Below are 72,089 nucleotides of genomic sequence, written 5' to 3' on the forward strand. Positions count from 1 at the left end.
GCTGAAGAATTCACCTACCCTGTCTAATTGCAAACATCAAATGTGATAGCTTTCTTTGCAATGCAAGAGGAAAAGGAAAAAAGAAAACATCAAAGTAAGAATATACAGTTGAAAAAAGAAAAGTGCCTATGAATAACATTCAAGGGAAAAGGATTCTTCCTAAAACTATTTAGTAATTGGAGAACATATTAGAAATCTGGCATTATAAAGCAGCCTAAGAAAAAGTAGCCTGAAAAGAGAGTGCTGTCTGATAAAAGGCAATAGAATAACTTAGAAAGAAAGGCTGAAAAAATAACTAAAAGTGATAAAAAAAAGTCTTGTAAAGGAACGAAAATTGCAATAACAGAATTAAAGTATGTGCTAGAGACTATACAAAATAAGATTAATAGTGAATAAACTTTAACACTGATGAGTGTGATACCCTGCAGTATCTCTTCCAGAAAGAAAAGAAAAAAAAAAAACATGATATGAACACTGAGAGAAGAAAGATATGTGGTTCATAAAGTGAAAATCCTAGCTAAGAATTAAAGTTGTCCCTGGAGAGGAAATCAGACCAATTATAAGAAAACTTTCTAGAGCTAAAAGAAATATCAGTGTGTAGGGTGAAAAGCACCAAACAGACTTCAGGAAATGTTAATAAAAAAACTATCTGTCATATAATTATAATGAGGTTTTGAATCATGAAGATAAATAAAAACAAAATAAAACAGAGTTAGTGAGCATCCATAATAATAAAAAGATAGGAACAAGCTAACTTTGAGAGCAACAAAAAAACCAAGCAAGTATCAGATCTCTCTAGTAGCAAAGAGAAGGCTATTTGCTAGAAGAAAGAACATCAATCAAGTGTTAAGATTAAGAAATGAATGACAGATTCGATCAAGTTGATTCAATTTGATTCAATCAAGTTTTTATCCACACATGAGGATCCAGAAAGTCATCCTCTGATATGTGCTATGGTATCATCAGGAGTTATAAGTACAATTATGGTGAACTTATTAATAAAGGCTGGTGATGAGTATTTGTAAAACATATTGTTTCTTAAGTGATTAAAATAGCTCTTAAAATATTTACTTAAATTCCCCAAATTTCCCAAAGCCTTGGGAAATAAGCATTTGATAAGATTTATGGCCTCTCTATTTAGAGAAACTAAGATTTAGTGTGATTGTCATGACAATCAGAATCTCACTAATAAAAATGGAGTCAGGATTCTTATTTTCTGATTATTGATGCAAAGTGCACTAATTATCAGATTATTCTATTTTTGATTTAATTTTCAGAATTTGCTATAATAAAAACAAGCCAAAAAAAAAAATCAGCTTGAAAGTTTAGGTTAGTGCCTATGTTTCGTTAGAAGCTTTCTTTAGATTCTATTAACAGTCTTGTCAAGTACAACACAGAAATTCCTTCAACCATGATGGTTTTTTAGTTTTTTAGGTCCTAAGTATGTGCCAGGCACTGTTCTAGGCACTAGGGCTTAAGAAACAGAACTAAAGTAAACAAAACCATGTGTTTGTGTCTCCAACCATCAAGAGTTAGGGGGAGGAGGATTTCCCTCGTGGTCTAGTGGTTAAGACTCTGTGCTTCCCAGTCAGGGAACTAAGATCCCACACGTTGTAGGGCATGGCAAATAAATAAAATGCAGGCATCAAGAAAGCAGGATCAAATCTCTAAAAAAAGGCAAAGAAAAAAAGGAATTGCAAGAGAAGGTTTTTAGAGAAACAGACCTATCTAGACTATAGCTAAGAAAATCATTCCTTGGCTATAATTATGATAAATCATGATAATCAAAAAATATAATCAAAATCATGATAATCAAAAAATCACAATAATTAACATGCCAGCTATGGAAATTAACATAGTTCATCTTGAGTGTGAGGGTACAACTGTTATAGCATGAGGAAAACCAAAGGTATGAAAGGTGAGCAAATAGAAAAATTGCTGATGGAGAAAACAAATTATTTAGGGCACAGAACAAAAAGTGTCCTTTCTAAGGGCACTTTAAAAACTATCCTTAGGACTATTTTAGAAGTTTAACCCAAAGACATAAAAGAAAATTGGTGTTCAGTTGCTAAGTTGAGTCCAACTATTTGTAACCCCAGGGACTGCAGCACTCCAGGCTTCCCTGTCCTTCACTATCTCCCAATTTGCTCAAACTCATGTCCACTAAGTCAGTGATGCCATCCAATCATCTCATCCTCTTTCACCCCCTTCTTCTCCTACCCTCAATCTTTCTCAGGATTGGGGTCTTTTCCAATGAGTGGGGTCTTTTCCAATGAATAGGCTCTTCGTATCAAGTGGCCAGAGTATTGGAGCTTCAGCTTCAGCATCAGTCCTTCCAAAGAATATTCAGGATTGATTTCCTTAGGATTGACTGGCTTGATCTCCTAGCTGTCCAAGAAACTCTCAAGAATCTTTTCTAGCATCAATTCTCTTGTGCTCAGATGTGGCTTGCTTTAGTTATGGAAGACAGATTTGTTCACAGGACTGTCAAGAGTCTTCTCTTACAGCTCTCTTTTCTTTTGTATGCCAAAATATATTCCAAATATTATGGATTAAAGTATAAAATGCAAAAATAGTTTAGAGAAAAATATAGATAAATATCTATTTGATTTCCTGATGGAGAAGAAGGTTTACCATAAAGTAAAAGATTCCTAGATTAGTCTATGTTAAAATGCAAATTCTTTTTTGGTCCAAAACACTATAAAAAAAATCAAGCAGTAAAGAACAAACATAAAAATTAAAATAAATTGTAGCAGACAACAGGTTAGGATTCTTAATATTAAGAATTCTCAACAATAAAATATATTTAAAATTGTGTGTATATAAATTTAATGCAATTAATTTGTATTTAAAATATAAAACTGTATGAATTCTTATAAATAAAAAGTATAAACAATGGGCAAAGGACATGAAGAGCTATTCAAAACAAAATTGTGTGAATGGACAATAAAATGTTTCATTTTAATTAATAACATTAATTATTAATTACATTCAGATTAAAATAAGCCATACACCATATCTGGGCTGGGGGAAATACTATGATAACTTCCAGGCTAGATCATGAGCCAAGAGCCATGCCCTTACACTATTGGGTGTAAATAGGTAAAGCCCTTCAGGGGAGCAACTTGGCAATATATATGAAGATCTGACATACTTCCATATTTTTATTTATTCATTTTACAACTTCAATATTTAATAGAGGATTAATTGACTTAATTTCAATATATAATCATTGAAAGAAGAGAGAAATGGAAACCACAGAGAAAAGTAATAGCACATACATCTTCAAATCAGGCTGATGGGTCTCCAGACATCAAAATAGCACTGAGAAGTCCTGAGTAACAGCAATCTGGAGTCCCACTTGGGAGAGTTCAGGGCAGTGTATCCACTCCATGGGTGAGACTTCAAATTGTAGTTTCAGGGGCTCCCACTAATAATTCCAGACTGCAAACAGATAGCATCATCAGCCTGCACACAAAAATGCAGCTCTGGTTTTATTTTAACATTTTTGCACAGAATCAAGCAGTGTCCAGGTGGCTTAGAAGCAACATCAGAGGCCTGCTCTCCAGCTTCTGAAACCTGAACAAGACTTCCTCCATTTTAATTTCCCTAACTTGGCCTCAGAAATGTTTAGGCTGAAGAGCACAGGAATGAGGCAAAATAACAAAAGCAGTCTTCTTAAATCTATGTTGAATAACAATTCCAGATAGTCAATAGAAATAAAGTGATCCAAGAAACAAGTAATGGGTTAAACAATGAAGAAAACAATTTTTGAACAACAAGGGATTTAGTAAAGAAACAGTCTCACCATGAAAGAGAAGTATGTTTTTGTACATCAACTCCTACATCTATTAACGTATTTGCAGCAACAGTAGTAACAACAGAATATTCTATCAAGGTACAGTTAGGCTTGGCTGTGAAATTTGGTAACTCTTTGGCTTCTTGCAAAGTTTTACATAAGCATTCTAAAGGGAAGCTAATACTGGGAATAGAAAGAGTTGGGAAATAACATTTGAGTCCACAATACCTGAGTTTTCCTGGGTGGTCTCCTTCCAATATAAATGATCAAACGTGTTGTGAGTGTGTGCTAAGTCGCTTCAGTCGTGTCTGATCCTTTGTGACCCCATGGACGATAGTCCACCAGGCTCCTCTGTCCGTGGAATTCTCCAGGCAGGAATACTAGAGTGGCTTGTCATTTCCTTTTCCCAGGGGATCTTCCTGACCCAGGGATTGAACAGGTGGTTTCTCTACTGCTAGCACCACCTGGGAAGCCCAAAAACATGTTAGGCATCTGGAAAAAGGGGTTCCTAACTGATAGGTGGAGATAGTTTCTAAATCATTGGTTAAAATACATACAAATTGAGGCGCTATTTTAAAAAATACTATAGGATTTAGGGAAGATAGTCCATTCACAATTGGTGGAATTCTCCAATAAGTAAGGTTCCCAAATGCAAGAAGTTGGTCTAGATAGCAGTCACCCTATAGCTTTGCCATAGTCTATCAGTAAGTCAGTACAATTATTAACACATGAAATTAAGTTATTACAAGTAACACATGAAATTGGCACATAATACTAGTGTTCAAGGCTTTAGCTATATTTTTAACCAGTCCTGTGTAATCTATCAGGCAGATAAAGTTTGTCCATAGAATGGCAAATTTCAGAAAACAAGCCTTATTTGCTGGGCAGGTGAAGTTAACCTGAATTTGGGTCTGGCTCATGTTTCACCAGCTGAAAATTCCTTAATAACTTTCTTCATATTTTTCTTTTAATTGTAGCATATTCTTGAGTATTGAGCCATGGATGACAATCCACATTACTTTCAGGCTTCCAAGAATAATCTCGATCCTGAGCACCCCTGTATGTTGCTTTTTCTCCCAGATGGCCACATTTTGGGTGTGCCCACTAAGTCAAACCTTTTAAGTCACTGGAGTCTGGATCAACTTTTACTGCTTGGATTCAGATTTGCTCATATCACCAAATTGGGCCGACCAACATCCAGACTAAAAACTGCACTGGCAAGTCCCAAGTAACAGCAATCCGGAGTCCCAATTGGGAAAGAGACCCGGGCAGTGCGTCCATTCCACGGGTGACTTCAAATTGCAGTTTTAGGGGCTCCTGCTTATCATTCCAGGCTGCAAACTCATTTCAATACTTTTAGAGGCAATAACTCAACTTCTAGGAATTTATCTGAAGGAAATAATCAGAGATGCATTCAAAAATGTAAAGATATCTGTTACAATAATTGCAAAATTCTGTGAACAACTTCAATGTACAATAATAATAGACTGGTTTAAAAATAAAGGCACATTTCTATGCTAGATTACTTCCCAGGCATTAATATTTTTCAAGAACTAATTGGAACAATGAAAATAATAAATAGAAAGGACCATCATACAAAATTATGCTTACAATATATGTTTACAAGCTGATTGAAATTTTATTTTACACATACTCATATGAATGCATGCATGCTCAGCTGCTCAGTCGTGTCTGACTGTTTGTGAATCCTGGACTGTAACCACCAAGCTCTTCTGTCCATGGGATTTTCCAGGTAAGAATATTGGAGTGGGTTGCCATTCCCTTTTCCAGGGGACTTTCCCAACCCAGGGATAGAACCCAAGTCTCCTGTGTCTCCTGCATTGGCAGGCAGATTCTTTATCACTTTTGTATATATTCTTTTGTATATATGTGTATATATTATATAGGTATAATATATAGATATATGTGTAATAATAGCATTTTAAGAATGATTATTACAGGGAGGGATGATTATCCATGATTTACATCTTTTATATTCATCTATTTTTTCCCACATTTTATACAAAGAATCTCTGTTACTTTCAGAACCAGAACCTATGCTATTTGGTATTGGTCTCCTCTTAATGCTACCCTCATAAACTTTCTTTCTGTCCTGATGCACCAGAAGAGGGCGCCTCAGCCTCTTCCCACTCACATAACAGCTGGACTACCAGATAGGTCAAGGATGCTGCCCAGGTCAGTAAGGATTCTAATTTCAGGTGTCTCCCTTTCCTTGGTGGCCACAGTCCCTTTCTGGGACTCCTAGAAATCTGTATAGAAGAGGTTTATCTGAATGCCTCCATGAAAGTTTCTTCTGATTTGTTTCAAATAGAACCCAATGTTTTTGACTTGTGCTTGGCATCCTTTTGCTCTGGTTCCACCTTGGCAGCTGCTAGAAATCAGGAGTCTTTTCTTAGGAAGAGAAGATTAGGGCAAAGCATGACTCTCAGCCATGACTTTGCCTTCCCAACCACAAGCAGATCTGTGGACATGACCAAATTCACACCTACAACATAACTTCATTACCTGAACCTTCCTTTGCTTCTTAAAAAGTACCTGCTATTATTCATGGTATCAGTTAGGGGGCAGCAGATATCCTGGCATGCTTTGCACTCTAAGGGAGAATTCCAGTTTGAAGATCCTGAAGTTGCTATGTATTGGATGACTATTTTACATAAAGAGTATGGTCTGGCAGCTCTTTCCTGCATCAGCTGATAATTTTGGGGAGCCAAACCTCTCACCAAGTAGAATGCTTGTAATTTAAAGCTGAGCAAAGGTGAACCCAAGTAATAAACTGCCCTGTGTAATTACTGCACTCTGCCTCACCGAGTCAGTTTCATCACTATCTAAATATTACAGAACCGCAGACTTCTCTTTTGGTCTATCATTCTGACTCTCACACACGCCTAAGTAAACTTTATTTTGACTCCTTAAAACACTGTCAGGATGGGACTTCAAGTAAAGATAGGAGTGGAAATACCTATAAAGTTGCTTCTGCAAGGGCCCAAGTTTAAGAGAATGAAGTATAACTTGGCCTTGATAAAAACTTTTTTTTCTGATGTATATATATTTCAGACATGCTCCTTTTTCAAATATGCAGAGGTAGGAGGCACCCATTGCCCAGCCTGACAATTTGTTCAAAATGTTTTAAAGAAACAACAGTGTCTCAAGTTTGAACTCTTGAGCATCTTCAAACCAGTTTCCCTTTGACTTAAGTTATATGTTATTTTTTAGCTGCCAGAGGTCCCTCATCTGATAAATAGGAGATAGGGAAACTGGGCCACAGAGAGGCAGACTGGCTAGTAATGGTCAAGCCAGTAGTGGGGTCAAAATGTGCAGTCAGGGCTGGTCGGACCAGTTTGCCTTAATGCCTTTTCAAACCACATTTCTCATCTTTCCAGGGCCCTACACAGCAGTTTCCAGAGAGGTCAGTTCAGTCAGCAGAGCCTTTTAGAGAAAGAAGTAATACTAGTGAGTAACATTAACTCTGTGGCAGGCATTTTTCTTTATGCCTTGCAGGTATTAACTCATTGATTTCTCACAACAGTCCTATGAAGGAGAGGCTAGTATTATTAGCACTCAGTGAGAGCTAAGTTACCAATATGGAATCTTTCCAGCATCCTGCAGCTTGAAGGCAACCCAGTCCGTCTAACTGCAGGGCCTACCACTTAACTACCACCTTTGAGCACATCATCCAATGGTGCTTTTCACAATTCAGATCCCTGGGGTGCAGAGATTGTGTCCTTGGTGATCATGAGACCCTGGGGAGCTGCATCTACCCGCATCCTTCTGGTCCTCTTCAGGATGAGCTGTCCTCTCCAGTCAGAGGCCAGAGTAAACCAAGAGTTAATTGGGATGTGATGGTTCTAGAGACCAACTCCATCTTCATCTTAAGACCAGGAAAAGCTGTTTTGAGCAGGACCTTCCTCCTTGGGACAAGGAACCTTGGTGAGGTTTGGCCCCTATATGCCTCCACCTGAGAGCTAAGCTTTTCTCTGGGAGTTTGAATTTGAAGGTTAGGGATGATGGCTCAGAGGGGGAACGTGTGAATTGGTAATCGCTTTCATATGACACTTGAGAGATGTTATAATAAAGCTGAGTAAATTGGAGCATGAGTTAGCCGGCCCTTTGCCTAATGATGTCACCCACTTTCTGCTTCCTCCAGCCTATGATTAATAAAAGGGGATTATTACAGTAACTCACTCCTAGTGGGCAGTAGTGACTTCAGCACCAGCTGAGCAAACTGACTACATTTAGTCGTGCGTGTGCATGTGGGCATTTTTTTTTTCCCTGTGACTAACATGAAACTAACAGCATCTAGTAAAACAAAAGCTCCTTGAAATTTGGGGAACTTCTTGGGTGAACTTTTTTCTCCAGGGATCACAGTTTTAATTACTCTCATTTCATACTTAAATGAGGCAAAAGGACAGGATTGGCTTCACGTCCCCATTTATTAAGTGATCACAAATTCACCCTTGGCTTGTTGGAAAAGAGGTGTTCTGAAGCTTTTTTTCCTTCTAATACATTGTCTCTTCCTTCCTCCATCATTCGATCCCATCTTTAAAGAAGAACTTGGTGAATATCCAGAAAAGGGGGACAGGAGCTGAGTTAGTTTTTGAAAGTCTAAGGCTAGGTGTAGACTCCAGAGAGTTCAGTGAAACTCTCCAAATACTGTGCTTAATTATAGTGTGCTTTCCTAAGTAGATAAAGACTAACGGAAGTCCTGCCTGCCAAGGCACCTTTGCAAACTTGACCTTCCTAAAATTAGAGTGGGGCACCTGTAAATATTTACTAACCAAGCCACAGTGTCAGTGTCTGTGAAAGTACACCGTGCCCAGAACAAGGGCACTCCTGTCATGCAGGCCTGGATGGGCCTGGGGGTGCTCCAATAGAAAGGTAGAACCTTTGGACTCTATCAGCACAGGAAGGAGGCAGCGATTCACTGATTAAAAAAAAAATACACACAGGACTTCCCCAATTCTTTTCTGTGTCTTCCCTCCAAAGCTACAATTTGGGAGCAGGTTGTGGATGGGCAACATTGGATTAAGATCAAGATTCCTTCTTTTATGAGTCTAATGGCATCTGTAGGCTAAGCTTCTGAGTCTTCCAGGCAGCAACATGGAACTTTCAACCCAAGGGAATCCAGGTGAGAACCACATTTACCACTATTTGTTATTCGTTCCTTCGCAAGCATTTTTCATCATCTTCTGGGACAATAGGAAGAGCAACCAGATGTTCCCTGATTGGATTAGAACTGACTTTTGATAAACCCTTTCGAAATATTATGTTGGTTAGTAAGGCCTTTTAGTTTTAGTGTTGCTTTTATTTCTTTTTCAATATCTATTTTTCTCTAGAGGTTATAACTGTGTATTTCTCTCTCTAGATTGAGTTTTTCACCAGGACTAAATGATTACTTCTTGGGAAGAAATCCAGGCTTTTCTGAATCATTTGGAAGTGGATGGAAGTCTTTGGTTCTAAAATAACCATCTATTGCAGAAACTAGATTCAGGTGTTGGCGTTGATGAGATGGCATCTGAGTGTCTAAGACGTTCCCCTCTTGCCTCGTTCATCTCAGAACATTCTCTGACTGACCCTCTCCTCTCTGGATAACCCAGGTCACTTAGGAACTAAGTGATAAGCCTGGAGAGCTGGCCTTATTGTGTAGAGATCAGCATTTCACATCTCAGCTAGATGAATCCAGCCAAATTCCCTTTTGTGGGTTTCACCAGCATTTGTTGATGATACTAATTATTTTCTGTGATATGGTCTCCTTCACAATATTTCCCCCAGTCCTCACAGGAGAGTAGCACCTGAAGGGGCATGGCCTTCCTTTACAAAGGAAATTTGGAGAATATAAAGTTGCTTGGAACATGCATTAGATTTCGCAAAGCACTGTTTTCTCTCTGTGGATATTGATTGTGTGTCATTCCCCCAAGGTATTAAACAAATAAAATCAGCCACATCATATTTGCTTGCTCTGGGAGCAAAGCATGGTAATCTCACTTTTGCGAATTTCACTTCAGGGAATTTGCTAGTGAGTGGATTTCTCAGATACCGACTTGCTCAAATGAATAACTCATTCCTCATTCACTTTTTGTCTTCCATTATCCATTGCCTCCTAACAGCTTGGGTGGGGGCTAATTCATCTCGCTTTGCTGCCAGTCACCAAGATTCTGCTTTTGGTTCGAACACAAAGCCAGAAGCAAATACTTGGAGGCCTCCCTGGAAAGTTGGTGGGGATGCTTGAGAAGCACCCTTGCTGTGTCAATATCTGCTCTGCTGTGCAGGCTTCTGGTAATCAGGAAGCCTAAGACATACAAGGAGGCAGAATCACTTGAATGATTCCTCTCTTGCATAGATGCCGAGGCCCCTTGGAGCATGGATGGGAAGGAGATTAGGTGAAACTTTGGAATAATAACATCAAAGTCAGGGCTTCTCCACTGCAGAGGAGTTACCATTTGGTGTCGGATGATTTCTCTGCTGAGACGGCTGTCAGGTGCACCATTAGAATGTTTAGTGGCATCCCTGGCTTCTACCCACTAGAGGCCAGTAGCACCTTCCTTCCCAGTTACACCAAGCAAAAATGTCTTCAGACATGGCCATATGTCTCCTGGGGAGCAAAATCATCACAGTTGAGAGCCACTGCTGTAGGTGGAGTGATAACAGTTTATTTACTGAGGTTTTTCTTTCTGGTTTTTTCCTTAATCATTTTAATTCTAGGGTCTGGGTTCTCTTGGTTCAGGTAAGGCCCTTCCAACTACTCTTAAAACAGAGTAGTTGCACATAGGACAAGGCCTTGTGGGATATTCTGGTGGTTCAAAAAAAACCAAAAACAGGATGCTTAGGAATAAGAGTTTTAGATTAACTATTTCTGATCCTGTTGTGTTCTAGTGAATTTTGGAGGACTTTTTATTAAAAATTTATTTTATTGAAGTATAGTTGATGGGCAATGTGTTAATTTCCACTATACAGCACAATGAAACATTTATACATATATATGCCTTTTTCATATTCTTTTCCATTATGGTTTATCACAGGATATTGAATATAGTTCCTACAGTAGGAACTTGTTGTTTATTCATTCTATAGAACAAGAGTTTGCATCTATTTATCCCAAACTCCTAATCCATCCCGTGGAGAAATTTTCATGTTTCCCTCTTCCTCTCTATTGAGTTGTATTTATTCATTGATTTGACCAGCAAACAGCTTCCTAGTTCAGTTTAGAATGTGAAATGCTCATTCTTCCTTGTCCCAAATCTCTCCTCCTAACCCATCGCCCAAGAGATGGGCAAGCTCCGGCTGTCCAGGAAACAGGCAGGGATTGCCAGTTCCCTATTCAACCCAAACCATTCGATGAGACTCCGGAAATCTCCCGGCAGCAAATACCACTCTGGATCCCGCCCACGTTTTCTGGATCCGGAGAGGCACTGCCTCTCGAGGGAGTCACCACTCCCCACGGAGGCAAGGTTTTCCTGCCTGGAGCCCAGAATAACACGTCAGCTGCTGAGAACACCTCGAATCTTATTGATTTCTCTCTCTAGTCACGTTTTCTGTTCGGTCTCCCAGACGGGGGGATGAACCAGAAATCATGCTTTTGGGGGAACAGATTTTTCATAGGAAGGAACTAAAACACCCTGAATCGTCAGCAGCCTAGTCAGTGCTGTGAACCCCCCAGCCTCGTGCCATTTCGACTGAATCAGAGGACAAGGTCCCAGTCACCTGCTTGGGGCGTTCACGCCTCCTAGCGGGATTTTTTTTTTTTAAGCAGAATAACAGGAGAGCCAAAGCGTGAGCAGCAGCTAAAACAACAGAGCCATGAAAAAAAACCAGTCCCCTTTTCTAGGCCTGTCTCCTTGTTCCAGGAGTAGTGAGCAAAGAGACCAATTAATAGCATGGATGGAAGCCGAAGGACAGACGGTTTGCTTGAGAAGGAAAATGAACATTCTCGCTCCTTGATCTATGCCAACTTTGCACGGGGACAGCTGCTGCCACGGGTAAACTCCACTATAGGTTAGCCGTGCCGCAAGGTGTGTGTCACCGCGGTCCCAGGATGGCACAGGGACTCTGGTCTCTCCCTCGCTCGCACCGTTGAGCTCTTATCCTTAAACGAACTTGGTTTTTTGACCAGCTCACTAATTGTGATTGAAAACACCAGCTTTCCCAGCAAGGCACAAGCCCTGGAGTTTAGCAGCAGCAAGACAGGCCCTAATTGCTCCATTTACATAAAAGTAGAAACATACAACTTCTAAATATAGATCTCTGGCACATCGCGCCTTTTGCAATTACAGTAAAATAAGGTACCACAGTTTCCCTCCCGGCTCCTCGAAGCAAGCTGCTCCACCGGGTTCTCCAGGGGCCGCTCCTCCAGGCGAGAACAGAGCCCTGCAAAAGGCTCCAGCGAAGAGACGAGGAGCTTTGTGAAGGAGTCAGTAAATCAGGCCTCCTGCACTAGGTGAAAAGCGCGGTGGCAGCCGGCCATCGTGCCAGCGCAGTGGCGGGGAGGACCGGGCTCTGCGATCCGAAAGGGGACAGAGCTGGCGGGGCGGGAGCGCTCCCCGCGCGCCTCTGTCCGCCTGGGAGCCAGCCCGCAAGTCCCCTTCCTGGTCCCTGACATTGGCCGTGGCTTTCAGTCTTGGCAGTGATAACTGGGTTCAGAGATTCCCAGCTGCACTTACTGATCAGTGATTTCCCTCCCCCCTCCCTCTCTGAATTCTCTAGCTGCCAAAAGGGGGGAAAAATCAAGAGCTGCTCTTAAAAGAAGTTGCCCTTGCTGGTGCTCCGGGTAAAAATAGAGGCGGCCGCTGCGCAAGGCTTGGCCCAGACTCCAGCCCCGCGAGCCGAGCTCGAGCAGCGGCCGCGATCCGGCGTGATCCCCGGGAGCTGCCAGCAGGTGTTGCTCAAGGTACAGTAGCAGGCCGAGCAGCGGGACCGCAGGGCCGGGGTGGGGGAACTGGGGCGCGGGGGGAGGGGGCAGGAAGTGAAAGAGAAACCAAGTCGAGGAAGGAACTGGAGATGCTGATCAGGAGCTGGGCGGACCAGCTCCTGTACTCCCCGGAGCCCTGGAGTCCGGCAGGGAAAAGATCATTCCCCATCCACAAGAGTCGACAGAAGTTATTTTAACCTGCCTGCTTCCTCTACCACCTCCACCTCATTTCCACTGAGTGAGGAGGCATTTCCCGCGTGGCTCAGCTCCGAGGTTGGGGATTCAGGTGGAGAATGATATCACAGCTGGTGGGCTGACCTAGGCAGGTGGGCACTTTGGTGGCATCCGTGGCCAACGCGATCTGAATCACCCGAGAGAGAGGGTGGCTTCTCTGGTAGGGGTGCTGCATATTCCTGTGACACGTATGTTCAGAGAGAGGCACCAGGAAATTTTTATCACTCAGTATTCTCTGAGCACGTGCTTGATCCTGCAGTGGAGTAGGTGGATCCCACTTTACAGATGAGTACACTGAGGGCTGAGGTTATCTGGTTAGTAAGCTGTGGAACTGGGGTCTCATCCAGGTTGATTTGTGCCCCGAAACTCATAAACATGGTGCTATTTCCAGGACACCAGGATTCCTGTGGGGAAGAGGGGTGAATTTAGATGCCCCCCAACCCCAACCCCTAGGTCTCATCCAAAAAGGATGGGGAAGTTCCTTTCTTATAGAGAGGTTGGATCCATCCAGTTCAAACCTGATGGGCAGCTTTGGAGTTAACTAACACTGATCCTGTTTCCTTCAGATTCCTTCAGTTTCTCTACAACCTAACATTTTATTTCCTACTTCATTTCTGAATATGCAATTCTCAGACTACACTGCCCCACCCCAATACACAGTTCAGCACCTACACGTGCTCTGTGTTTAGCCAAGACAGACCCCTGGAGACAAACTTCTGGTGTCCTAAAGGAACCTGCTTAAACTGCACATCAGGAGACCAGAGTCTCTGTATTTTGCTTGTGGGCACAGTGAAAAGTTTATTTTATGCATGTTAAATCCTGCATACAAAACAACATATCTGGTCATATGGCTTTCATTAGCTCCCAATTTTGCACATTTTATTCAACTTGTCATGAATACCCGACTTAGGCTTCAGCTATGCTGCTTCTAACAACCCTTCACCAGCATTCTTGTCTGAGAATTCCTTCCTCCTGTGTTATCCCTGACTAGCTAACACTGTCTCCTCCCTCCCCCAAAACACCCTGACCAACTTAACTCCAGTTTCAAGAAATGTTCACTTTTTTTTCTTTAATCTCATGTTGTATTTGTAACAATTTAGAAATCATAGGACTTGAAGTTCTGATAAAGAAGAATCATGTAGGAGATTCTTTTTCTTTTCTTTTTGTTCTAGTTAGATTGGGATTCTAAAGGCTTGGGAAGCATACTTATAAAGTTCACTAGCAGAGAGTGACTATTTCCAAAGTTCTCAGTGATAAATGATTTATAAAGCAGGTATTCAATTTCAAGATGTAAAATAATAGTGTAAGTCAGGAGAGGGAAGAACATCATCCCATAGGGATACATATTTCCCTTGGCTTTTTCTCAATAAAACATCTTATTTTAAAAAATTAAGTTTTTCAAGATGTTAAATAATGCTGTAAATCAGGGGAGAGGTGATCATCCCATATAGGTATAGGTATTTTCTTATTTTTTTCCTCCCTGGAATATCTTATTTAAAAAAGTAAAATCAGAATCTCTAGGAAGAGCACTGTGAACTTTCTTCCCTGTAAGAAACAATAAAATACTTTGTAAATAGAGGCAACCTCATGAAGTAACAGATGCTTATGTGAAGATATAAAACTGAGCCAGAATATAAGAAGAAGTGTGTGCTCAATCGGTCAAAGAAAAGTTGAAAGTTGGACCCTCAGTGAGACAGAGTTGTTGGATTCCAGGATTGTTCTAAAGGGGAGTCCAGTCAGTCAGACATTTCACTGGCTTACTGATTGCCCAGTAGTGTTACTGAAGCCAAGAAAGGCTTTCCATTAGATAATGAGTTATGAAATATGTCTCACACTGGAAAAACCAGTCATCTGCTGATGTCATGCTGATTTTAACCAATCCCAAACAAAGCCCCAGCCCTCCTCTGCTTGACTGGTACCAATGTGTGACTGTACAAATAAGTAGTACAGTATAAAACTCCTCAGTGCCAATACCATGAAGAGGAACCCGGACAGCTCTTACTACATGAGACAAGAGTCTGCTGGTGAAAGAGAGGACCGGAAAGGTAATGCTTTTTAACTTAACTTCTGAGCTCTTTCCACATTCCTAGGCAGGATGGTGAGCAGGACTTTTACAACTTCTTGGCACTTCCATGCAGATTGTGACCTGTACCTTTTTATGTGTTCAAGCAAGTGAATAGTGTTTTTAACAGTAGAGCATGCAGATAGATTATGTGTTTCTACAACCCAATTCAGCATCTCTAGGCAAGGACTTGTGTCAAAGAGGAAGCTAATTTTTAAGTTATATTCACAAATGGTAAATTCAGGGAGTACACACAAACTCACATACAGAGAGGGTCCTGATGATGAGTTACATGTATCTAAATGCAGGTATTGGGACTCTCAAGTTGTTTGGAGTCATTAAACTTTGAGTTCTATTTCAACCTCTCTTGTAAAACTTAATTGGACTGCAAAATGCTTTGGGTACTGCATATGGGATGCCAAATAGGTAGATTATGTTATAAATCTTCAGTTTCAAAGATATTTTATTAAGCAGTTATTAACACCAATGCCACCCTTTCCCCATTCTCTTCCACCATCCCCCACTAGAAAAAAATTAAACTCTTCAAGGAATGTTGACAAAATCTGAACAGTAATAGCAGGGTAACTGATGTTCCTGGAGGTAAAAATCCTAAAGGTGGCTGGTCACAGAGGAAGTCTCACAGGCAGATGCTTTAGAAAAGGGGGATGGGGTACCAATTCAGAAAAGCTTTGTTACCTGTGCAAACTGTAATTTTAACACACTGGTCTCACCCTCCTCCCCTCGCCCTCAATTCTTATGCTTCTAATAATGTTATTTATTAACTTTTCCCAACCAAAGTGCATTGCTTGACTATAATGCTCTGAACACACTAGGTGTCAGATATAAGCTGACTGTATCTACAGAAACTGAGAGGGCTTGCTTATGTGTGGGAAAGAAACTGAGAGGGAAGGAAAGCTTTAACAGATGGACCTCTTAAAGATACTTCTGCAAGATAAAAGCAATAAGACAGAAAAATGAAAAAAGGGAGGGGGACGGGGGTAGGAGAATAAAAAAAAACTCAGAGAGGCATTGTTTAAAAATTCACATTTTTCTTTTTCTGTGAACACTGAAATCCATGATGATTTCATCTGTGCTGTTCCTTTGAGAGAAAAAGAAGCCAGTCTGTTGACTGGTCCGGGATGTGGATAGGGGGCAGGCTGAACAAACTACCCCATGACAGAGAAAATTATTTACCAGTATATTTTAGAGATTCTTCCCCTGCTAGGACCAGTTATTCAAGTCATAGGAGCTCACTGTTTGTATACAATAATGTGGGAAAGGCCAGCAGAATTCTGCATTTTACCTGTGAAGACAGAGCCAGTGGTGGTGAGCTGTCACCTGTGAGTGTGTGTGCCGGGCAGGAAGGGTGGCCGCTAAAGACGGGGGACAGAGCTCACTTCACGTGACACAAGTGTGTAACCCGCTGCCTGCCTGTGGGTCTTTCAATGCCCCGCTGCCTGTTGCAGTTGGAAAAAGTAGAGTGTATTATATGACCCCAAACAAAAGTTCTGTTTGCCCTCCCCTCTGGTCGCCTGCCAGTGTTGATGGCCCTGAACATTGAAATATGAATGAATGGGGGAAAGGACGGTCTGCAGGATTCCCTCCAGGCCAGAACAGTCAGCTGGTCCCAGGGACGCAGTGGCCCCTCTCCTTGACCTTCACCACCTGCCTGCCCACCTCTGGGCACCCTGAGCCTCACCTTCCAGGCAGGGGCCAGGCAGGGTGGAGGGGTACTGCGGCAGGCTGTTTCAGCCTGGTCCTCCCTGCTGATGGAGACAGGGCGTTGCTTGGGGCTTTGCTCGTCCCTCCGAAAGAGGAAGAAGGTGAAGCAAGGGGCCTGGGCAGAGAAAGAAATAGGGTGAGGGGAAAATGAAGAAGAAGTAGAACCGAATCAGGAGAATTTCCTTCCGAAGGGAAAGTAGAACTCCAGAGAATGGTGATATTTGAAGAGAGGTGTGTGCGTAAGGGAGCAGAAGGCAGGCAGCCTGTCAGAAAGAGCTGTCCCTCCCCTTCCTAATCACAGCCTTTACTCACAGACAAACTCCCTCCCTCTCCCATTCACTCACTCACTTAGGGCCAATCGCTCTGTCTCTCTGTCTCCCTCTCTCTCTCCCCCTCTCTCTTTCTCTCTCCCTCTCTCCCTCCCTCCCTCCCTCTCCCCCTTCTCTCCCTCTCTCTTCTCTCTCCCTGTCTCTCTTTCCCTCCCGTCCTCTCTCTGTCTCTGTCTCCCCCCCCCACCCTGTCTCTCCCTCCCTTCCTCCTTCCCTCCCTCCCTCCCTCTCTCTTACTCGGAGACAGTCAGAACTCTCCTCCCTGACAGCCACAAACCTACAGCACTGACTGCATTCAGAGAGGGAACCTGCAAACAAAACTTCACAGAAAACTTTTTGTTCTTGTTCCAGAGAATTGACTGAAGAGGAGAAAGGAAAAAAAAAAAAAAAAAAGAAAGAAAGAAAGAAAGAAAAAAAAAAAAGAAAAAAAAAAAAACACCCTGTGCGTGAGGGGGGAGGAAAAGCAGAGCCTTTTAAAAGGGCAACACAACAACTTTTGCTGCCAGGATGCCCTTGCTCTGGCTGAGAGGATTTTTGTTGGCGAGTTGCTGGATTATAGTGAGGAGTTCCCCCACCCCGGGATCCGAGGGGCACAGCGCGGCCCCAGACTGCCCGTCCTGTGCGTTGGCCACCCTCCCAAAGGATGTACCCAACTCTCAGCCGGAGATGGTGGAGGCCGTCAAGAAGCACATTTTAAACATGCTGCACTTGAAGAAGAGACCCGATGTCACCCAGCCGGTACCCAAGGCGGCGCTTCTGAACGCGATCAGAAAGCTTCATGTGGGAAAAGTGGGGGAGAACGGGTACGTGGAGATAGAGGACGACATCGGACGGAGGGCAGAAATGAATGAGCTTATGGAGCAGACCTCGGAGATCATCACGTTCGCGGAATCAGGTGGGTGCCTGCCCGGGGATGGGGGTGGGGGGCACACTGCTCTGACAGCCCTCGGCGGCGGAACTTCTTGCCCTCCAGCTGCACCCTGCCTGGGAAGGTCATGAGTTATTAGGGGACGGTAGCGGATGGACCGCGGCGGCGGTAGGGGGGTGGGGAGCAGGGGAGAGGACCTCCCAGAGCTGGGGTGGTGGGGTCCTGGGCTGAGCCCTGGCAGGAGATGGCTAGCTTACATTTGCTCAACTAAGCCGGTCGTCCCGGAGGAAGCTCTCGGCCCAATGTGGAGCAGGAAGGCAGTCTGAGAGAGAGGCTCCCTCGCCCTGCCTGCCCGGGGAACTAGATCAGAGGAGCCGGAGGAAAGTCGGGGCATTTTCTGGTGCTGAGGGGAAGCCCGGAGGCTTCCGTACCCCATCTAAAGTTTTTACTGTGGGTGGGTGGGGAGGGTGGGGTGGGTGAGGGGATGGCGGCAAGCGCAGGAGCGGGATGGCATGGCCCAGATGAAGTCATTGTCTTAAAAACATCCCCTTTTCTTTAAAAGTCCAATCAGGGGCCACATCGAGGAGCAGGGCATATTAGTGACAGTCATTTTTACCTTTAGAAACTCTGCCTCTAAAGACACAAGCATCACATTCTAGGCAGTGAAGAACGACTTTGGGGGGTGGGGTGGGCTAGGGAACAGATGACATTGAACCGTCAGTCACTTTTGGAACACTGACTTTTGCTCTCTGAACTAAAAAAAAAAAAAAAAAGAGTTTTGTTCTCTGTAAAGTTACTAAGAGCTCTCTGCCAAGGAATGCAACCTTGACAAAGTGCTCTCAGATACTACACTGAACTCCCACTCAATCCTTAAGAGGAAGAACTTTAATAAATAGATTCTAATCGTTGGCTGAGGACCACACTAACCTGTTGCTGAAGAAAACAATACCTGTCAAAAGGGCCTACTGGAGACCAGGGGTCAGGTTATTTTTACAGTTATGTGACCCAGATCCTTTTGCCTGCCTACAAGCCCCTGCGTGCTGCGCCTGGGCACACACAGATGTGTTAATTTCATGTTACTTTCATGGTAATGCCAGGCTAAAGAACTGCATCCCTTGCCAAATCCATTTGAAAGGAATGCCATTGTTTTGTTTGGTAGAGCATATGGCCAGTAAAGTATGTGCCGGGACTCCCAGCATTGCTGTTTAAAAGTTTGCCGCAGCAGTATAAACAATTAAGGCAACACTCAGAATTTCCAATCCTGAAAACCTGTTGACTCAGATGTTATATTTTCAAGAAAACCATGTGAGACCAGGGCATCCTTCTGGGGGTGGGGGGGTGGCGGGGGGAGTGGAGCAGATAGCCTGGTGACTTGCTGGCTCCCCCTCCTAGGAAAAGCTCTGGTGTCCCGCGGGCAGTTTAGCTCTCTCACCAGAAGCTTCTTTCTTTTCAAAAAGGTCTGACTTTCTTCCCTTAAAGCTCTTTTTCAATGCAGTCCCAAAGGACTTTTCACTTTATCTCGTGAAGCTTACTGAGGGAAGGAGGCAGGTTGGAGTCTTTTTGAGCTGCCACCCAATTTTTCTTAACATTTTCTGAGGTCCTGAGCGGGGAAATGGATTCCAGTGGTCTAGGCGCTGCTCCTTCTTCTGCCACCATAGGGACCCTGTATATGTTTTTATATACTAATTGCCACACAGAATGGCCTTAATTGCAGCTCTTCCTCAATTGGCTTTACCCACATCATATGACTGAGCAGACCTATGCCTTTGGCCACTTTTAACTGTACACCTGATGCTAGCAGTGCACCCGCTTCCTGACTTCTCCAACTTGTAAAGCAAATTACTCCTTTGGCATTAAGAGATTTTGCAGAGAAAGAATTTGAGTTTTTGCCTTCTTTCTTACTTATGGCCTTCATCTCAGTGCCAATCTTTTTGTCAATTATATGAAATCTCCTCATTTTTCAAAAAACCTTTTCTGGTACCTGTTTGGTTTGAAAGAAATTGAGCTACTTTTTGAAAAGGTGGATTCATTTAACTCACGTGTTGACTATAGTTTAAGGTCTATGATAGAAAACTCCTCTGGATTGAATTTACAGCTTGACTTTGGGCAAGTTGCTGGCTTCTTAGAAAAGGTTTTTGACGTTTGCTCATTTTTCTCATTTGAGAAGTCTCACGTACCAACTTTAAGTCGATTTAGTATGATTTCACAAAAATGATTGCTCTATGGACAATCTACTCTCCAAGTAGAGTAAGTACTATGTGAGTATTTTGCTGCTCCTTTAGCTAACCCAGAAGAGAGATTTATCATCAGAAAAATTGTCGTGAATATATGAAAATGTCTTGTTGCTCTTGGAATAATTCAACCTTAGTAATTCTCAAATGACGTCACACATCAAGATTTTTAAGATTGGCAAAGGGCATTCAGATTTTTTCTTTAGATACCATTCTGTACAGCATAGAATTCAGTGTCACCTGCATGCATGTCACAAATGCTCACCCATACATGCATTCTTCAGCCTCATGGTTCCTCGCTTGAGGAGTCATGTTTATTGTTACCTCTACTCATTATGACGGTTGAATAAGGCCATCACAGTTGAAGGACTCGCAAAACTCAGGTGCCAGGAACTTTTTGAACTGAGTCTGTCCCTTGTATTCAGGTGGAAAGCACCCCGCCTTGGTAAAGCTGATATGAGTTGCTGTTGACTAAGCGGTAAAGCATTGCCCTCAGCTTCTCTGAAATGTATTCTCACAAATAACAATGATTTTCTTTTTATATCTGTAACCCCAGATTGCTTACCAAGGTGAATGCATTTTTTGCAAGGCTGGCAACAGCATCCTTTGTTGTTTAACACCTTAAGGACCAGGAGGAAGAGATGGGTAGAGTCCAGCCAACTATCACCATAATTATCATTGAAGCCAAATTAGTGGTCTTCTTGACTTCTCTCTCTATTTTCTCTTTTTATGATTTGTGACAAAAGCTAGTCAGTCAAAGGAGGATAATGGTATATTTGAGTCTCATGCTGATTCTGGTAATGAGGTTAGCAATTGATAGCACTTACTGAAGAAAGTATAGGGAAAGAAAGACAAATCAAGCACCAAGAAATAGAAAATACGCACACAGCCCAGGTGTTGTTGAAAGCAACACCTACATTTCCTTCCTTAGAACATTCTAGTTAACAGAAGATTTGAGTTAAAATGTACATACACAAATGTTCCCAGACAGAGGTCTGAGGTGGCTTGCTAGGATGACTGTTTTCCTCCACCCCAGGAAAGCCATCTTAAGGTGGAGATGACTCCCACTACCCCATGCCTATCTTCTGAACTTGCTGGGAATTCACCCTCACAGAGGTTATACACTCTCTTCTCTGAATAATGAAAATAATCGGCCACAAGAGGGCGCATTCCAAAGACTTTTGCTCCTTACCAGTTAATCTTCCAGGGAAACAATTTCACCTACTGGAAGCCCCAGCCTGCATCGCCCTAATCTTGCTGATTAACAACCCGCCCTCCCCGCCCCTCCCTTCTTCCTTTCATCCTGCAGGAAAAGTTAAGATTTTATGGGTTGAGAGGAACATGACTACCTGTAACATATTACATGAGACAGAAGGTAAGGGAATAGGAATTCTAGTGATACATATGGACATTCCACAGCTCTATGGAAGAGGAATGATAAATTTCAGAAGCAAACAAAGCGGAGCGGGGAGAAGTGTGACCGTGAATCATCAGCAATCCTGATTTGCTCACACGTCTCTCCCTAATACGGCTGCCTGGGCTTTGACAAAAAACTTCTTCCATCTCCCCTGATGTGGTTGCCCAGTTGGCCCGTTTTATCAGCAGTTTTTACCAGCGACAAAGGACAAGTGACTTCAGACAGGGAGGAGAAAATCTATTTATTTAATGCCTTGTGGGAACAGCACGTAAGGCTTTGGAGGATGCGTTTGTTTCTGCCCTGAGAGTGTAGAGAGAAATGGTGGAGAAAAGATGTGAAAAGAGATGGTTTGGGCCAGAGGAGGAGGTGTATTGGAGTGGGTGTGGGGGAGAATCAGGGTAGAAATTCAGTTTTTATATTTGGAAAACCCAGAATCATACCTTCCCAGGCACTTTGTGTAAAAAATACGTGTTTCTCTTGGCCCCTCTTCTGCTAAAATGTACTCAGGCACGATGTCTTAGCTGTAGTTTAGAATGCTTTATACCCGACTGGTTCCTAGCTCCGAAACCCAAAGTGTAAAAGTTCTCAGGAACTTTGGAAGAAGTCTCTGAAAGTCCGAGGGTTAAACCTTCAGAAATTTTTTCTCCTTTTTGGCATCTAAAATCTCTTCCTCTCTAAATATTCAACCTTTTTTAAAATTGCCATTTAAATGAAAGATGCAGGAATGTGGCCGAGCATTTACAATTCAATAGCAGATCCTAAGCAAAGATATTAAGTCTTAAAAAAAAACCAAGATAATTTATAACCAAAGTTCTGCTTCGGCAAGACCCTCTCCTGCAGGTTAAAGGAGGCATAACCTTCAAGGCCTCACTTGCTGCTTTTAGCAGAAATCCCTGGAAACAGTCCAGATGCAAAATTAGTGCTTCAGGGAACACACATGCTGTATTCTCCCATCAGTGACTGTACCCTGTCTAGGCACAGGGAAACGTTGATGAAGAGATGGAAAATGAAAGTAACAGCTGTATTTTACAGCGAGCCCCCCCACCCCCACGTGGTGAGTTTAACTCCTCCATAAACAACAAGGCTCTTTACATTAACTTAAATTAGAGACTTAATTACCCACATGGAGAAGGGCAGCATGCTTTAAGTAGGACCCTGGTGAGGAGAACAAAACATATCAAAAATGAAACACTGCATGTTAGTATCATTTATTTCATTGGAGTTGCTCGTGGACCCATGAACCTGCGATGCTGGTGGGGTAGGAGCAGCATTTTGTATCCTAGTGTGGGGGAGGGGGAACAACCCAGAAGTTGGCTGCTTAACCCTTGGCATGCCTGCCTATATCCTTGAGTGAGTTATGAACATATTTGAAAAACTCTGAAAGCATCAAAGCAAAGGAAAATGTGCTTTCAGGTATTTTTCACTTGCAGGTTTCCAAACTCATTCCTCCATTCAATGCCTCCCACTCAGAAACATTTCTGAGGTGTTCCCTACAAGGTGCGGTAATCATCTCTCCTATCCATTTTTAGACACTTTTTTTTTTTTTTCTCCCTTTGGTATGTGTCCACCAAACTCAAGAGAGGTTTAAGTGATGAAATATTATCACCCACATGGGTTTGCGTGGGACTTCTTAGTGAATTACTCAGGCAGAGCAGGCTGTGATACAAGTGTTGCTCACAAGCCTCGGGAGGGAAAAAATAGCACAGAGGATGAAAAGAATATTATCATAGCGTAGGTAATGAAAGGTTAGCAAAGCCAGCAGCTGTATCTAGTTAGGTAGGTAATAGCGTAGGAACCCGGTACACACCAGTATAAACGAATGCTGTACCACAAAGCACTATGGGAAGATTTCCGTTCCAGGATTTTATAGCAGGAGATATTTAAGTCAAGCCTGAAACTGACTAGTAATTGATCCTAAACACCGCAGCCTTAGGCAAACTCCTTCCATTTTTCGAATTGCTGTGCGTGGAGATTTGAGGATTGGAGCCTCCTGAAAGCATCATTGCACTACAGCCATCTGTCTCAGATAAAACACAGATAAAGCAAATGTAATCAAGTGACTACTTATATTTTTCATGCCTAAGAAATTTGAGGGTTGTAATATCTTTCTGAAACCTACAGCCCTGGTAAATATGAATTCCATCCAGCACCTAGCTCTCTTGTTCTATGCCCCCACCACTTCTGCAATGAAAGCTAGATGTAAAAGAAAAAATAAACGCACTGCTTAATAAGTCAGAATATAATAGAACTTTGAAAATGTACCTGCAAATAAGGTAGACATTAGGAAGCCTTGAATCTCTCTCTTCCCCCTGTTCTCCTGAGCATTATGGCAACGGCATTTTCGTGAAATTGAATCTCAGTTTTATTTTTTTCCCTGATAAAATATCATGCAATATACAAATAGCAGTTCCAGAAATGGACACCGGGAGAAGGAGGCGACAGGCATGTCAATTAGTAGGGGAAAATCCAAATGTCAGAAATCTGGGGGAGAGATCCAGCATGCAGGCAATGGAGGCAAATACAGGGAACCAAGTCTTTCTGCTCAGATCATTAAACTGATGCATATTTCAGCACAGTGCCTTTTCCCAGTACGCAGGCGATGCCATGCAGTTAATTATCAGCCAGGACCAGGATGAAAGTCATTTTATGATGACTCTCTGATCCTAATATAACAGCACCTGACAGATTGAGTCCCCTCTAATGAGTACTCTCTTTGTACAATCCTCTCTCAGGAACACTAAATCATTTGCTTCCAAGTACAGCTGCCTGTGGAGAAGGGGTGGGGCTATACTGTGCATCAGAAACCACCTTTTGAGAAATGAGGGGCTGCCCTGTAGGCTGTCCCTGGAAGCAAGGGGCCTTTGCTCCTTGGACCCTCTGGAGGCAATTTACATGTGCTTTCACTGGTACAAGTCAGCCAGTTAGCATCTCACCACCTCTTCCCAGCATCTGTAGACTTCTCTGGATTTTATTCAAGGAAAGTCCAACGTGGGTGCGTCTGCACTGCCAGCTGGACCCTCTCTTTACCGGGGACCGTCTACCTTCACCCTCAGCCCCTTCTTCCCCACTGGTTGAGAAAGGATTGTAGCAGAGCAGAGCCTGTGGAAATGAGTTACCTGAAACCCAGAGCGCCCTCCCAGCCTGGGGCCAGTCAGACTCTCCCGTTTCACACTCTTTCCTAGACAAGCAAATCAGAACCTTGTGCCCTCTGGCTCCTCTAACTTAGCAGCTACTCTATCTCTGTCTTTAGAGTGGCACCCTGTGCGGTTTAGGGTTTCAGAAGCTGGCCTACGTGGAGGCAGAAGGGAGACCAGCAGGGAGCTTGTTAACATTCTCTGCAGGGCAGGGCAGCTGTACCCACACTGGAGGGGACCACAGGCTCCTCCACGCCTGTTCACGGAGCCTAGGGCAGCTTCCAGCTGCCTTTTCCTCTCATCTCCGGAGGACTCTACAACTCAGAATCTACAGCTGATGATCTTTTGAGAGTTAAGTGATGAAGCTCTGCTTTGTGGTCTCTTCTCTTTTGTTTTCTTAAAAGATAAACAGTAACAACCACCACCTCCCAAACCCCACCAATTTTTAGCAAAGGAGAGTACTGGATTCCCATTTTGAAAAAAAAAAAAAAAAGTCCTCATGCTTCCTTAAAAATGACAGTTTTCTCCTCTAATTATTCCCCGCTCCGGTGATCTAATCATAAACCTAACTTCATGATTCATTTCAACTCCTGCCAGAGATGCGAGGTCGGAGGCAAAGGAATGCTGCTCACCACCACCACCACCACCATCAGAGCCAATGCCCTTTCAAGTTTATACAGGGATACCAGACAACCTTTCCTTACACATGCAGCCCTGCTGGGGCCCCGGCCTCAGTGAATTTACCACCAATACTATCACACTGTTAAATTAAGAACAGAATCTACAGCTCTCCCTGCACCGAAGAGCCTTTCTGCTGCAGAGAACTTGAAACCGTGCCTAAAATTTATAGTACTGTAAACATCTCAGGGCTGAGAGTGATAAGTATGGCTGGATTTCCGTTAGCTATAGAAATCCAGGCAGGGAGACCCCCTAGGGAGTTGCGAGTTCTAAGAGGAACTTTCAGATGGTTCTCAGATTTGTGCTCCTCCGGATGCATGTACTCGAACAGTCGGAACGAGGTACACACAGGCAGCAGTTGAGAAAAGAGAACTTGTTTCAGATACCACCAAGTGGTAGCAGGGGAAGTGAGGGGACCTCACTTTGATCAATCAAAGAGTTCTAGTCTGGACACCCACTTCTTACAGTAAGTGTTGTTGCAGGAATATAGGTGCTTGTAGTAAAAGAAGGAAATGAATGACTTTTTCTCATTTTAGAATTAGGCAAGAACTGAGTGGTCCCTGCATTCAACTGCTCTGCCAATGTAGGGGTCTCCTCTCTTATTAATAACTGTTGCTATATTTGGACTCTCTAAGCAGCATTCAAGGGCTTCCCTGGTGGCTCAGTAGTCAAGAATCTGCCTGCAATTTAGGAGTCGTAGATTTGATCCCTGGGTTGGGAAGATGCCCTGGAGAAGGAAATGGCAAACCACTCCAGTATTCTTGCCTGGCAAATTCTATGGACAGAGGAGCCTGGTGAGCTATAGTCCATGGGATCACAAGAGTCGAACACAGCTTAGTGACTAAATCTACAAACTGCATTCTAAAGGAAAGGAGGCAAAACTGCGGGATACAGGGGTAGGAGGTGACTCTCTTATAGTTAAGTGCTAAAGGTGCTTCCATTTGTTAATAAAGAAGCAAGTAATTGACTACTTCCTGCTAAATCCTGGGCTATGACAGTGAATGAGATAGACAGGACCTCAGACCTGGGGTGTCCTAGGCTGGACTGGCAGGAGAATGGGGGTGGAGGTGGAGGGAAGAGGGTCACTTCTAGGGGAAGAAGGGTCATCCAATCTAAAAGTCAAAGCTTTATTAAGGGCAGTCACTGTGGATGGTGTTTGGGGAGCAGGGGTCTTCTAGGTAGAAAGAACAGCAACTGTCAGTGCCTGGAGATGAGAGATGGTATGAGATGTTCATGCTGTGAAGCTGGATCACAAAGATGGGGTAGTGGGAGAGAACTGAGCTGGAAGGTGGGAGAAGCTCAGGTAGAGCCCAGAGTTCCGTGCAGTTTCTGTTTTATATTGAGGACAATAGGAACTCAGTGCAGGACTGGATGAAACAAGTGATGGGAATGAATCCACTTTTGGGAAAGATCCCTTTATCTGCTTAATGGAGAAATGACGGGAGAGGGGCCTGACTCCATGCTGGCCTGACAGCTTGCACATAAAAGAAATGGCTGTTGCAGTGACCCAGGAAAGGAACGGTGGGGTGTGAAGCAGGCTGCGGCCGTGGAGGAGGCAAGCCCCATGGGTACATGCCAGGAAGTGCTGTGTGTGCTGAGTTGCTCAGTCGAGTCCGACTGTTTGTGACACCACGGACTGTAGCCCACCAGGCTTCTCTGTCCATTCAAGGCTTCTCTCTCCAAGCAAGAATACTGGAGTGGGTTGCCAAGCCCTCCTCCAGGGGATCTTCCTAACCCAGGGATGGAATCCAGGTCCCCTGCATTTGCAGGTGAACTCTTTTACCATCTTAGCCACCAGACACTATGGGCAGTCTTACATAGCAGGGGTGTTTGCATATTTGTTTCGGGGATAATAGTGTTTCCACAGCTTGCTAGATCTTATACTATGTTTTCATCTATCTTATCCTGTTGGGTCCTTCCAAACCTATGAGATAATGGGCCAAATGTTACTATATTATTCCCGTTTTATAAAAGGTAAGACTCAGGTTAAGCAGTTAGTCAGCATACGCAGGCTCCCAGATATGCTCAGATCCAGTCTCTCTTCCTTCTAGAGTAATAGTTGATGAAGTTTCTCTGAAAAGGGCCAGAGAGTAAGTCTCTTAAGCTTTGTGGGCCAAATGGACTCTGTCGCAGCTACTCAAATCCACGTTCTAGTGCAAAGCAGCCAAGACAGCCTGTAAAGAAATGAGCCTAGCTTGGATTCAGTAACAATTCATGGGCACTGCAATTTAAATTTCATATAATTTTCACATGTCACAGCATCTTATTTGTCTTCAGCCATTTAACAATGTCCAAACTGTCCTTAAGATACATAGGCCTTCATTCGCAGAGCCTGGTTAGAGATGATTTGTAACAGAGGCTGCCATGCTTGCCAGAAATTAGGAGGTGGCCTTGAACCTGATACTAACGTATCCCTGCCTTCTTTTGTGCTGTGTTTCATCTTTAGGCACAGCCAGGAAGACGCTGCACTTTGAGATTTCCAAAGAAGGCAGTGACCTGTCCGTGGTGGAGCGCGCAGAAATCTGGCTCTTCCTGAAGGTTCCCAAGGCCAACAGGACCCGGAGCAAAGTCACCATCCGTCTCTTTCAACAGCAGAAGCACCTGCAGGGCAGCTTGGATGCAGGGGAGGAGGCTGAGGAAGTGGGCTTGAAGGGGGAGAAGAGTGAAATGTTGATATCGGAGAAGGTGGTGGATGCTCGAAAGAGCACCTGGCACATCTTCCCCGTCTCCAGCTGCATCCAGCGGTTGCTGGACCAGGGCAAGAGCTCCCTGGACATACGGATTGCCTGTGAGCAGTGTCAGGAGACCGGCGCAAGCCTGGTGCTCCTGGGCAAGAAGAAGAGGAAAGAAGAGGAAGGGGAAGGGAAGAAGAGGGATGGAGAAGGAGGGGCGGGAGGGGATGAGGAGAAGGAGCAGTCGCACAGACCTTTCCTCATGCTGCAGGCCCGCCAGTCTGAAGATCATCCTCACCGGCGCCGGCGGCGGGGCTTGGAGTGTGACGGCAAGGTCAACATTTGCTGTAAGAAACAGTTCTATGTTAGTTTCAAGGACATTGGCTGGAATGACTGGATCATCGCTCCCTCCGGCTACCACGCCAACTACTGTGAGGGTGAGTGCCCCAGCCACATAGCAGGCACGTCGGGCTCATCCCTCTCCTTTCACTCGACAGTCATCAACCACTACCGCATGCGGGGTCACAGCCCCTTCGCCAACCTCAAGTCGTGCTGTGTGCCCACCAAGCTGAGACCCATGTCCATGCTGTACTATGATGATGGGCAGAACATCATCAAGAAAGACATCCAGAACATGATCGTGGAGGAGTGTGGCTGCTCATAGAGTGCCCAGCCCGGGGCATGGGAGCGAGACGGTCCAGAGAAGACAGTGGCGATACGAGGACATGTTTAAGGTTTCTGACTGAAACAACCAGGAAAAAAAGAAAAAGAAAAAAAAAAAAAAAAACTAAAAGCAAAACCTGAAGCAGATGAAGGAAGATGTGGAGAAATTCTTTAGCCAGGGCTCAGAGATGAAACAGTGAAGGAGATGGGAATTGCGGGGGAGAGGGAGAGTGGGGTACCGTTCACTTCTTCCTCCAGCATCCAAGGGGTGACAGCAGTTGCTCAAACGGGAATATCATCCTCTCCTTTTCAGTTCCCTTTCTGTATGAGCCTCGAAGTCAACTTGTCTGGTCTGCAGTAATGTGGGCTGACACAACCCAAATAGCATCTAGAAAGCCATGAGTTTGAAAGGGCCATTTATAGGCACTTTCCCACCCAGTAACCCAGGTCGTAAGGTATGTCTGTGTGACCCTCTCTCTGTGTATATCAGCCCATGCACACACACAAAGACACACACACCCCTCGCAGACACACGCACATACCCACCACACACACACACCCCACTACACACAGATGAACACACATGGGAGACCACACACCCCATATGTACACATGAACACACACATAGACCTCATACACACAGAGACACACATCGAACACACACAAAGGCATTCCCACACCACACACACACATACACATATTCTGGTAAAAGAACACTAGTGTGCAGGTGGTCACACCTTCTTTTTCTGCACCACTTCCGCAACAAAACAATAACCAACATGAAAAAAAAAATTGAGAACAAGAATGGGAAGCATGAAAGATCAAGGAAAAAAGAATACCAAGTTACATTTCGTTAAGGTGCTTATGATCTTAGAACTATGCAACCTAATAGGTTTGAAACTGTTTACCTGAGAGAGAACAAAAAGAGAGACTTTTTTGTATTGGAAGTAACCTGATTAATTTTTATTTTCTTCAAGGAGAGATACTTGAAAGGAATATGTTTGTCCATCTGTTGGATCCAAACATTTCTATATTTTGTAAATGTTGTTTTTTTTTATCGTTTACTATTTGCACTACAATGGTGTTCGACCTGTCTAATCCTTATTTAACAAGTATTTTCTTTGGGTGGGGGTGGGGTGGGGTTCAGAGCTGCACTTAATGTGAGCTATAAAAGAACTGCTACAGCACACAAAATAGCTATTTTTATTATTATAATTATAATTATTATTATTATTTTGTACCTTAAAAAATAGACACATACACCAAAGACATTTGTGTGAGCCTTTAAACAGTCTGTCTGTGGTTGGTATCATTCACCATCAATGAGTCAGGGGTTGGGATTCAAGGTTGAGTAAGGTGGATTGTGTTCAGGCTTGAAAGACCTGAAAAGTTTGTTGTTGTTTTTTTTTTTGACTCCTTTTACATCCATGAAACAGGACATTTCATACTGGATGTACAGTAGTTGTACACTGTTGGATATCAAGTTCAACCAGATTTATGGAACGCTCCATGCTCGTGTGTGTATATATCCAGTGCTCGGGCACATGCATGTCTGTGTGTATGTATACATGTGGCGCATCGTGTCCATACACATTTTAAGCACTTCAGGCTGTCATTTTTTAATGTTCTTAAGGCAATGAATGTTTGTGTGCAAAACACAGTATTTTTAAGAAGGATAGGCTATCGTTTTTGCTTTTACTCTGAACTAGGTGGGCACATTTCAAAAATTTGTATGGGAAAAGCCTGGGAATTCCAGTGAATATTCAGCAAGATCCTCTTTTAATGTACAGGGATCCAATTCCCTCCTCTTTCTTGTCCTCCAACCCCATCCTACAAGTTACTTACTCCCTACAGGGAAAACAAAACAGGAAACTTGTGTTCAATCTAGGCTGATTATTTGGATAACATATGTATTATCTGTTGGAATCAATCTTAAATCAGAAGCTTTTTCCAAAAAAAAATATTAACCTGTAGGCCAGGATAAAATAAGTGGGTGCATTTAAAAATTTTTTTTATGATTAAGGTCTGGTTGTGAGAAATATTACCTGTGCAGCTGGACTCAATAATGTTGCTGTCACTAGTTAAACGATAAATAATTTGGGGGAAGGTGTTTAAGAGCATGGGAGTAAGAAAAAGAATGGGAAACAGGAATGAGGGCAGTAGTAAAAATCCCTGATATTTTAATTTATAGCCCAAATTCTTGCCATACAAATTGGTATGCATTGATTCAGATACTAAAAGAAAAGAAAGAAAACCACTTGGTTTTATAACTATCAAAGTACATGCTTAAAGCTAAATTGTTACTGATTTATCCTATGATATTTAGCTTGCCTATGTCATACGTTATTCATTTATGTGCTTTTTAAAATACAGAGCCTTACTTATACTGACTTGTTGAAAATTGTGAAAGTTGGGGGGAAAAAAGGTCTCATAGGGGAAATTATGTTTGTTAGAATTCTGTAAAATATTGAAGCTTTCAGCCCTTTGCCAATTTGTAGAATTTTTTTTAAATTAATAGTAGGAAAATAAAGTATCAGTGAGAAATCATTGCCAAGGTGGTTTAGCTCTTCTTGAGAAATAGACCAAATCAGTCTGCTATCTACTGGGCTGTATGTAGGCAGATTTAATGTTGTTACCTGGCTGTACATACTACAATCTAGAGGTTCATCCTTTGTTATGCAGGAAACCCCACACGAGTGCTTAAGAATGGATTCTAATTAAGTATGAGATGGAGTGCATGCAACATTGATACTTCCTCACCCTTAACCATTGACTAGGAAATTGGGCAGCTGAGTGTCATGAAATTTTCATGAAAAACTTTGAGGGCCTTTTGAACTTCTTATTTTGCATTGGAACGAATAGAGGAACCTACGAAAATAGTATGGAAAGCCAAGTCCTAGTTCACTGTGTAATAGCAGAGATGGCCCAGGCAATAGACAAAGTGAAAAGAGGTTGAAAAAACAGCTGATCTCTGTCTGTGGCTCCCATTCATCTCAAATATGTATGCCATCTACTGAAGCCTTTAAATCCTGGATGTGTTGAGGGTACAATGGAGTTTGATAAGTGGCCACAGTAATTAGTAGCAGAGCTAAATGAAATTACATATGACAATGTTTTAATGGGAAGATTTCATTTATTAAATTACATATCTCCAAACTTTAACTAAAATATTTTATTAAATGTATATGACCTCGAAATAGAATGATAAATTACAACTATCTTTGATAACTTGGAAGTTATGCAACTTTGTAAACAGCCATGTTGTTCATGGAGCAGTGTGAGGTCAAAAGAAAAAGCTTTTAAATTCCACCAGACTATGTCTTCCCTGTCTGTTTTCCTAAAGCAAGTTTAGCTTCATCTGATCTGTGCTCTTTCTGTAGGGCTCATCTCTAGGCTCTTAAAAGTCTACCCACATCCAGTCTTCAAAGATCTGAAAAGCATGTGTTCCCAAATAATTTTTAAAAATGCTAAATATGTTGTAGATTTGATTGACTTTTTCTTTTCCTTTTTTTTTTCCCCCAAAAGTAAGGTGAATTCCAGAACACTGAGTTGAGATTTTCTTGTCTCTGAAGACCAATCAATTTCATACTTATTTAAGATTGATTCCACACTCTGATTTTAAGGAGAGTACCTGCCTTCTCCTCTGAGATAGAACAAGTGAATTTTTTTTGTCACCCTAGAGAGATTGAACGTCAAGGTGACTCTAAAATCAGAAAAGGCAAATGCCTTAGTGCTATTAAGCTTAGACTCAAATGATCATGTTTACTTGAAAAAATGATTTCCTGTGGGCCTTTTGGCAACTTCTCTTTTCAATACAGAGAAAAACTTAGTCACCCTGAAATCCTACACAATAAATGGAACTTGTAGATGTGGGCAGAAGTCTTGGGGGTGGACACTGTGTATGTTTAAATTAAACCCTTTATCACTGAGAAGCTGTTGTATGGGTCAGAGAAAATGAATGCTTAGAAGCTGTTCACATCTTCAAGAGCAGAAGCAAACCACATGTCTCAGCTATATTATTATTTATTTTTTATGCATAAAGTGAATCATTTCTTCTGTATTAATTTCCAGTGGGCTTTACCCTCTATTTAAATGCTTTGAGAAACAGTGCATTGACAATGGGTTGATATTTTTCTTTAAAAGAAAAATATAATTATGAAAGCCAAGATAATCTGAAGCCTGTTTTGTTTTAAAACCTTTTATGTTCTGTGGTTGGTGTTGTTTGTTTGTTTGTTTTATTTTGATTCTTTTTTTTTTTGGCATATTACATGCAGTTCTTTAACCAATGTCTGTTTGGCTAATGTAATTAAAGTTGTTAATTTATATGAGTGCATTTCAACTATGTCAATGATTTCTTAATATTTATTGTGTAGAAGTACTGGTAATTTTTTTATTTACGATATGTTTAAAGAGATAACAGTTTGATATGTTTTCATGTGTTTATAGCAGAAGTTATTTATTTCTATGGCATTCCAGCGGATATTTTGGTGTTTGCGAGGCATGCAGTCAATATTTTGTACAGTTAGTGGACAGTATTCAGCAACGCCTGATAGCTTCTTTGGCCTTATGTTAAATAAAAAGACCTGTTTGGGATTTATTATTTTTATTTTTATTTTTTTGTCTTATTGATTTCCCAAGATCAACCTTGCACACATATCGCCATGTCTTTTTCTGGGTGATAATTTTGTTTCTACCGTAATTATCTGGAAGAGTATGAGAAAAATAGATTACATGGGAGAGAGAGAACAAAAGCTGAACTAAGAGAGCTCAAATAGAAAAAGAATGTATATTGCTGTGGCAGGCAGAGGTTTGTAATGGATTACAGGTACTTGTGAAGTGAAGTTGCTCAGTCGTGTCCAACTCTTTGGGACCCCATGGACTGTAGCCTGCCAGGCTCTTCTGTTCATTGGATTTTCCAGGCAATAGTCCTGGAGTGGATTGCCATTTCCTTCTCCATGGGATCTTCCCAACCCAGGGATCGAACCCAGGTCTCCCACATTGTAGACAGACGCTTTACCATCTGAGCCACCAGGGAAGTCTTTGTGAAGTGAAAGTGAAAGTTGGTTAGTCATATCCGACTCTTTGCATATCCGACTCCTTGAACTGCAGGCTGCCAGCCTCCTCTGTCTGTGGAATTTTCCAGGCCAGAATAGTGAAGTGGATAGCTGTTCTCTTCTCCAAGGGATCTTCTCAACCCAGGATTGAACCCAGGTTTCCCACATTACTAGTGGATTCTTTACCATCTGAGCCACCAAGGCAGGTACTTGGACCAGAAATATTTAAATTAGATACATTTTGTTAGCTTCCCATTTCTCAATGGCAAAATTCTTGTAGTAATAAGTAACAGGAAATAGACATTTCCTCTTTCTCTCCCTCCAACTTTCCTCCTTCCCTCCATCCCTCCTTCTTCTTCCTCCTTTTCTTCTGGATGAAAATCTGGAGTTGCATGGAACTCCCAGGTCTCAAGAACTGCATACACAGGAAAGAAACAGACTGGTACCAACCAGACCTATTCAGAATCACACAAGTACAGTCCCAAATGAACTGATCCTTTTCCTTCACTGTTGTTTTCATTGGTGTCGGTGCCCATCTTAGAGATTATATGGAGAAACAAACTTCCGTGAATGCCAGTACAAATAAGCATGACTTCATGTTTCATGTTACTTGCGGTTCCCACCTCATTGTTTCAACCAACCAGGACACTAGACATTGATGACCCTGCTTTTAAAGATGAATCTGAGACATGGTTGCTTAAGTCACTTCAGTCGTGTCCAACTCTGTGCGACTCCATAGACGGCAGCCCACTAGGCTCTGCTGTCACTGGGATTCTCCAGGCAAGCACACTGGAGTGGGTTGCCATTTCCTTCTCCAATGCATGAAAGTGAAAAGCAAAACTGAAGTAGCTCAGTCGTGTCTGACTCTTCGCGACCCCATGGACTGAAGCCTACCAGGCTCCTCTGTCCATGGGATTTTCCAGGCAAGAGTACTGCGGTGGGTTGCCACTGGGATTAAATAACATTAATTAGAACTAGGATTCCAAGCCAGATCTGTATTCAAGTCTCAGATTAATCTTATCTTGCTGTTTTATACTTCTAGTTTTTTTCTTTTTTGGTTAACTTCCTTATGTTCCAAGAGGAAAAAAAAGCTGATGGAGGAGGTGGAGATTTAGTGTTGAACACACTTATATATATATTTTTTTAACACAAATACTTTACAACTGCTAGACAATTTACTTATGTCCAAGAAAAGTGCCCAGTTCATGTAGATTCATGTGTGTGTGAGTGCTCAATAACTCAGTTGTGTCTGAGTCTTTGTGACCCTATGGACTGTAGCCCTCCAGGTTCCTCTGTCCATGGAATTTTCCAGGCAAGAATAATGGAGTGGGTTGCCATTTCCCACTCCAGGGATCTTCCGGACCCAGGGATGGAACCTGCATCTCTTGTGTCTCCTGCCTTGGCAGGCAGATTTTTTACCACTGTGCCACCTGGGAAAGTTCCAATTTTTTAAAATTGGAAAATGAGAATTGCTATAGCTTTCCTTTGCATTTATTAATTTCTCTCTTTTTTTTCCTGCTTATATTTTGCTGGAGGAAACCTTTTGTCGGAAGTATTTTACTTTACAGGCCTAGTGATGTGTGTGTGTATGCACATGAACACAGGCATTAGCCTTCTTTTCCTGCCAAATTTAATAATGAATGCATATTAACTGAGTAAAATCCCACTGAACTACAAATGAGTAGCACTATTATGAAATTTATAATAGACATTTTAAAATTATGGACATTATCATAAGTAAGAAAAAGAAACTAAGAGAAAACAAAAGTCTGTTATAGAAAATTATGCAATTATGTATATATGTGTATATATAAAAACATGTATGTATTTGTAATATATATATTACATATCTAATACACACACAAAGATATATTTGGGGCAGAAAGAGAGAGAATATGTCATTATTTAAAGGGACCATCTAAATCCATTTCATACAGAGGTTTGATCCTTTTTCAAAAATCAGTTGTCTGAGGAGTTGTCCAAACTGAAGGGAAGAGAGAAGCACGATAATTCCTTCCTGCATCAAAGCTAGTGTCAGCTTCCTTAAAAAAAATTTAGTGTTTTTGCATTTATCTTAAAATAATTTTGATGTTTTCCTTTCTTTGGTCCATGAAAAGGTAGGATTCATAGAAATTCTCCATTATACCCTTTCAGGGTTTCTTTAATTGTCATGTCATCAGTGCCTACAGTTAAAAAAAAAAAAGAAGACAAATTGTTTATCTACAAGCCCAGCATCACAGTGCTGTTTCAAGACTTCTTAGAAATAGAAAATTAATTGCCCCACTTGACCATGTCCACTTTTGAGAAAAGTCTGTCATCCTAGGAGTCCTACCATGCCTTTAATTCACTAGGGGGAATTCAGAGGGATAGACAAGTACTTTTCCTGCAGGAGACTTGGCAGATAAAATCTGAAAGCGTTTTGGGAAACATTAGGTCAACTGATTGAATAAAAATGATGAAGGATCTTCTTTTAAAAAAAACTGATTTCTGCTCGGGAAACAGTTAGAGGAAGTGTTAAGGGAAGGTTTAAAACTATTAGAAAAAGAGCATCGAAAAAGCCACCCAAGGCTAGGGTTAACTTGCAGCTGTGATTCTGACTATCATGGTGGTGGTGTTGCCTGCATCATTGTCATATGGGGGACACAGTGTTCTAAGACAAACTCTATAATGTGGCAACAGAGGTCCCATGGAATACGTCTTTCATTAATGAAGTTGTCCACACAGTTCAGGGCCATAGCCTAAGCTGTTTGAAAAGCTTGGTACTCACAGGGGAGAAAGACAATCTTTATGGGGAAACTGTTCCATTGTGAAACAGAGAAAGAAAGAAAGAAATAGCAAACACTGCTAATCTATGCCAGAAATGGCAGGCCTGAGGCAGGGGGATGACAAAGCACTGGGCTTCAAAGTGTTTATTGTCCTAGAGCTGCCAAGCACTTTGAAGACAATCATCAAACCCTTCTAAATGGAACCAGGGAGGTTTCTCACCATTGATCTCAGCAACAAATGTTTGTGTTTCATGGTCAGTTTTTTTTTAATCCTTCAAAGACTCTAAGTAGAATTGTCATTAAATAGGCTATTTTAAAAGATATAACTAATTTTCCATCTGAGTAATCATATCCCAAACATGATCAAATGCCAACAAGAGAAATGGCTTGAAATGGTATCCAACAATATACTCAGTAGCTGTTATTATGCCAAGTTATTATAGGGATTCAGGATCCTGAAATCAACTAACCCTTATGTTCTCAAAATGATGAATTTTCACCAGTCTCCATAATATCATAGGCTGGTACGTGTTGCCAAGGAAGTTACTACCAATGGCCTCAGATTAAAAAAATGAATTGAGCAGACACAGCCTCTTCCTTTTGGACTTAGGATAATAAGATGTGAATTATATTGAAGACTCTAGCTAATTAAGTTGATTTAATCATTTATTTTGGAGAAGACAATGGCACGCCACTCCAGTACTCTTGCCTGGAAAATCCCATGGATGGAGGAGCCTGGTATGCTGTAGTCCATGGAGTCACTGAGAGTTGGATATGACTGAGCGACTTCACTTTCACTTTTCACTTTCATGAATTGGAGATGGAAATGGCAACCCACTCCAGTGTTCTCGCCTTGAGAATCCCAGGGACAGGGGAGCCGAGTGGGCTGCCGTCTATGGGGTTGCACAGAGTCGAACACGACTGAAGCGACTTAGCAGCATCAGCAGCAATCATTGATTTGGACTTGCCAGGTGGCCCTAGTGGTAAAGAACTTGCCTCCCAATGCAGGAGATATAAAAGACACAGGTTTGATCCCTGGGTTGGGAAGATCCCCTGAAGGAGGTCATGCAACCCACTCCAGTATTCTTGCCAGGAGAATCCCATGGACAGAGAAGCCTGGCAGGCTACACTCCATAAGTTCACAAAGAATCAGACACAACTGAAGCAACCGAGCACGTGCATCATCATTTATTTAGCCACTATACAAAAGCAGTCTGGGGCAGAGGAATCAAGAGCTTTCTCCAAGTTCAGTGTTAGCCAGGAGGTAGGATGGCCCTGTGACTTGTGACTCCTCAAAAGCACATGCTTCATGGCCCCATCAATGTTCCAGGAAGGCAGGTGTCAGCAGGGTATGGAGAACCAGGGTCAGCATGGCTTCCTCTTTCTAAGAGAGCTTGTTCTCATCCCAGTACCTGGGGGCCCTCCAGCTCACTCTTCACAACCAGACATTGTAGGGTGAAAGTTAATAGCTTTTATTTGGGGGCTTTAACCATTTCACAAGACAGGAAATTAAATCTAAACCCATTTAATATGAAACAAGTACCCAATTGTGCTTCTGGTCTGATCCATCCATCGTTCCGAAGCCTGATGTTCCATGTAGTCAGTTCAGAATTGGGAGAACATAGGTTAACCATCGAAGATAAATTCTATGGAAATTACTGTAAAAAAATAACCTTTGAGACCATTAAAATGTGGCAGAGAAGGAGATGAAACTCAGGGGTGCTGAGAATGAGGTCAGTAGTGACTTAGCCTCACCTTGGAAGTGATTGGATCAATGCACATGCTGGGCTCTAGGAATCAGATTGCTTGAGGTTTCTTTTTCTCATTTTCTTGAAGAAAGAGTAGGTACCTAGGGGAAGGTAGAGTGGGGAAAGGTGCAACCTCCCCCTGTCAGACTTCCAGGACTTGGGTCTTGATCATTGGAGAGAAGAGGCTGCAGGCAGAAAAAGAATAAATCTTTACACCAATGACTCAATGTAAAGGGACCATTCCTTTCATTCTCAAGTAACAAATTGTGGTACTATATGGAAAGAGACCATTTCCCCCAATTATGCACTGAAAATAGCTCTATGGGTAACACTTGGAAAACAGTCCAAAAGCTTTGAGAGCTGTGAGATGTAGGACATTCACCAGATTTTGGCTTTGGCAAGGTGGCATCTGGAAGCAGTAGCCTTGTGATGTATTCCACTGGAGGTGTGGAAGAATCTAGGGGCCACCTTGTAAAGCTGAATGGGCAATTTATGGCACATGTGAAACAACTGAGGTTTCCCAGGCATAAGTGGACAAAATTTAGGGATGGGTTAGGTGCCATAGTGGTAAAGAATCTGCCTGCCAATGCAGAGGACACAAGAAAGAGATGTGGGCTCTATCCCTGAGTCAGGAAGATTCCCTGGAGGAGGAATTGGCAACCCATTCCACTGTTCCTGCCTGGAAAATCCCATGGACAGAGGAGCCTGGCAGGCTACAATCCACAGGGTCTCAAAGAGCTGGACACAGCTGAGCACTGTGCAGTCCAGACTTTACTAAATTCATCTTCGAGAAAATAAGGCAAGAGCTAATTTTTTTAAAATTCAGTCTGTTTGTTTAGTTTTAAAACGCTCATTAGTACATTTTTTATTTACTAGTGCAAATAATCCATACTGTTTCTGTAAATTACAAATAGTACAGAAGGATGTGAAGTTATTTAATGCCACCATCTCTGTTATATTTCATGCCACTTCTATTTTATTTCATGCCATCATCTCTGCTTTTATAGTTCTTTTAGGGTGGAGAAAACTGGGTTTATGCTGGTTTTATAGTGACACAGAAAAGTGTGGTAGATCCTCAGAAGAACTATTTTTAAACCCCAATTCAAACAAATCACAAAAAGTATTTGTCTTACTAATGAAAGTCTTTAAAAGCAACTCCTTATAAGAACTCTAGGAGGTGGGCCTTCCTTTTCAAAGATGGACCAAAGCCACATTTTGCAGGTGAGAAAACTGTGGCACAGAATGGTTAAATTACGTGTTTAAGAGGAAACTCCTAGCATGTGACAGCAGTAGGGTTTCCATCCAGGGAAGCTTTGAACCCCCTATTGCACCCTCATATGCTTTATTGCCTCTCGACCAAGAGTACAACTGCTTTTACCCAATTCTGCCGATGCCACACAAGTGCCTTATTCTACTTCTGCATGTGAATTGTGTATTAACAGTTGTTATCATCAACTACTTCTTCAGCGAGTAGGTAACCTGCAGAGTGGAGGCATTTTGGCGAGGAGGAAAACATGCCAGAGCATGAGTCAGGAAATCCAGGCTTTAGGCTGCTTCTGTCACTAAGTAACTCTGTCATGTTCAGCCCCATTTACATCTTTGGCTTTCATTGTCCGTATCTATAAAAAGAACAGAGTTAGAATCTCCCCAAGTGCATCTCAGCCTCAAGATTCTAACATTCAAACTGCCCAGATCAGGGTCAGACACATATCTTTTGACCAAAGGACCTACATCTCCCGTTTAGCCAAAGGACCTGTAATAGATATTACCCTAAGGACGTAGCAAAAGATATATTTTTTAAATGGATGTCATTCTGTTTTTGATGTCCCATTCACTGCTTTTGTTGTAATGGCAACAACAGTAAAACATTTGGTTTAATTACTTCTTGTGGAAAAAACAATTGTCAAAAGCACTCAACCAAATTGGCTAGCTGTTGCTTCAGAATTACTCGTGTTGCTTTGAAAGAAGAGGTCAAAGCAAAGAGATAAGGTTTGGCTACATGACAGATATATTCATGTACAACTTAACGTTTTTAGCCTATCTAGTTATTTTTTTAATGCATTTATATATTTCTGGACTATGTTTTACTCTACACATCATTGGATTTCTACCTTTTTTTCACTATAAGGAGTGTGTATTTTTATGTTTTTATTTTCTATCATTCCTCATTTCTTCTGGCTTTTTCTGAAAGTCAGAGGTAAGATCATTAAGAATAAAACATTTAGGCAAAGAAAGTTTCAAATGGGGCTTCATGCCCAAGGTCAGAAATTCTCCGACTTTAGTGTATACAATCACCGGGAAACCTTGTTAAAAATATGTATTTCTGTGATCCATTCACTGAGATTTTTGAGACAATGGGTGAGGAATAGGATCCAGGAATCCATATTTTGTAAAATATGGGCATTTGTAGGCAAAGTAATGTCTCTATTTTTAATTCATTGTCTAGGTTTACCATAGGTTTGCTTCCAAGGAGCAAGTGTGTTTTAATTTCCTGGGTGCAGTCACCATCTAGAGTGATTTTGGAGCCCAAGAAAATAAAGTCTGTCGCTAATTCCAAGTGAATGGAGGTATACAAATTAGAAACATTGGGACCTACCACACTGTATTGGTGACCCTGAACTCATCTTTGAGAATAAGTAGGTGGTACCTTAGCACAAAGTGGCTAAAAATCATGCCTACCCAGCCTGGATTCTTTCTCTGTTCTAATAATCTTTTCCAGATATGGGTAGGAAAGGTGAGCCCATGGTGAAGAAAAAGACACTTGCTTCAAAAGATTATTAGTAGCTGTTATCTAATTAGAGCTGGATATGGCTTTAAGCTGTATATATAGGGCTTAGTTAACTTTTCCTAGCTCTTTGTTTTCTCTTTAGATTTACTATGAAGGTAATTTTAATAATCATATAAATTTATATATGATAAATTCAACCTGGTTTCACACTGCATTCACCTTGCTGGAAATTGATTATGCATGGAAAAATAGAAGATGAGTGGATCATGAAGTGGGCACCAAATGTATTCGGTCCAGGCTGCTTTTCCTGTACTTCATAATGTGACCTTGAACTAGATGCTCTGATTCCAAATTTATTCTTCTGTATGGTGGGGCCATTGATGCCTATTCTGCTCACATACCTGAGGTGCTATGAGAAGGAGGTACATCAAAGTGTTTTAGTGATGAGTCTTCTTTTTCCATTTGATTTAATCAACAAACACAATCTCCCAAACCATTCATTTGTTTATAACAAATGGCTTGGGAGATTCAATAATTCAACATTAAATTATTGAATTAAATAATTTAATTATTTAAATAATTTAATTCAATAATTTAATGTTGTACCCAAACCACTCAGCACTCTGCTGTGAGATGAGTAGATGAAAAAACCCAGTCAGTTTAAATATAGCTTTTAAAGAATGATCGTGACCAAGTTTCATTAAGCTGGATTTTTAATAACACTTTATTTTATAAATGTGAAAAGATATCCCTCCATAAAGTAGTAAAATCAATCGCAAAATCTCTTTGGATTGATGTACTATACATTTGGGCTTCCCCTGGAATGTGAAGTCAAGTGGGCCTTAGAAAGCATCACTACTAACAAAGCTAGTGGAGGTGATGGAATTCCAGTGGAGCTATTTCAAATCCTGAAAGATGATGCTGTGAAAGTGCTGCACTCAATATGCCAGCAAATTTGGAAAACTCAGCAGTGGCCACAGGACTGGAAAAGGTCAATTTCCATTCCAATCCCAAAGAAAGGCAATGCCAAAGAATGCTCAAACTACCGCACAATTGCACTCATCTCACACACTAGTAAAGTCATGCTCAAAATTCTCCAAGCCAGGCTTCAGCAATATGTAAACCGCGAACTTCCAGATGTTCAAGCTGGTTTTAGAAATGGCAGAGGAACCAGAGATCAAATTGCCAGCATCCGCTGGATCATGGAAAAAGCAAGAGAGTTCCAGAAAAACATCTATTTCTGCTTTATTGACTCTGCCAAAGCCTTTGACTGTGTGGATCACAATAAACTGTGGAAAATTCTGAAAGAGATGGGAATACCAGACCACCTGACCTGCCTCTGAGAAACCTATATGCAGGTCAGGAAGCAACAGTTAGAACTGGACATGGAACAACAGACTGGTTCCAAATAGGAAAAGGAGCATGTCAAGGCTGTATATTGTCACCCTGCTTATTTAACTTCTATGCAGAGTACATCATGAGAAATGCTGGGCTGGATGAGGCACCAACTGGAATCAAGATTGTTGAGAGAAATATCAACAACCTCAGCTATGCAGATGACACCACCCTTATGGCAGAAAGTGAAGAGGAACTAAAAAAGCCTCTTGATGAAAGTGAAAGAGGAGAGTGAAAAAGTTGGCTTAAAGCTCAACATTCAGAAAACAAAGATCATGGCATCTGGTCCCATCACTTCATGGGAAATAGATGGGGAAACAGTACAAACAGTGTCAGACTTTATTTTTGGGGGCTCCAAAATCACTGCAGATGGTGATTGCAGCCATGAAATTAAAAGATGCTTACTCCTTGGAAGGAAAGTTATGGCCAACCTAGATAGCATATTCAAAAACAAAGACATTACTTTGCCAACTAAGGTCCGTCTAGTCAAGGCTATGGTTTTTCCTGTGGTTATGTATGGGTGTGAGAGTTGGACTGTGAAGAAAGCTTTTGAACTGTGGTTTTGGAGAAGACTCTTGAGGGTCCCTTGGACTGCAAGGAGATCCAATCAGTCTATTCTAAAGGAGATCAGTCCTGGGTGTTCTTAGGAAGGACTGATGCTAAAGCTGAAACTCCAGTACTTTGGCCACCTCATGAGAAGAGTTGACTCATTGGAAAAGACTCTGATGCTGGAAGGGATTGGGGGCAGGAGGAGAAGGGGACGACAGAGGATGAGATGGTTGGATGGCGTCACTGACTTGATGGACATGAGTTTGAGTGAACTCCGGGAGTTGGTGATGGACAGGGAGGCCTGGCATGCTGCAATTCATGGGGTTGCAAAGCGTCAGTTCAGACTGAGCGACTGAACTGAACTGAACTGAAGCACTATACATTTTCCATTTCACTCCAAATTTATTTTACTTTATTTTTAATTTTTATTGGAGTATAGTTGGTTTATAATATTGTGTTAGTTTCTAAGCTATAGTGAAATGAATCAGTCATGCATACACTATATCCTCTTCTTTTTAAACTTTCTTCTCATTTGGATCACCACAGTGCATTACAGTGAGTTCCCTGTGATACAGTACAGCAACACTATTTACAACAGCCAAAACAAAGACGAAACCTAAATGTTCAGCAACAGGGAAATGGGTAAAAATGTGGTGTATATATACAATACTATTATTGTATTATTCAGCCATGAGAAGGAACAAATGTCTTTCAGCCATAAAAAGGAAAGAGATTGGGTCATTTTTAGAGATATGGATGGATCCAGAGAGTGTTATACAGCATGAAGTAAGTCAGAAAGAGAAAAACAGATATTGTATATTAATGCACATGTGTAGACTCTAGAAAAGTGGCACAGAAGATCCTATTTACAAAGCAGAAACAGAGACACAGATGTTGAGAACAAATGTATGGTTATCAAGGAAGAAGAGGGAGCTTGGGAGATTGGGATCAACACATATACACTATCAATGCTCTGCATAAAATAGATAACTAATGGAAATGCCTTTATTGTACCACTTACCAGGAACCCACAACAGAAAACTATTCTGTTTGAAAAAGGAGAGAGAGGCCCCTTGAGAGGGTACATGCTATTAGAACAAAGGAAGCTGAGTTAGCTGTCAGTAGAGAAAAGTGTTGGAAGATATTTCCAATTACTATAGTTATGCATGCCCTGTAATACTTGGCTTCCAAAGTTCATTGCTGTTTTTTCTTCTCTTTTTAGCCTGTGAGTTAAAGAAGTTAATTCAATTAAGTATATATCATAGTGGTGAACAGAATAACTTCTATGTTAGATAACAGAAATTTTAGCACAGCTATTTAGTGGCAGTATGACAGTGGGACAAGTTATTTAAATTCAACAACCAAGTTTCTTTCTCTTCTTTACATTTAGGACAAAAATAATATTAGGTAGATATTTTTCAAGTGGAAAGATACCTAAGCCATAGAGCTCAGGGTCTGATGTGGACCCCTGCTAAAAACATCATAGTATTTTTATGCCTGCATCCTCCAAGAGTGATCAGAAACACCTCTTTCAGTCAGACCCTTAGCCCATACATTCTAGAACTTGAGTTCTGGCAGTGGCCCCACTGAGCATTTTGAGAGTTGATGTTGCTTGCTATGACACCAGTTGTAGAGGGTTATTATTGTTTTTAACCCAAAGAGCTTTCTTTAATAACCCTGTTATAACTAACATTTTCAGCTTAGTCTACCTCTTGAGGTAACAAATTCTATTAGTTTAACACAAATTAAAGTAGCACATCGTAGTTTCCTTGAATTGACAGAAACTGAAGGGCCCCAGAGAGATTTTTTTTTCATAATTGAAGAACAATCTTTTAAATATTGAAAAAGAAATCAGTGTAAGTTTGGATATAAGAAGTAAGCCTTTGATAAGCAGGTATAAATAATAAGGACATTTGTTACTCAAGGAACTTGGAACCAAGTTTTCTGGCATAGTATGATTACAGCTCCATTTCTTTATAATTCTCTAATCACTTCCCATATCAGTATTTTGACTTTTTCATCCAGCTCTTGGTCTCAACACAGCCTTTGGCAAAAACCTGGGCATTATTCATTTTCATTTGCATTCAGCATAGAATGCTTCCCATAACTTATTTTAAAAACAATGAAGAAATTTCACAAAAGTTACTGAGTGAGTAAATGTTTTCTGGTGACTTTTTGGCCCAAATGGACACAGGCCAATCACAAGGACGGGAGACTATGATTGACTAAGACACATCAGAACCAACTTTTTGAGAATGGACAGTTCCCTAAATTGCATTGCTGCTGGGTATGTGGGGTTGTTAAGGTGAATGGTAAAGATTCAAAAAGCAAAAGCACCAAACTTTTATTCCCATATTCATGACAAAAATCTTTATATGTGTCCCTACTTTCCACATCCTAAAATACACTACACTGATCATAATTTAGCCTTTTCTTTTTTCAGAAGATAATATATAAAGATGATCATTCAGTGGTAATCTTATCAACTACTGTTTAGGTGGGTAGAGCTGATTTGCTCTTAAACTAACTAATTTCTGGTTCTTTTTGAATTTTATGGCTGTTCTTCCGAGTATTTCATATTCTGAGTTGCTGTGATGCTAACTACTTAAGCTTTTGTGGCAGAAATCCATCCTTTCCCAACTTTACTTTGCCATGAGAAGAAATAACACAGAAAATCTCTTAATGGATCGCACTTAACTGACTCTGAGACTGAGGAATGATCTCGATGTTCTGTATGAAACAGTGTCTCTCAGAATATTGACTATATGTGGCCAGTAGGTCACTCTACATTACATGTGCAATTTTGCCCTCACTGCATGCTTACAAATTTGTATGCATATGAGCTCTATCCTTATGAAGGCTTAATTTTGTTTGTTCCCAAATCTGTTTATGCCAGTTGTAGTTGTGATTGTATGATATAAAAACTTGAAATCTGAGAAAAGTGAAAACCAACCAACCAAACAAAAAAGATGGGCTAACAATCAAATTAATTGTTTCTGTACAGTTACAGGAAAATTACTAAAAACATGTTGTGGCTAAATTAGCCAGGCGAGAGACAGCCACAGAAGAGTGAAGAAAAATGATAAAAGATGAAAAGATTCTACAGTCGTGAATTTGTGCAGGGACCTTTAAGTTCTTATTCTTCTTTAAAGAATCCACAACTGGAAAATAGTAGAAGATGCATTTTAAGTACAACTCGCACAAGAAAATGGTGGCAATCTCCAATCAGCAAATCCACTCGCCAAGAAAAGGCCTTGGCTGCGTATCAACAGCTTGGGAATGAATGTACAATGACATACTTTAAGTTAAAACCAAATGTTAAAAGTACATGTTCTTTTGTGTAATTACCCTCTTTAACCAACTTCTTCTGCTAATCAACCAACTCCACGTCAGGCAAGAAGGCTTTATGGTCTACTGTGTGTGTGTGCACGTATTTGTCGCTCAGTCGTGTCCGACTCTTCGTGACCCCACAGACTGTAGCCCACCAGGCTCCTCTGTCCCTGGAACTTTCCAGGCAAGAATGCTGGAGTGGGTTGCCATTTCCTTCTCCAGAGGATTTTCCTGACCCAGGGATCAAACCTAGGTCTCCTGCATTGCAGGCAGATTCTATGCTGTCTGGGCCACCAGGGAAGCCCTTATGGTCTATAGAAGGGATGAAATTGTGGAGGTATGTGTATATGCATGGTTAGGGGCAGGAATGGGGCAGCCACTGGGTTATAGGAGTAACCAAAGTAGCAAGACAATTTCTAGAGTTAATCACAAATCATACAAATGCATGTTGTTGATCACCTCAAAAAAACTATTCAAGAACTTCCCTGGCAGTACAGTGGTAAAGACTCTGTGCTTCCAAAGCAAGGGGTGGGTTCACTTCCTGGTTGAAGAATTAAGATCCCGCATGTTGCACAGTGAGGGCAAAAATTTTAGAAAAGAAAAGAAAGAATAGCTATTCCAACAAAAAGAGCTAATAATGTTGAAAAGCATTTATCTCTGGACAATAGGACTGTAATAGTTGGTGGAGAGGGGATTACCTATGGAGAACTAATGCTTGCATTATGCTCTTATTCTGATTTGTTAATAGTGTGCAAATGTATTCTTATGAATATAAAAATACTATCCAGGAACACCTACCAGTCCTGTCTTTATTGATGTGGCAGCCAACTTCCAACATAGCCCCCAATGAACCTTGCTCCTTGGTATTTGTGCTCCTGTGTAATTCCCTCCCACCCCCATGTGTCGCATTGTACCATGGTTGATCTGTGTGATCAGTAGGATACTGCAAAAGTACTGGTATATAACTTTGGAGATAAGCTATAAAAGAGCCCTTAGCTTCTGTCTCTCTGTCTCTGTCTCCCTCTTCCTTTCCTTCTTGCTAAGATCACACTTCGGGAAAGCTAGCTGCCATGTTAGGAGAAGCCCTTCAGAGAGGCACACATGGTGAGAGCCTCCTGCTAACCTCTCTGTCTCATTCCTTTTTAAATAAGTTTAGATAATTATACCTTCCCCTTGAGTTTAGATATAAAATATATAAAGTTCAAAATAAGAAATAGACCCTCAATCACAGCTTATCATTACTATTACTGATACAGTTATTAAAGTTACCAAAATTATTCAGCTAGTAGGTGGCAGCGATAGATTTTCAGAACAGGTGTGTCTACATCGTCAATCCATTGCCTGTCTGCTATACACTGGTGTCAACTGATGCCCATATGAAATTTGGGTACATTTTTCTCTTTGTTGTACATTTGCATGGATTACAGCTATCCCTGTAATTCTCCTCCAGTGACACCTGCAAAGAATGGACCTCCTGTTGGGTCAAGGGGATGCATGGGAACACAGAGACAGGAAATGAAAGAACAGGGCAATCTCTACAGAATTACATTCTTATAGGAAGAGAGAGATGGCACCCCACTCCAGTACTCTTGCCTGGAAAATCCCATGGACAGAGGAACCTGGACGGCTACAGTCCATGGCGTTGCTGAGGGTCGGACACGACTGAGCGACTTCACTTTCACTTTTCACTTTCCTGCATTGGAGAAGGAAATGGCAACCCACTCCAGTGTTCTTGCCTGGAGAATCCCAGGTGCCATGGGCAGAGTTCCTCACGCTGGCCCCCGTGACGGGGGAGCCTGGTGGGCTGACGTCTATGGGGTCACACAGAGTTGGACACGACTGAAGTGACTTAGCAGCAGCAGCAGCAGAAACGAGGTAAGTGGAGCAAAATGAGCAGTGCTCCCAACAGAGAGAGGTCAGAGGAAAGACGGAAAGAAGCAGAGGGATGGGGTAATATGAAGAGCCCAGGAGGATCTGCTGAATAATTACATTTGGTCTTGTGATCAGTCTCAGGAGACTAGTTGTTTTCTTTTGGCTTTAAGGAACATAAACCCAAATATGGTTTAAAAAATTAGCTGTGTACTTAAAACTATTAAATGAATTGAATAGGGTAAGATATCCTCAAGACTTGGGGTAAAGGCATCTGATGTCAGTGGTACAGAATTTGGGAGAGGATCATTTTTCCTCCTCTGTACTTGGTCACCAGCCACTGTTCACTCTGGTGTCCTGCAAGTAAGCTGACAGCCCACAGTGGAGGACAGCTATACCTGGTGGGGGCGGTACTCTCTGGGAGGACCTAGCAGGATAGGTAGTAGGGAGACATCTTGATGAGATGACAAAGAAGAAGAAGGAGAAAGAGTTTCAGAAACCCAAATGAGAAGCAGAAATGAGATGCAATAAATGCTGTATTCACTCTCCAGTGTGACTTCCTGAGAACAGGAGCTCTGTTTACCTGGCTCTAACGTTGAAGAGTGTCTGACACAGAAAGCCCAATAAATACTTGAATGAATAGCATACTTTATGAATCTGTCCAGCATGGAGTTGGATATCTTATATCTGTGTCTGACCACAAAAGAAAGAGATCTTGACCTGGTGTAGACTTGGGAGTAACTAAATCAAAGATTTAAACAAAATTCCAGGGACAGACCGAGAGACAGCAACCTAAAGGGCATCAACATTCAAGGAGTGACCTGGAGAAGGAGAAGACATGAAAGGTCCAAGGGTGTGGATGCAGAAGCAGAAAGAATGCTAGAAAAGAATGGTGAAGAAACCACATACTGAAGAAGCGAGTGCTCAAAAGGGGCAAAGTTCCCAAAAATTAAAAAAAAAAAAAAAAACTACGGAAGATATGGACCAAAAAAATATCTTTTGAATTTAGCAACAAGGGGGTCATTGGTAACTTTTGAGAGAGTCATTTTGTTAGAGTAGTGAGCCAGAAATTAGATTATTCTGCTTTAAGAAAGCAATGGAAAATGAAGAGATGATTACAGTGAAAATATTGTTTTAATGAGCTCAACTGTAGGAAAACCACCAGACAGCCTTAAGAGAGGAGCAGAAAATGAGAGAGTTTTTTTAATGAAAGATTTCAGCATGTTTGAAGTTTTCACCTAAATATCAAATTGGACTTCCCTGACTTTTGAGATCAAAACAAGATATACTTGAAGACCATCCCCTAGTGATTGTCATGGTTACTGTTGGGAGAGATTATTGGTTGTTTATATTCTTATGATGTCCTCTGAATCTGACCTCATATCTTTCTTAGCTTCCTCAGTTATCACTGAATTGACCAAACTGGAAACTTAGCCCTTCTTTAAGTTCGTTAAAATCTATATAAGTTGGCATTTAAGGGGTATTGCTGAATGTAAGCTATTACCCATTTTGTACTTCCCAAATAAGCCTAAATTCCTAAAGCTTAAGTTCTACTTTCTAAGATTCTCTTTCTTTCTTTGGCTCTACACATTAACGAGAAGTCCTTGCTCAGTCATCTTTGGGTTTGATTATACATGACCTTATTATTATGATAAGCTTCCCTGGTGGCTCAGAGGTTAAAGCGTCTGCCTGCAATGCAGGAGACCTGGGTTCAATCCCTGGGTCGGGAAGATCCCCTGGAGAAGGAGATGGTAACCCACTCCAGTATTCTTGCCTGGAGAATCCCATGGACGGAGGAGCCTAGTGGGCTACAGTCCACGGGGTCACAAAGAGTCGGACACGACTGAGCAACTTCACTTTCACTTACTATTATGATAAATATCAACATTATTTCCTATGTTCCTCTTCTTCCAGTAACCCCTTGAATATTGGTGTTTTTCAGCTGGCCATGTTTGCCTTCTCTTTCATACTCCTTACCTGAGACTTGTAAACCACCACTCTGCAAACCATATCCAGGTTAAACAGGATTTTTCTTGACCTGCACAGTATTTTTTAAATCAAAGTTGTAAATCTGAGATATTTATAGATTCACATGCTGTTGTAAAAAATCAAATAGAATTCTCAAGTACCCTTTACCCAGATTCTGCCAAGGGTATGCACAGCTATGGGCGAAAACACATCAGGATATATGAACACAGCGGCAGTCAAGACAGAACAATTCTTTCACAAAACGATCTTTCCTGTTGTTCTTTTATATGCCACCCACTTAGCTTGCATTTCTACCTTTTCTTAACCTCTGGCAACCATTAGCTTGTTTCCCACTTCGGTGGTTTTGTCATTTCAAGAACGCTATATGAATGGAATCATACAGGATATAACCTTTTGAGATTGGCTTTTTTTTTTTCTCACTCAGCATTATTCTCTGAAGTTTCATTCAAGCTTTTCTTTGTATCAATAGTTCAGATTTTTTTTTTTTTGCTGAGGACTATTTCATTTCCTGAATGTACCACAATTAGTTTAAACATTCACCCACTGAAGCATATCTGAATTGTTGCTAGAATTTGGCTTTTATGCATAAAGGTGCAATTAATGTTCATTTTGTAAGAAAATGAATCTTCCATTTCCCTGAAGTAAATACCCGAGAGAGCAGTTGCTGGGTCATGTGTTAGTTACATGTTTAGTTTTATAAGGAACTGCCAAACTGCACCACTTTACATTCTTACTAGAAATATGAGTCATCCAGGTTCCTTGTCTTCCTGGTAGCATTTGGTGTTGTCATTTTTTTCTTTTTTTGCCATTCTGATAGATTTGTAGTGGTATTTCATTGTAGTTTTAATTTGATTTTTCTTGATGGTTAGTTTCTTTCAATATGTTTATTTGCCATATATATAACCTGCTTTGATTAAATAGCTCTTCCTGTCTTTGCCCATGTTCTAATTTTATTCTTAGTTTTTTCATTTTTGAATTTTGAAGGTCCTTTGGCAGATACATTATTTGAAAACATTTTCTCCCATTCTGTAGCTTGTCCTTTTATTCTCTTAAGAGGTAAAGGTACCTCAGACCTCTCGTGAGGTCTTTCACAGAACAAAGATGTTAATTTTGATGAAGCCCAAGATATCAAATTTCCTCTTATGGATCATGGTTTTAGTGTCAAGTCTAATAATCCTTTATCCATAGTTCTTGAAGACTTTCTCATACTTTTTATATATTTAAAAATTTTAATTTTACATGATATATTTGTTTACTGTCTATAAATATTTGGAATGCATTGTTGAATAAGGCATGATACTTAGATTGAGCAGTGCCTATGTTTGTGTCCTAGCACCATTTGTTGAAAAGGCTATCCATCTTCTGTTGAATTACTTTTACATCTTGTTCAAAACTCAGTTGGACATATAATTGTGGGTCTATTTCTGGGATCTCTGTAATGTTCCGTTGATCTATGTGCCTTTCCTTTTCCAAATACCTCTCCATTTTGTTTACCGTAGCTATATAGTAAGTCTTAAAGTTGAGTTGACTGAGTCCTCCCACTTTATTCTTTTTTTAAAACTGTTTTAGCAATTCTAGTTCCTTTGCTTCTCAGATAAGTTTCAGAATAATCCTATTTATATCTAAAAAGAAATCTTGCTTGGATTTTTTAAGTATAGCATTAAGCTTGTGTATCAATTTGTGGACAATTGGCATCTTTATTATGTTGAGTCTTCTGATCCATGAGCACAATATGGCTCTCCATTTATTTAGATCTTCTTTGATTACTTCCACCATACAAGTCCTTTGCAGGTTTTCTTAGATTTCTTCCAAGTATTTTATTTTTTTGACTGACTGTAAATGGTTTTATATTTTTGATTTCGTTGTCCATGTATTCTTTGCTACTGCATAGATACACAATTGATTTTAGAATATTTATCTCGTATCCTGTGATCTTGATGAGCATACATTTTAGTTCTAAAAATATTTTGGTAGATTCCTTGGGATTTTCTATGTATACAGACAAGTAATCTGCAAATAGGAGCAGCTTTTCCTCCTTCCTTTATGATATGTATACCTTTATTTTCTTTTCTTGCCTTATTGCACTGGCTAGAACTTCCAGCTATATGTCGACTGAGTCAAATAAAAGCAAATATTTTTGTCTTGCTACTGATCTTAGGGGAAAGTATTCACTCAACATTAAAATTATAATTTTAACTATAGGGTTTTTTTAGATATGCTTCATTAAATTAAGGACATTCCCCTCTATTCCTATTTATTCAGAGAGTTTTTATCCAGATGCTTACCTGACATAGCTTCTTTAAAATTTTGTCAGATAATTCAAATGTGCTTACCTGACATAGCTTCTTTAAAATTTTGTCAGATAATTCAAATGTCTCTGTCACCTTGATGTTGGCATTTGTTGATTGTTTTTTTTTCATTTAGTTTGAAATTTTCCTGGCTCGAGGACAATTTTATATTGTCTTCTAAGACTCTGGATATTAAATCATCTGGTTTTGCTGGCTTCCACTGACACTCATTCTGAAGGAGAGGAAAGGAAGCTACTTTGCTACTGCCAGGTGGATGTGTAAGTCCAGGTTCTTGACTCAGCCTAATACCCAGGGTGGAAATTCCTTGTTATTCCAACTTAGGATAACAGCTTCATCTCTACATGTAGTCTTCACTGAGACTCAATTGCATGGTGGCCTTGTTACTTCTGGGTGATGGTGACAGTCCTCACTTTCCAGTAGGCTTCCTATGACACAAGCCTGTAGCAGAGAGGGAGAGGGATACCTCACTACTGCCCAGTGGGATCAGATGTCCAGGATTCCCCACGTGGTGTCTACCGATAAAACAGAGATGGATGGAGCTAACTGTTGGTTGAACGTGGATGAAAGTCCTAGCTCCTTACTTGGTCGTCTGTGATCCCACCCTGTCAAAGGTATTGAGGCATCTTATTATGCCTTCATGAAAGTAAAAGTCTAGGCTCCTCACTTGGTTTTAGCTAGCATGAGTTGGGGAGGGGCTACAGTTTTTTTCTATGGTGTAGGCGGAGTAGATCAGTCATTGTCTAAAAGTTTCTGACCTGCTCGGCTTCCCCTCTCCTGGTTCTTTGATTGGAAAAAGCAGGGTTTGCTGGGCTTTGTTGCCTATGTCATTGTTGTTTCCTGGTTGCCAACTGCTTCAGCTCCAAGTCTGAGACACATAAGAACAGAAAAAATCCTGGAAACTTCCCACCATGTTTCTCCACTCATCCTAAGGCCCTGATGGGTCTGCCTTCTTCTTTCCACCTCTAAGAATGTACAGGGTTTTTAGTTCTATTTAGTGGCAGCAATAATAAAAGATATGTCTACTTCATCTTCCCAAAGTGGAACTCTGTTCTCCTGTGGAACAGTGTTTTTAAATTCTTGTTGCTACCCCCAAATTTAGATTGCTCACCTACTGAGTTCCAAGTAGGTGAGTTCACCTTTCTGAATGTTTTCACCTGGCTATCCCACAAGAAATTTAAATTCAATATGAATATGTGGGCTCCCTCCCCCATTGTTTAACCCTTCTCCTTAATAACTCTATCCTGGTTATTATCACCACATGACCGTGTAAATCAACAACCAGAAATCATTCCTCTGTACCTTTTTTCCCCTCACTTGCCATGTTTTAGTCATCTGAATATTTAACTCACGCCTGCCTTTATCACCTATTCCTTCTGCGGATGGCTCATTATTCAGGCTCCAGTAACACTTAAAATTTATGATGTCCTAAAATGAACAATTTGCATCATCTTCTCTTCTAATTATGCTTCTTGTTGAATTTTTGTTAATGCCAACCTCACTTGCCTATTCCTTATAGTTAAATTTTTTTTTTACCATATTTTCTACTCAAGTTTACCCCATATCCAATATTTCCAAATTTTGTCAATTCTGTGGTGCTACATGGGCTTCCCAGGTGGCTAGTGGTAAAGAACCTGCTTGCCAATGCGGGAGGCATAAGAGATATGAAATTGATCCCTAGGTCAGGAAGATGCCCTGGAGAAGGAAATGGCAACCCATTCTAGTAGTCTTGCATGGCGAATATCATGGATAGAGGACCCTATAGTGGGCTACAGTCCATAGGATTGCAAAGAGTTGGACATGACTTAGCACACACACACACTTCTCCCATCATCATCTTTCTATATATTTCCACTGTCATTGTCCAATCCCTAAATTTTATTGAAACTATGTTTATGTCCAGATTTTCATCTCATCTCATCTATATTATTACAGTTGTCTCCTCATTTGTCTTACCACCAGCCTATGGCAATTCTTTAGGTACAATGCTTGGTTAATTTTAAGCTGTTTCTTAACTTGGTTCTCTTCGTTCAAGACCTCCAAAATTTCTCTATCGTCAGAAGAATCATGCCCAGGGATTTTGGTTTGATGTTCAAGCTCTCCCATGCTCAGTTCATTTATTCTGAGTTTCTTTTCTGGGTTTTGCTTATTTTCCTCTCCTGGATCTGGTAGATCCCCTGCGGCGACCCCAGGCAGGTTATGAATGATCAGCTCAGCCTGTACCACTGCTTTAATTCAACGGCAGTACAGATCACATTGTTTGGTTTATTATTGTACTTCTGGCCTTTGCTGCATGAAATGTGAAGTGAAAGAGGGGAGAAAGCATAACAAAGCAAAGATGAGTGATGTGAGAAGATGTGGATAAAAAAAATTAACTCCGTGTTGAGGTGATCCTCATGTAAACAAGGGTCCTGGGTAGTTATTCTCTACAAGGAGAGGAGGGAAGTACAGGCTCACAGTGAACCATGCATATGACTTCAAAGATAGGAACACATCAGTTGGCAATAAATATTTATAAAATGAGACTTAGGTATTTAGGCCATTAGCCTGCCACATACTTCTTCCACACAATGAAATATGAAGCTTGAATTATGATAAAGACAGGCAGTACAAGTAACAGGGAACCTAAATTTAGGCTTGGGTAAATGTTCTGATTTATTTTAAAATACTGATCTATGCACATAGGCCTTATAGGCAAAACCAGATTTTCAAATGGTCACGCTGGCTTTCATTCATTTCCCTTTGTTTTTACTATATTTTTATGAGCAAAAAACATTTTCTCTCAATTCATAGTATCTTTTCTTTTGTCTTATCACACTTCATCATGTCCATTATGACTCTATACATTCTTGCCTTGTCAAGTCATGTGAGATTCATTTGTTAAAATAAAGAAGCGCTTGAGGCTGATTTTATCCAAACCAAACTTTCTTCAAAGTCTGTGCTGATTCCCAGCTAAGTGTCTAATGTAGAGTCTTCTCTTCACCGATCTTCCTATAAATTCATCTATCACAGCCATGAGATAATAACCTCCAGGAGCGAACATAGGCTCTTGTGTTAACAGAGCTGAGGTTTAGTGCTTATTCTAAATTCTGGCCTTTCTGAACTTCATACTGATTAAAAACTAAATGTCTCATTTTCTTTCCTTTGAGGCAGTAAGAAGCAACGAGCTAATGAGACAAACCAATTAAACCAAGCAGCTAAAGAATAGCTAAAGTAGCTAAGAGGTTTAATGATGCACTGTCTGTTCCAAATGAAAGAGATTCTTTCTCTGGGACCTTTGAGGTCTCCAGCCATGAGCCATGGCTGTGGTGGAGGGTGCTCTCCCAGTCTGGGGCACCGGCCAAATCCTATCTCTTAAATGAGGATTTTTATGTATAGATGTGTGAAATAAATCACTATAATCTCAATACTACAGTATGGAAAATAAGTATACAGTTTAGAGCTAGGTGATACAATATTGAGTCTCACCTAGATAATCTTGAACCATTTATTTCTCACCTAGAAAATGAGAGTGATGTTGGGTTCCTTGCTTTTGTGAGGATTAATTATGATGACTGTTGTTATTCTAGATAGAAGCAGCAGGAACAACAGGGGACTTACTGACCAAGTTAGTCCATTCACGAGGATAAGTTTAAAACATTGATTTTTTGAGTTCTATCATTTTTGCTATGATATCACTCAATAAATTTATTATCATGTTTTTGAAAACATTTTCTCATCTCCCATCTCACTGTATCCTGTTAACTTCTTGGGAGGCCAGATATATGTATTATGCTCATTCTCCTGTGACTGAAGCAAAATATTACATATACAGAAAGGAGTTGCTCTAAACCATACTGCTATTAATATTTTGTTTAGAACCAAGTCAAGAACCTTCCTTATACTGTATATATAGTGGTTAAGTTCCAGAGAATCATAAATTCTATTGGCAAAGTCCTTTTCAATTAAACAAGAGGAGTTAAGAAATTCCCAGGAAAAAAACCTTTGACTGTGGCACCCATGAACCCTTTATGACCCTCATCTGAAATTCGCTAGGTACCACTTCTGCACATCTACAGCAGATCATCATAAAACTCTTGAAAATGTAGATGTTAAGTATGAATATGATTAAGAGCTGTTTTTTTCTATTCTCCTTCCTGCTATACTTTAAGCCTCATTACCAACTTAAAAATGCACAAATTAAGGCAGGAAAGAGTCATATAACTGGGACTGTACGTTCCCTGCCATAGTGGGGAAGAAAAAAGGGACTGTGGAAGCACACTATATGTGGTTCTGAATCCTGCCTTTGTCATTCCCCAACTCTGTGACCTTTGTCCAGCTATTAACCTCATGTGCCTCAATTTTCTAATATATATAAAGATGGTGATGAGGTTGAAGAGGTGATAACTACCTCCCAGGAATATTGTGAAAATGAAGTGAAAGTATTTGAAAATTGCTAGCCCACCATTGGAGTCGTAATAAACTCAGTAAACACTGTTTATTTTCTTTCTTTTCACATATTGTCTTAAGTATGTCTCTCTTGGGCTGAAAAAAATATACCAAATCCCATTTTAGTGGAATCTTAGAGAGCATGGGTTTCCTCCTTATGGAGTTGGATTTTTAACTAGGCAGACCTGTAAGTCTAGCAGGCAACAAATGCACAAGCCATTTAGCTAAGTAAAGAACTTGCTGTGACCATTTCTTATAAGAATGTCTTTAATATCTTTGAGGTTTCTAGAGCAGCGACAAGCTTTTGGAAAGAAGACTTTGTTAGTTTTTTTGCTTTCTTTTTGAAATTATCTTATTAATGAGATCTGTAACGTCAGCTAGGCTATCCTAGAAACAACCCAAGAATAGGAAAAACAGATGCACTGAAAGTCTGACCTGAAATCCAAGGAACTGAACTAAAGAGGCCTTCTGGTAAGAAATCAAATGTGACGAGAACTGCAATGGTTATTTTTTCATGCTCTGTTAGAGGGGAAAAATGCATCCTATCAGTAATAGCCAACAATTTAGTAAGATTCGGATAGCTAAAAATCAAAATAAAAGGTGCCTTCCTGGAAAATATTTTCTGATCCTAAATATCCACTGAAGTTTATAAAGAACATTTATCTGAAAGTTACCCTACCCTTCTAGATCCCAAGAATTTTGAAGATATGGGAAAGAAAACAAGCCAGCAGTTCTTGCTTCCAATGGGTAAAAACTTGAGTTTACTTTTGGGGTATTTAATTTATAAACAATACTTTATATTTGCCAGGCAAATGTAATGTAAATGAAAGTCACTCAGTCATGTCTGACTCTTTGTGACCCCATGGACTATACAGTCCGTGGAATTCTCCAGGCCAGAATACTGGAGTAGGTAGCATTTCCCTTCTCCAGGATATCTTCCCAACCCCAGGATTGAACACAGGTCTCCTGCATTGCAGGTGGATTCTTTACCAGCTGAGCCACGGGGGAAGCAATGTAATGTAAGGCTCCACTTATTATTTTGGGGATTGACTATAGCTTTGAAGAAGGCTGAAGATCTACAGTTCAGCATTCACTTAATAACATAAACTGAGAATAAATCATTTAGATTTTGAAATGGGACAGCCTATCATGCCATCAATTCTATATCATTCAACAAAAGTCTTCTCTTTCCAACCTCATATTTATACCCAGGCTTTGCTTTTTCCCTCCTAAAATGAAAAGTAACATTTATGGACACTTAAATGATCATATATTTTATCTGCTATTTCAGAGAGATAGCAAGTCACAGTACATTCGTTTATGAGGGTTGTTGGAAAAATTTACCACAAACTTGGTGACTTAAGAGAAATGTATTTTTTTACAGCTCTGGAGGCCAGATGTCCAAAATCAAGGTGTCAACAAGGTTGCACTTCTCTGAAGACTCAAATGTAGAATGCTTCTCATCTCTAGCAGCTTCTGGTGGCTTCAGGCATTTCTTAGTTTGTGGTGTAATTCCAACCTTTGGCCCCATCTTCACATGGCCTTCTAGTCTATGTCTTCTGTTCTAAAATTTCCTTCTGCTTTTCTCATAAAAAGACACTTGTCATTGAATTTAGGACATACTCTGATGATCCAGGATGAACTCACCTCAAGGTCCTCAATTTGATTTACAAAGATATTTTATTTTTCCAAATAAGGTGACTTTCATGTGGGTTTCAGTGATTCAGTTCAGTTCAGTTCAGTTGCTCAGTTGTGTCCTACTCTTTGCGACCCCATGAATCGCGGCACGCCAGGCCTCCCTGTCCATCACCAACTCCTGGAGGTCACTCAGACTCACGTCCATTGAGTCGGTGATGCCATCCAGCCAACTCATCCTCTGTTGTCACCTGCTCCTCCTGCCCCCAATCCCTCCCAGCATGAGTCTTTTCCAATGAGTCAACTCTTCGCATGAAGTGGCCAAAGTACTGGAGTTTCAGCTTTAGCATCATTCCTTCCAAAGAAATCCCAGGGTTGATCTCCTTCAGAATGTACTGGTTGGATCTCCTTGCAGTCCAAGGGACTCTCAAGAGTCTTCTCCAACACCACAATTCAAAAGCATCAATTCTATGGCGCTCAGCCTTCTTCACAGTCCAACTCTCACATCCATACATGACCACTGGAAAAACCATAGCCTTGACTAGACGGACCTTTGCTGGAAAACTAATGTCTGCTTTTCAATATGCTATTCAGTAAGTAGACATGGACATATCTGTTAGAGGCCACAGTTTAACTCACTGCACTTAGTCATGGGGGACTGTTCTCTACTAAGAGATCCTTGTTACCGTAGTGGTTGTTGGTTATCAGAAGTGATGTTGCCAATGTGAATTTCATCAAAGAAACAGATTTCACTGGGTTCCAGGATGAGCAGCTGTGGTATGAGTTATTCTTCAATGAGCAGTTAAGCCATCATAGGTTAAACACAAATAGTCCTTCTTCACTGTAATATTTTAGAACAGGGGAATATAGAGTGCTGAATTGTATACCTAAGAATGAGATCAATGGCTGATTAGACTCCTCCTTTTACATTTCCTATTTTTTTAGGAGCAGAAAATACTTGAAATTTCACCATTTGTACAATAGGTGATCAGGTTAGCACTTGTCCAAGGGAACGATGAGACTTCTTTGAAAGCAAATATTTTCTGGTTGGGTGTCTTCAATACATCAAAGAAGGATTGTAACTGGGCAAATGACAGCTACAGAATACAAGGGCACAGTGACCATAAACTGAAATTGATTCAGACTGAAAACTTTCAAAGGACCGAAAACCACAACTTGAATTGAGGAGCAGCACATGACTCTATTAGTTAAGCTGGAGATACTATAAGTAAATAAAGCAATACGAGCTTGTCATTTTGAATAAGCTTTATTAATTATGTGAATTAGTACAGGCAACCTTCATATGCACACCTTTAACTTTCATTGGCCAGATGGGTTATGGTCCCAGTAGCGGACTTTGATTCAAAGTATGTTCATGTGTGTGTCTGTGTGGTAACATGTGCTCATCATTTAGCTATGTGCAATGCACTCCTTCTGTAAGAAACAACTTTTGAGTGGCCAAAATTTGAAGCACATGTTGTTGCCATAGTAAGATAGGGTACCAAGGAAGAATTTACTAATGTGATTAGCAAAGATCTAGGGGTTTCTAAGCAATTCTATTATAAGTAGACATTCTGGTGAAAGGACATAAAATTGAAGAGTGTTTTTGATTTAGAAGTATAGTAATACTCTAATTATAGTGCATAAACAACTTATAAATCTATTAAGAATTAGAAATGGCAGAATGGGTAGGATTTTGAGACGTCTCAGTGACACATAAACATGGTGTGTTCTACAAGGAACTAGAAAGCAATTCAGTTCAAGAAATGAGGAGATTTGGAACACTTCTCTCCCATCCGTATGAATTAATTCTGACTAATATATTTGACTGTGTTTAGTTGCACTGATTTAGGTCTGAGTTACAATGAAAAATGTTTTCATTTAAACTATGTTTAATAACCAAATCCTTGTGGCATTGCCTGAAATTTTCCATGTAAGTGCAAAAGAAAGCTGCCTACTAGTTTTCCTTTTATTTAGAATTTAGACAAGTTGTTGCTTTATGGAACTCGGCACAGTTCCCACAGAGAATGCAGAGATGGAAATTTGGTGATGTGGCAGGGATCTTCTAGGAACCAGACCTAAAAATCAATCCATAGACCCTCTAGTAATAAAGCAAGTTGAAGACTGAGGTGAGGTTAGAACTCCAGGAGTTTGGATTTATTGGTTCTTATACCTTTTCCTATAATTACTAAAATAGCTAAAATAATTTCCACTGACAGTTATGCCCTTCCAAGAGAGGCAAGGAGATTGAGACCACGGTGGTTGCCTGGGTTAATATACCCTTGTAACTGGGTGTTAAGAAGAATGAGACAGAAATTGTTTGGTGAGTTAAGACTTTCATTTTTTTTTCTCACTTGACTTGAAGGCATGCCAAGGAAGACCCATCATGGTATTTTCTCAAGAATAGGGTTAAAAGACTACCATAATGCATGAGCATTTAGAAGGTTGTTTTCAAGCTATTTCATGCCTCAGAAGCCATTTACTTTTATGGGAACCATTTATATTTATAGTGGAAAACTGGTTTTGAGAGGTAGTGGAACCTTGGACCTGGAAACTCATTTCTCTTATCCTCCACTCCAGCTCCAGCTCCCTTGGGGTCCCCTGAGGCAGAATTTTAAGAGCATATGAAACAGTTATTTGAAACATTGTTTAAAAAATCTCTCACCTACCATGAAGATGGGGGAAACGCTACTTTAGGCCCAGGAAATGCTTTCATATCCTATTTTTCTTCCATTTTGCTGTCACGCTTTTTCTTTCCCTGATTTCTTTTTTTTTTTTTTTCACTTTCATTTTATAGGTTTGGTGTGTCATTTTCCCATAAATTACATAATCATAATGACTCTACTATTAAGGCTAGCTCAGTCTCACCCTTGGGAGAAATAGTTTTGTGTTTTTGTTGTGTACCCACCCTCAATTTACATCATCAGAGAGCTTGCTCCATACCCCATTATCACCTCTTCAACCTCATTTTTTTTCCACTGTAAAACCAATTTTATGTTGCCTTGATCATGAAGATGTCCTAGCTCACTCAGGAAAGATCGTTTTCCCTCTCCTTCTTACTGGAATTAAAACCCATTGTTTCCCTGATCATGCTATTGGGTTCAACTTCCTCTTGGCTGCCTGGACCTCTTTCCTAAGGTGGAGCCCTCTCTCTTCAGCAGGGTAGTCGTCATGCACCACTCTATTCTGAACCTGCCTGGCCCACCAGATTGCCTAAGTGAAAGCGGACCTCTGATAAAGTGGAAAACAAGGTTGTCCGTGTAGGGAATGAGCCAAAAAAAAGATCCTCCATGCATCTGTCCACCCCAACTTGACCACAACAGCATGATGGGGAGGGCATTCACTGTGGGAAGAGAATTTTGATTGAGTTCATTATCTATTTCAAATGAGTTTTCTAAAGATCTCTCTCTTTCCCCAAAGGTTTATAGAGAATCTGATCCTGAAAATCTACTAGATATTACTAACTAATCTTTTCAGAAGAAAAAAAGTTTTACAAAATGAAATAAGGCAAGGAGTGGTTAGGAAACCTAAGTCCAAATAAATGTAAAATATTAACAGGTAGCTGTATGACCAGTATTTCCTTTCATCCATCTCTTTTTCTTTCAGTCACTATTTATAACAGCAGGTTTAATTACAGATGGTAGATCACAGAAGTTTGCCCATGATGTTCCTCCTGAAAGCTCGTTTCTTGAGAGCATCGAGTCTATGAAGGATTCGTTAGTATATTCTACTATATACATCTAAGCATTTAATGCTCAGCCTGATTGAATGACTCTGTGGGATGATCCAGATCCCTACCAGGCTCAGGATGGAAGCTGAGCCTTGAGTTGTAGTCTATACAGATGTGGAAAATCCATAGATTAAAACTGCCATAGTGGTACTTTCCTGCAGTACAGTGGTTAAGATTTTGCCTTCCAGTGTAGGGTATGTTGATTCTACCCCTGATAGGGGAGCCAAGATCCCACATGCCTCATGGGCAAAAAAAAAAAAAAAAAAAAAAAAATCCAGCGAAGCAAAACAAAACATAAAACAGAAGCAATTTGTAACAAAATCAATAAAGACTTTTAAAATAAATGGTCTACACCAAAAAAAAAAAAAAATCTTAAAAAAAACTGCCAGAGTGATTCTTTTCCTTCCTCACATAACCTGAGTTTGTCGTATCCAACTCTTTGAGATCCCATGGACTGTAGCCCACCAGGCTCTTTTGTCCATGGGATTTTTCAGGCAAGAATACTGGAGTGGGTTGCCATTTCCCACTCCAGAGGATTTTCCTGACCCAGCGATTGAACCCATGTCTCCTGAGTCTCCTGCACTGGCAGGTGAATTCTTTACCATTGCACCACCCTAGTTGGTTATCTGCTGAGTAAATACCAAGAGTAGGGAATGCAGTAACTCCTAGGATGTATTTTAGCCTGGAAGGTAGCACTCTTTCCTCAGGTCTCCCTCAGGCAAAATGATCTCTGCCCACATGACTTTCTTTCCCCAACCTGCATTCCTCAGTAGGAAAAGAATGTAACTCCTGCTGCTCTTCTCTGTTCTTCATGCTCTAGATGAATGGGGACCCTTTTGAATATCTACACTTAAGTCTGGAAGGTCTAAAATATATCCAAGGAGAAGACTTCTCTAAACTTCTTAGGTTGGTGGCTGGTGCCCTCCTGAAAGAATAGTGGAGAAATTGTTCATTAAGTGCACGACTGAGTGACTTCACTCACTCACCCTCCTAGAAGCTAGCTCTGGTTGGGTGGAATGGGTGGGGGCAGGGGAAATGCCATAGTTCTCTCTGCCAAGAAACAGACATGGTTGACCTTTCCACTGGGCAGATGTACCAGCTGCCAGCACCTCTGCCCAACTGCCAGCCCAGTTTCAGAAATGGCATTATTAAAATTTAATTCCTTTGAATCTAGACTTTTTAATCTGCCAAGACTCTATTAGCCTCTTCCCACAATAAAATGTAGATATATAGGTTCTCTTGGGATTCATCAGTACAGTGAAATCAAAGACCAATGGAAATAGAATTTAGATCTCCTAACTTATGGATGAGTATTTTTTACTTTGTTTCTAATACAGGCTCTGAGTTTATCAAATTAAATACGGATTTTAAAATGTGATCTTCTATAAGGCATAGTATTAATTTATTTCTTTTATTTGTATATTGGCCATAATAAGAATATCCATAAGATACTACATGTGACTCTTGCAACTATAGAGATGTAAAGTTTTATGAAAAGAATATAAATACCTTCTAATAATGTCTGGTATACACTAAAATCATTCAAAAGTATAGAATTTTTTGATGTAAAAATAAATTTTGGCAATTTTGTTTCATATGGTAGATCTAATTTCAAATTTAAATTAAAATGTGTGAATTCCATTCATGAGGTCCCGAAGGATAGTAAAAACCTATAAACACATTAGAAAGCTATCCCAGAACAGAAACAGAAGGAAACAAACACAAAGACTGAATGAAAAGGGAAAAGTGAAAGTGAAGTCGCTTAGTCAAGTCCGACTCTTTGCGACCCATGAACTGTAACCTATCAGGCTCCTCTGATCGTGGGATTTTCCAGATGAGAATACTGGAGTGGTTGCCATTTCCTTCTCTAGGGGATCTTCCGATCCAGAGAGTAACCCAGGTCTCCTGCATTGCAGGCAGCCTCTTTACCATCTGAGTCACAGCTGGAGTAAAATGGAGGCTTCCTTTCTGAAATCAAAAATAGATTGTTTAAAAAAAAAAAAACCTAGCTTTGTAAAAATACAGCAATACAGTGTTTTCAGTTCAGTTCAGTTGCTCAGTCGTGTCCGACTCTTTGTGACCCCATGAATCGCAGCACGCCAGGATTCCCTGTCCATCACCAACTCCCGGTGTTCACTCAGACTCACGTCCATCGAGTCCGTGATGCCATCCAGTCATCTCATCCTCTGTCGTCCCCTGCTCCTCCTGCCCCCAAATCCCTCCCAGCATCAGAGTCTTTTCCAGTGAGTCAACTCTTCACATGAGGTGGCCAAAGTACTGGAGTTTCAGCTTTAGCATCATTCCTTCCAAAGAAATCACAGGGTTGATCTCCTTTAGAATGGACTGGTTGGATCTCCTTGCAGTCTAAGGGACTCTCAAGAGTCTTCTCCAACACCACAGTTCAAAAGCATTAATTCTATGGCGCTCAGCCTTCTTCACAGTCCAACTCTCACATCCATACATGACCACAGGAAAAACCATAGCCTTGACTAGACGGACCTTAGTTGGCAAAGTAATGTCTCTGCTTTTGAATATGCTATCTAGGTTGGTCATAACTTTTCTTCCAAGGAGTAAGTGTCTTTTAATTTCATGGCTGCAATCACCATCTCCAGTGATTTTGGAGCCCCCAAAAATAGTCTGACACTGTTTCCACTGTTTCCCCATCTATTTCCCATGAAGTGATGGAACCGGATGCCATGATCTTCGTTTTCTGAATGTTGAGCTTTAAGCCAACTTTTTCATTTTCCTCTTTCACTTTCATCAAGAGGCTCTTTAGTTCGTCTTCACTTTCTGCCATAAGGGTGGTGTCATCTGCATATCTGAGTTTATTGATATTTCTCCTGGCAATCTTGACTCCAGCTTGTGTTTCTTCCAGTCCAGCTTTTCTCATGATGTACTCTGCATAGAAGTTAAATAAGCAGGGTGACAATATACAGCCTTGACGTACTCCTTTTCCTATTTGGAACCAGTCTGTTGTTCCATGTCCATTTCTAACTGTTGCTTCCTGACCTGCATACAGATTTCTCAGGCAGGTCAGGTGGTATTCCCATCTCTTTCAGAATTTTCCACAGTTTATTGTGATCCACACAGTGTTTACCTTACCCTGATTCTTTGGTTTGATTTTTCTTAGATGTTTGTAGCTTGCAAGTTTCAATACACTTTTTACATTATTGATACTTGAAATATGAAGTTAAGGGACTTCCCAGTGGTCTAATGATTAATGCTCTGCACTTCCAATACGGGGGGGCACAAGTTTCATCCTGGTCAGGGAATTAAGCTTCCCATATGCTGCAGCCAAAATAAGTAAAATAAGATAAAATGTGTTTAAACATATGAAGTTCAGTGTTGCAGAGACTGCATTGGCCAGAAATCCTGAATATGGGAGACAAGGAAGCCCCAGTAAACTATCTTCCTACTTTTCTTCTCTAGTAAATGCTTTGTGCTTTTAGCCAGGCGGGACCACTTCCTGTGACCTATTTCTACATTTGGGATGTGTTAGGGAATGAAGGCCAACCATCCTGCTGACCAAAGTTGGAAGATACACAAATCCAGAGGACTCTTTGACAGTACTGGGCATCTAAGACATGCCTCAAAGAAGTGCCTGCCAGAATAAGAGGACATTGATGGTTATGCTCTGGCCATCAGACGTGGTCTTTCTTGAATGTGTCTACAGTTTAGAGAAACTACAGCTACAACTGGGACCCTGAACTCACTCAGAAAATGTGGCATGGATATGTGACATATTCCTGATTCTGAGCCAGCCTCATGGGCACAGTAATGCCAGGGACATAAAAAATGGAAATGTGGTTTCAATAAGAACACTCTCAAGGAAATGTGTGCTTACACAGACCTCTGCAAAGACCTAAGATAAATATCTGAGATCTATGTAACGTAAAACAAGAAATTTAGAAAAAAAAAAAAAATTAAGCTCATCTTCTTTCCTAGATCATCTCCTTCTTTACTCAGCATGACACACTGTCAGATAGCATGCTTTCTCTGGAAAATCTTGTTTATTTTAATTAATTTATTTTTTAATTGAAGTATAATTGCTTTACAGAATTGTATTGGTTTCTGCCAAGCATCAACATGAATCAGCCATAGATACACATGTGTCCCCTCCAAGGGAAAAATCTTGTTTTTACTGAGGGTTTGCCTGGGATGTATTATAATACAGGTATCGAGATTGAATCATAAAATGCTTTACTATGTAAAGTATATGTAGATCATAAGTTATTTTACTATATAGGGTGGATGTAGATCACAAGTTATTTGAAGTATACACAGTTCACTTATAAAATTTAATCAAAAACCTCACCTTTTGGAAATAATAATAAAAATCAGCCTAAATCTTCTTCTAGGGTAAACATGTCTGCATTTAAAGGATATATGGTATAGAGATCATTTTTAGCTTGCATAGCTCTACTAGCTGTAAATGCATGAAAACAAAACGCAAACAGATGAATAACACCTCCAGATGTTTTGGTGGGTATGCATGCTCCAAAGTAGAGCAGGTAATTTACAGTCTCAATGCAGGTGAGGTCCAGGCTGAAATCTTGTCAACCTTCCTGCCATTTTCTGTGGGTTTAGGTTTGGCTCGGATGAGTAGAGTTCAATGCCTTTGTTGGGGTTAGGGGGTGGGCGTAGAGAGTCTGGTTGGAACTAGGAATTTGGCTCCGTAGCAGTTAGATGTGTTGAACCTCAAAAAAGTTCACACAGTAAGATTAGTTTCTGTGCAAGTATTCAAAGGTTTATGGACACAGAGCTCATCTGAACCCTCTAAACCTATGGAGTCGGCCAAGTTGGCTAGAATCACTGACAGGATTGGGCTCTTTCCCAAGCCTTCCATCACTTCCACTCTGATCCCTGCCAGAAATCAAACAAGAAAAAGCCTTTCTTGTCATGTTTTGACACCCCTAGCTTTAGTCTCTGCTATAAACTCTGCATCCAAATATTTCAGCATATCAACCAAAGGTTGATAATATACATGGGCAAGGGTTCAAAGGGTGGCTAAGAGCCTGAAAAAGGGTCACTCAATGTTATATAAATAATGTGCTCCTAGGATAAATTAAGACGTGAATGATTATGGGTCCAGCCATGTAAGCATTGCCTGGCTGTCTCCAGTAGCACAGAGCTGGGTGTAGGGTTTGGTCAATAGGTGTGCTCTAAAGTCACAAAAAATGTCCGTTGTAATTGAAAATGTTCCTTCCATGATAAAAGAAAGAAAAACAGCATCCAGTAACTTGGTTGAGTTCAAAATATATATCTAGCCAGGTATATATATAATTTTGTATGTAACTGTGTCAGTTACACAGGTGTATGCATTGATACTAGTCATCATATCTGACATCTTTCTTCCCATGGATCACAGTCAAAACATTTGAGAGCCATTGATTTAGACATTGAAGTATGAACTTTGAGACATCCAGCTACTCTTGGTTTAAATCGTTATTCATGTTTATTCTCACCACAGCAGTCAAAGTGGGACTTTTCCAAACCTAAGCCAGACCATGTCGCTCATTGGCTCAGATCCCTCCAACGCCTTCTGCATTTACCTCAGGGGCACCTCCGACCCCTTGACATTCACGTTCCTTCAGTCACTTCCTTTCTCTTCCTCAGACACAGTAGGTGAGTTCTTGCCTCAGGAATTGCCTGCTCAGAAATTCTCTCTGCTTAGAATCGTCTTTTCCCAGTTATGCCTCATCTCTTGCATCCTTCAAATGTTGCTCTCCTGTCTCCTTCAGTGAGGCCTCCCTGAACCACTCCGTATATATCTCACTTACTCTACTCCACTTTTCTATGGTGCTTGTCACCATCCTGCATGATTTACTTGCTTAGGGCATTTAGTCTGTGTTTCTCTTGACTAAGATGTGCAGTGCATGAAGATAGAAATCTGCTCTGATCATGCATATACACCTCTGGCACTCAGAACCAGCCATGCCACGTAATAAAAGAAAAAAGTGAAAGTGTTAGTTGCTCAGTCACGTTCAACTCTTTGCGACCTCTATGGACTGTAACTCACCAGGCTCCTCTGTCCATGGAATTCTCCAAGCAAGAATACTGGAATGGGTAGGCATTTCCTTCTCCAGAGGATCTTCCTGAACCAGGAATCAAGCCTGGGTTTCCTGCATTACAGGCAGGTTCTTTACTGTCTGAACCACCCCTGAAGCCCCTGATAACTATCTTTGGAATTGAATGTATTTGTGAAAGAATTGCATTCAGATAACCCACTTTTCTTTGCCTCTGGGGCCATTGGAGATGCCGGGATCTTTGCATCATTCACATCAACTCCAGCTCACCTCTCCTTTCTGCTGTAGATTCACTGATCGGCCATCCTTTGGCTTGTGCTAAGCCCAGGAGGTAACTAGACAAAAGGCTCAAAGAAACACACTCTTTCTGAGCACCCAACAGTATCCTTTTGTGACCTGCTTCCCACTGATGTTCACAGTATCACACTCATTTTTTTCTGGTTCTTCACAGACCTCCACCTTCACACCAAACCTCGTTTTCTAGACCTAATGGAACTGTAGTTCTCTGGTTATGTTGTTATTTCATACTTGCATACTTCTAAACATAGTATTCCCACTGCTTTGTGTTTTTATGCCCTTTACCCATTTAGAGATTCGTTTACTCATCAAGAAGAGCAATTTTCACTTCACTTACGAAACCTTCTCTGACTCTTCTTTGCCACTTCTTGCCATCCGGACTTTCTTGGTACTCAGAAGGTAGCTTGTGGAACAGAATGGGGACAAGGTAAGACAAACCAAATTTTGCCATCTTCAAGTTATATGAGCATAGGTAAATTACTTTGGCTTGCTTCTTAACCTTAGAGTGGGGGGAATCCTGGCTGTCTATGGGGCTGTGTTAAACATAGTAAGATGGCATTGTCTAGCATAAGGCCAGGGTGTGGCAATGGTGAGTGTGTGTAAATGTGGCTTTCCTCTCCCCTATTCTGCACCTGTGTTCGTATTCCTATTAACATTCAAACTCACTTTAGGCAATTATTTATTTATTCTTCTATCTTCCATAATTGAATAACTTTCCAGAAGGTCAAAATTATGCTCTATGCATTTTTGTATGTTTAGCAGCAAATGCAGTTAGGGGTACATAACAGGTGCTCAGTCATTGTGTGTAGAAAGATGATAATGGTATTCATAATTAGAAGTGGCTAGTGTTTTTTAAGTCCTATTGAGTCAGCTCATAACATGGATCATCTCAGTGCTCCTTCACAGCAGTGTTCTCATTACCTCCATCTTATAGATGAGGTAACTAATCCTCAGAGTTTAAATAATTTGCCCAAAGGCACAGAGCTCTGGTGAGACAGAGCCAGAGTTTGAAACCAGTCAGTGCACTGAAAAAGCTTCAAGCTATAGACCACACCTCTGACTGGAATGCTCTTATGTCAAGGGTAAACCTTTGGTCAATCTTGATGCTATTTCCATGGTTCCCCAACTCAACATACAAAACAATCCTGCAGGACAGACCCAGACATCTGGCCAATGGGAACTGGACAAAGCTCCATCTGGAAGTCATCAGCACCTCTCATGGGTCAGCTGCAAGGGATTTAATTTCAAATGACCCCATGCATTTCCTCTGCTTCCCCCTCACAGACAAATTTGTTGGCTGCACCGTTCTGATAGCTTCAGGGTAAAGGGTCCATCTAAATGGCAACTTAATCTCAAATCATCGAGTCCCTAAATACTATTTGCTATTATTTGAAGTATATGTTTCCATGTTCCAACCCAATCTACATCAGAGGCATTCTGATGGCGTCGTGGATTACAGGTTATAGGAGATCTCAGACTGGTTCTAATTCTGCAAATATTCAATTTTTTTTTCCTGTTCAATTAAATCACCTTAAGATGCATTACCTCATTTTAATTGATAATTTGAGGGCACTTGTTCCTTCTGCTTCTTACTACCTGGTGATGAACTTGACAATCAGGGAGTCAGATTGCCATAAATCCCTTGTAGGCATCCTCATCCTTCACTGAGGGGTGAAACTAGGGTGGCAGGGCAGTTGGAACCCTAACAAGGTCTTTGGTTGTCGCAACTAGTAGTTATCACTTCAACCAGAAAATCTCAACTGAGATCTTAATAAAACATAGTCATATTTTTGCCCCCTCAATATTTGAAGACTTAAAAATCATCAAAGCATGCAAATTCTTTATTCAACTCTTAATAGTAATGTATCTTCAATAAAAATAGGTTTTTTATTTTTTTCAGAAAGCAAAACACCAGAATCAAAGATGAATTTTCTAAGCAGTCAGGGAAGCATCTCTAAAAGTTTCTCAAAACTCGCTGATATAATCAGGAAGGGGAAATGCTTTGAGAACCAAATGCTGTCTTCTGCCTATATATTATATTATAACAACATACTGTTACGTTTTAAATTTCATGCTCATTTTTCACATGATTTATTTTGCTAATAAAACCATGAAATTCCTAAAGTCATATGAGTAAAGGAATGTTTTGACTTCAGTTTTCATATTAAAATCCTTATGGGATTTTTAAAAATTAAAATTGTTATAGACTATGAGTATAAATGTCTGTGTACTTCATGGTAACTTACATTTTTCACTTAACAGTATGGTGACTGTTTCCATGCCAATGCCTATTCTTCTAGAGCATCAGTCATAGAAGCTACAAATATTCAGTTAGATAGTTGTGTTAATATTTATTCCATTAATCAATTATTGGAGTGAGAGTTTATTTCTAATTTTCTCTTAGTAAAAATAATATTGCAACAAAAATCTTTGTGTATATACATATTCACACACATGTAATTCTTGGTTTATTTCTCAAAAATAAAGTCCTAGAAGTGGATAATCAGGTCAAAAAACATGCACACTTAAAAATCTAGCCAAATCACCCTCTAAGAATATTGTACCAATTTATACAGGCAATGGCAACCCATTCCAGTACTCTTGCCTGGAAAATCCCATGGACGGAAGAGCCTGGTAGGCTGCACTCCATGGGGTTGCTAAGAGTCGGGCACGACTGAGCAACTTCACTTTCACTTTTCATTTTCATCCATTGGAGAAGGAAATGGCAACCCACTCCAGTGTTCTTGCATGGAGAATCCCAGGGATGGGGAGCCTGATGGGCTGCCGTCTATGGGGTCACACAGAGTCGGACACGACTGAAGCGACTTAGCAGCAGCAGCATACAAGCAATAGCAAGTGAATTCCAATATTTTTTAACTGAGAGAAATAGTTACTATATTGATAAATTATATTCAGACTAAATAATATTTAATTATCCACCATGTGCAATTGCAAGATGAAAAGCAATAGTATCTAGTTATCTTGATTTACCACTTTGAAAGTTAATGGAATAGGATTGTCTGTATTTTATTGTGTTCTTGAAGTAGCTATGTGATAAGGTAGGGTGAAAGGTTGTAAATCAACTATTCTTCAATAAAAATTCTAAGTTTTTTTTTTTTAAATGTAGGTGTGGCCTGGGCCTGAACCTTCTATCATCCATGGGTTTTACTCTTTAGTTCTGTGATTTCCTTACACATCTTGATTTTTGAAGGCAGTATAGTTGATGACTCCTGGATGATGTATCTCAAACTTACTGGGCAAGGTTAGCTAGAAAATGTCATTATTGGAAAATGCCAGGCTTAAAAAGAAAACAAATATGTTAAGAAATAAAATGTTTTGGTGTATCAGTTCCTTAAGGTTAGAGAAAATAGTAACTTTGATTTCATTCAGTCATTCCTTCAGTAGATATGTATTGAGTTTTATCAATAAATACCTGTGGGCACTGAGCCACAGGCTGGGTGGCCAATGATGAACTAAACAGATATTATCCTTGCCCTTATCACAAATT

At 40.7% G+C, this 72,089-nt stretch overlaps 1 protein-coding gene across 1 annotated transcript; it reads left to right on the forward strand.

Moving 5' to 3' along the window:
- The first annotated feature begins 8,859 nt into the window (after positions 1-8,859).
- On the forward strand, positions 8,860-29,542 carry INHBA (inhibin subunit beta A). Its single transcript, XM_068973063.1, has 3 exons — positions 8,860-8,945; positions 17,421-17,964; positions 27,844-29,542. Exons 2-3 carry the CDS (start codon positions 17,577-17,579, stop codon positions 28,731-28,733), a joined length of 1,278 nt encoding a protein of 425 aa, XP_068829164.1. The 5' UTR covers positions 8,860-8,945; positions 17,421-17,576; the 3' UTR covers positions 28,734-29,542.
- The last annotated feature ends 42,547 nt before the right edge of the window (positions 29,543-72,089 follow it).

This window comes from Capricornis sumatraensis, chromosome 5 (assembly GCF_032405125.1).
Source record: "Capricornis sumatraensis isolate serow.1 chromosome 5, serow.2, whole genome shotgun sequence".
Taxonomy (NCBI): Eukaryota; Metazoa; Chordata; class Mammalia; order Artiodactyla; family Bovidae; genus Capricornis; species Capricornis sumatraensis.

Coding starts and splice junctions, on each gene's coding strand:
- INHBA (XM_068973063.1), top strand. CDS start 17,577: ATGCCCTTGCTCTGGCTGAGAGGATTTTTGTTGGCGAGTTGCTGGATT. Junction 17,965..27,843: donor CATCACGTTCGCGGAATCAG/GTGGGTGCCTGC, acceptor TTTCATCTTTAG/GCACAGCCAGGAAGACGCTG.